The 72,089-nt window shown below is 45.7% G+C and overlaps 2 protein-coding genes and 1 long non-coding RNA gene across 5 annotated transcripts; 1 reads left to right on the top strand and 2 right to left on the bottom strand.

Moving 5' to 3' along the window:
* The first annotated feature begins 2,680 nt into the window (after positions 1 to 2,680).
* Positions 2,681 to 3,328, top strand: LOC141022675 (uncharacterized mitochondrial protein AtMg00860-like). The gene has a single exon (XM_073498938.1). The coding sequence runs from the start codon at positions 2,681 to 2,683 to the stop codon at positions 3,326 to 3,328; it is 648 nt and encodes a 215-aa protein (XP_073355039.1).
* A 23,389-nt stretch (positions 3,329 to 26,717) lies between these two features.
* LOC109762835 (quinolinate synthase, chloroplastic) lies at positions 26,718 to 48,855 on the bottom strand. Of its 3 annotated transcripts, none has more exons than XR_012184479.1 (7): positions 48,044 to 48,855; positions 46,639 to 46,923; positions 45,986 to 46,204; positions 45,680 to 45,859; positions 33,291 to 34,043; positions 33,017 to 33,178; positions 26,718 to 27,075 (listed from the first exon to the last, which is right to left on the bottom strand). XR_012184479.1 is itself a non-coding variant. In XM_020321716.4 (7 exons), the coding sequence occupies exons 1-7, from the start codon at positions 48,767 to 48,769 to the stop codon at positions 27,007 to 27,009; spliced, it is 2,157 nt and encodes a 718-aa protein (XP_020177305.1). In that variant the 5' UTR covers positions 48,770 to 48,855; the 3' UTR covers positions 26,718 to 27,006. The 3 variants fall into 3 exon arrangements, 1 of the variants encoding a protein (XP_020177305.1); XR_012184480.1 differs by having other exon boundaries at positions 32,637 to 33,178; positions 33,528 to 34,043; XM_020321716.4 differs by having other exon boundaries at positions 33,528 to 34,043.
* Positions 35,631 to 40,775, bottom strand: LOC141023350 (uncharacterized). The gene is made up of 2 exons (XR_012184481.1): positions 38,845 to 40,775; positions 35,631 to 38,086 (listed from the first exon to the last, which is right to left on the bottom strand). It is a non-coding gene; the product is annotated as an uncharacterized lncRNA (long non-coding RNA).
* Positions 48,856 to 72,089: the final 23,234 nt, after the last annotated feature.

Genomic DNA, 72,089 nt, shown 5'->3' with positions numbered 1-72,089 from the left:
ATGAGACCAAGGCACTTCTGCTCCAAGCACAAGGGAAGACAGATAGGATCAAGAAGGAAGGTGCTCCCACTGGACAGCCCGCAATCGCATACCGAGGCAGAAGACCCCCAAAGGATGGAGGACCCCCACAGCAATACCGCACGAGCGCAAAGGAATACCGCAAGCTCTTCGCACCACTGGCAAAGCAACGCCGTGTTGAGCTCCTCCACTCCCCCACCCCTTCAAGTGAAGAGGAAACTCGGGATGCTGATGATGAGGAGGAAGACCCAGAAGAGCCAGACTACGCGACCGAGCATTCCACACTTAGGCATCATTCGCTACTTGGATATGCCCGTTAGTAACCCCTACGGTAGGATAGGTCATGTACCCCTTATGCGAAGTCGAGTCCTTGTAATGGTTCACATGAAACCATGTAGTGTTGTGTTTGCTTTTGATGTGTTTGATGGACGTCATGCTTTCCTTCGGGAACTTGTAAGCGACTACATCACCCATTTGGATTTTAATGAATGTGTTTGGCCTTTAAGCCCTTGCATGAAAACAATTAGTGTCATACCGACCCCCTTACAAGGCATCCCATCTATATTGCTTCCCCTCATCTTTCCCAATCATGAGACCTTGACCGCTCCAACAGGATGCCTGTTGTAACACGTACTGGTACCTCTACCCAGCAGCAAGAAGCCGGAGCAGGAGCCAGTCAGGACCAAACCCAAGGACAAGCTCCACCACTGCGACCACCTCCAAACATGGACATGGCTCAGCTTCTCCAAGCCTTCTGAGAGGAACGCCAAGCCAATACTGCAGCCCTCCAGATGATTGCTCAGGCTGTCAACCGCCAGCCAGCGGGGAACGGCAATGGACGCTCCACGTTGGCGGAGTTCAAGAAGCATGCACCACCCACCTTCATCGAGATTGCTGAACCCCTGGACGCAGACGACTGGGTCCGCACCATTGAGGATCTGCTGGAACTAGTCGGATGCACTGAGGACCGTGAGAAGGTGGCATATGCTGCTCACTGTCTCGGGGGAACTGCCAGAGCTTGGTGGGATGGATTCAAGGCCATGCATGCTGAGCAAAACATCACTTGGAATGACTTCAAGGCAGAATTCCGCAAGGCCCACATTCCTTCCGGAATCATGGCCATCAAGAAGCGTGAATTCCGAGCCCTGAATTAAGGAAGTAGCATTGTCAAGGAGTACATGCAGAAGTTCAGTGTTCTCTCAAGGTATGCTCCTGAGGATGTCAGCACTGATGCTGCCAAAAGGGAGCGCTTCATGGAAGGCCTTAACCAGACTCTGCAGTACTCGCTTGCTGTGTGACTGCCCGACCTTTCCTGATCTGGTGAACAAGGCACTCATGCTTGATGACAAGCGACGTGCTTTGGACGATACTCGTAAGCGCAAGATGATCAGAAAGGGTAGCTCCAGCAACCAGAAGCCTCGCCTGTGGCAGCCAGCCCCGGTCAAGCCAACCTATCAGCAGCCAAGAGCCCTTGAACCCCGCACCAACTATCAGCCTCAGCAGTATGCCAACCCCAGGCCAGCTTACAACAACCCCAATAACAATGCCGGCAAGAGCAGCAACCCCAATCAAGTCACTTGCTTTGGATGTGGTCAGCCAGGACACTACTCCAAGAATTGCCCCAACAAGAAGCCTGACGCCTCGCGCCCCAATGCGCAGAACCCAGGACAAGGCCGCGGAATGCCACCATGGAACCAAGCTCCCCGCAACCCGCCCAACAATGGCAAGGGTCGTGTGAATCATGTCACTGCAGAAGAAGCCCAGGAAGACCCGGACGTCGTGCTGGGTACGTTCCTTGTCAACTCAGCACCTGCAACTGTCTTGTTTGATTCTGGAGCCACGCATTCATTTGTCACCCAAAAGTTTGATTAAAGAGTGGCATGACCCCTACACCCCTGAATAACCCTATGGTGGTACAAACCCCCGGAGCAGAGATGAGAGCAAGATAGGATGTAAAGGAGTCGGGATTGTCATTAATGGGGTAGACTTCCTAGCAGACCTTATCATCTTACGATCGCAAGGCTTCGATGTGATCTTAGGAATGGATTGGCTCATCAAGCACCAAGGCTTGTTAGATTGTGCCAACCGGACTGTCACTGTGACCAATGACCAAGGAGTCAAAGTTAAATTTGCCTCCAACCCCTCCTCTGCTCAAGCCAACCAAGTCAACTGTCTGACTGAAGTTGGATTGGAGCAAGTGTCGGTAGTATGCGAATACCCCGATGTCTTTCCTGATGAGCTACCGGGAATGCCTCCTGACCGGGACATTGAGTTCATCATCGAGCTCATGCCCGGAGCAGGACTCATCTATAAGAAGCCTTATAGAATGGGATCGGAGGAGTTAGCAGAATTAAAGAAGCAACTAGAAGAGCAGTTGAGGTAGGGATTTATCCGCCCTAGTGCCTCCCCTTGGGGGTCACATGTTCTGTTTGTGGCAAAGAAGGACGGTACCATCCGCTTATGCATTGACTACCGCTCCCTCAATGAAGTTACAATCAAGAACAAGTATCCACTTCCCAAGATTGAAGATCTGTTTGATCAACTCAATGGGGCCAAGGTGTTCTCCAAGATCGACCTCAGATCTGGGTACTACCAGCTAAAAATCAGACCCCAAGATATTCCGAAGACGGCATTTGTAACCAGATATGGCCTGTATGAGTGCATGGTCATGTCCTTTGGATTGACCAATGCCCCAGCTTACTTTATGTATCTCATGAATAAGATCTTCATGGAATATTTGGACAAGTTTGTCGTCGTCTTCATTGATGACATTCTTGTCTTCTCGAAGACGGAAGAAGAGCACGAGCAACACTTGAGGATGGTCCTAGACAAGCTTCGAGAGCACCAACTGTATGCCAAGTTCAGCAAGTGCGAATTTTGGTTGCATGAGGTTGGATTCTTGGGTCATAAATTGACTGCCGAAGGATTGTTAGTGGATCCCACAAAGATTCAAGCCGTGACTGAATGGCAAACCCCGAGCAATGTGAAGGAAGTCAGAAGCTTCCTCGGACTCGCGGGATATTACCGCAAGTTCGTTGAAGGATTCTCAAGCATTGCCCGACCCATGACCCAGCTCCTGAAGAAGGACAAGAAGTTTGAATGGACGCCGAAGTGTGAAGAAAGCTTCCAGGAGCTGAAGAAGAGATTGACCACCGCCCCAGTTCTGGCCACACCTGATATTCACAAAGAATTTGTGATATATTGTGATGCGTCGAGCCGGGCTTGGAGGTGTTCTTATGCAAGAAGGCAGAGTCGTAGCATATCTGTCCAGACAGCTACGTCCTCACGAAGAGAACTACGCTACTCATGACCTCGAGTTGGCAGCTGTAGTTCATGCCCTGAAAACATGGCGACATTACCTCCTAGGGAAGCGGTGTGAGATATACACATATCACAAAAGTCTGAAGTATATTTTCACTCAGAAGGACTTGAACATGAGGCAGAGAAGATGGCTAGAATTGATCAAGGATTATGATCTCAGTGTTCAATACCACCCTGGAAAGGCTAATGTGGTAGCAGATGCATTAAGCAGAAAGGCTTGTTCCTTGAATGCTATGCTTAAGGAAAAGCTACCCGCCTTGTATGAAGAACTTGAAAGCTTCGGGTTGGAACTGGTTGCACCAGGATTCTTGGCCAACCTCGAAGTCAAGCCTACCCTGATGGATGATGTTAAGGAAGCTCAGAAGGGACACGAAAGTATTGAAGGCATCAAGAGGAAGATCAAGGTAGGCAAGGCCCCAGGATTCTCAGAGGATGAGCAAGCAATTGTCTGGTTTGGGAATCGCATTTGCGTCCCCAACAAGCTTGAGCTCAAGAACTTGATCTTGCAAGAAGCTCATGACACCCCGTATTCCATCCATCCTGGAGGGACCAAGATGTATCAAGACCTGAAGAAAAGATTTTGGTGGCACGGGATGAAAAGAGAGATTGCCACCTATGTTGCAAAGTGTGATGTATGCCAAAGGATCAAGGCTGAATATCAGCGACCTGCTGGATTGCTGCAACCACTCAAGGTTCGCGAGTGGAAATGGGATAAAGTCGGAATGGATTTCATCACTGGACTACCTAGGTCAAACAAGGGACATGACTCCATGTGGGTCATAGTCGATCATTTGACCAAAGTAGCCCGTTTCATTCCTGTTAAGACTACCTATGATGGCAACCAGCTGGCAACCCTTTACATCAACAGAATTGTAAGCCTTCATGGTGTTCCTAAGGAGACTGTGTCAGATCGAGGGACCCAATTTACCTCAAGGTTCTGGAAGAGGTTCCAAGAGGCTATGGGAACCAAGTTGTCCTTCAGCATTGCTTTCCACCCACAGACCGGAGGTCAGACAGAACGAGTGAATCAAATACTCAAAGACATGCTCCGAGCCTGTGTCTTAGCACATGGAGCTAAGTGGGAAGACTGCCTCCCTTTTACCGAGTTCTCCTATAACAACAGTTATCAGTCAAGCTTTCAGATTGCACCATTTGAGGTGTTATACGGACGGAAGTGCCGCACACCCCTCAATTGGTCAGGAACCGGAGAAGGACTAGTATTTGGGCCCGATATCCTCCGTGAAGCAGAAGAGCAAGTTCAGCTAGTCAGAGAGCAATTGAAGACCGCCAAGTCGAGACAGAAGACTATGCTGACACTCGTCGCCGACAAGTAGACTTCCAAGTCGGAGACCATGTATACCTGCGAGTAACTCCTCATAAGGGAACCAAGCGTTTCCACGTTAAGGGAAAGCTCGCACCAAGATTTATCGGCCCCTTCGAGATCACCGCACGACGCGGAGAAGTGGCTTACCAGTTGGAACTGCCACCTGAACTATCCGATGTGCACAACGTATTCCACGTGTCACAACTCCGGAAGTGTCTCCAAGTTCCACACAAGCCTGATCTTTACAAGGACGTCGATCACCAAGCCATTGACCTTCAGCCTGATTTGACCTACCGTGAGAGGCCCATCTGCATTTTGGACGAGGCTGAACGACGCACTCGAAGCCGCACCATCAAGTACTTCAAGGTCCAGTGGAGCAACCACACTGAAGCAGAAGCAACCTGGGAACGTGAAGACTACCTTAGATCCGAGTTTCCAGATCTCTTTTAAGGCCTAGTTTGGGAATCTCGGGGACGAGATTCTTGTAAGGGGGGTAGGTCTGTCACACCCTGCATTTTGTAACATGTCATTTGCATTAATAAAGCATGAAAATTTGGACCAACAAAAACTTTTGCATTATTTGGCTTTTTATTTTGGAGTTGGTTTTCTCTCTGTGATTTTCAAGTGCTCTTTAAAGTCAACTACTCCACCTTATATACTTCATCCCTTTGCTCCAAACTTCTGCCCAATGATCATACCATGTGTATAGTGCAATATAGTATTTTCTTACAAAAATAATTTGGCCAAAAAGTATTTTCAAAAATTAGTTTTCCAAAAAAACCCTGAATTGAGGTTTGCACTACAAGTACTTGATTTGGGGTATGAAAAATATTTCAAAGAGTATATTTGAAACCTATTAGATATAGGATTCCCATAAACCACAAAAATATAATTTTAAAAGTTATTTTCCTATTTTATTTAAAAGCTTTTTATTAAGACCAGAAATGGTCTTTAATAGGGAAAAATTATTTTATTCTTTCAACAATATTTGACAAAAATCAGGGAAACTCAGTGGACATATATCTTCCATATATAAGAGTTTCAACAAATGGTCATGTCCAAAATATTGGACAAAACCTCCCAAAACCATTTCTGCCCATTTCAAGGATTTGAAATATTTTTACAGGAAATATTTTCATAAAAATCCAGGGAAAATCCAGTAAGTCAAAAATGCATATTGTGATCACCTTGCAAAGCCTCATGTCAATAAAGGTCATTTTGGTTCACCAAAATGCCAAAAAACCCTCTCTGACCAGAATCAAATTTGAACAACTTTGTACTACCAACTTTTTCTCCTTGACCCCAACTTTTGTGAGCATGTTCACATGACCAAATGAGGCCACTACACCAAGTGGTTCATCAAGGGGGAGTGATTTGCTCAACTAGATCTACACAAGTTCATTTCTACTAATTCCTAGGGTTTACAAAAGTTGCATTGGCAACTTTGCCCAAATAAGCTCCAAATTGGTGGAAGGCCCTAATTATATGTGTCATTTCACCCTATGGAGACTCATGGCAAATGGAAATCATTTACTTGCCCAAACCATTATCAAACACCTTCTGACACTTTTCCAAAATGCCATTTTTGACCTCTTCCACTAATCTCCATGGACTCAACTTTGTACCACAGCTTCTCCTGGCCCTCTTCTACCCCCAGTAACTTTCCCCTGGCCATTGCTCAATGATTGAGGGGGTGAAACACCCCCATTTACCTCCCTGGACAACAGCTTCTCTCTCTCCCTCAACCTCCCTCCTCATTCCAGTGGCCACCCAGGGCATCCAAAGCCCCTCCCCCTTTCTTTACTACACCCTAGAGCCACCAGACATATTTGGCCGCGCCCACCTGACCTAAAAAATGCCATGGCATGCCATTTGCACGCTCTAGAGCGCGCTACAGTGCGGACAGGCACTGTAGCCGCCCCCTGCCAACCACTCCCAGCGCGCCCGACGATGCGCCTCGACATCTGCGTCACGCCACGCCTCTGTCCCCCTCCTTCCTCTTCCTCCTCTTGTCCCAGCTCGCACGCGCGCCAGCCGCCCGAGCGCACCAGTGAGCGCGCTCACACGCACGGTGCCTTGGCCCCCTGCTTTCCCTCTCTTCTCTCCCCTCGCCCTAGACCAACCCCACGAGCACCCCACACACGCCCACGCGCCCCCCCGTGACCCACAGCAACGGCAACGACCTCGCCGGCGCATGGGTCCACGGCAAGCCCTAGCCCGATTATATAAGACCTCCCCGAGCTCTCCTCTCTTCACCACTCGCCCTCTGCACCACCAAATAATCCTTCTGCACCCCCAGTTCCTCTCCAGAGCCGCCCGAGCTCGAGATCGAGCTCGAGCTCCAATGCTTCCGCTCGCCAGAGTTCGCGAGGTACAGGCCTCCCCAGCTCCTCCTCTACCTCGATCTGGAACCCCCGAGCACCCCTGATCATTTCCCCTTTCTCCCCCGCTTCTTGTGTAGCCGGAAACGGCCGGAACCGTCGACGCCCGAAGCTCCTCCGCCGCGTGACCTCGTCGCCGGTGAACCAGGCCACCCCGGCGACCGCAACCACCTCCACCCGAATGGCGACTCGACGCTGAGTCCAGCCGTACCCTCGCCCGACCTCGTCGTGCCCTGCATCGATGCCGGTGAGCTCGCTGACCCTCTGTCGCAGGGTTAGGGATGATAGGCGGGCCCCGCCTGTCAGCCTCTCCTCTCCATCGCCCCTCTCTCTCTCGCTGACACCTGGGCCCCGCCCGTCAGGTTTAAACCTGGCGCGCGCGCGTGCACCAGTGCGCTGGGCCGCCTCTGTGGCTGGGCCTGCTGCGATGCGGCTGTTCTGGCCCAGCAGGCACAGATCCCTTCTCCTTTTTCTTTTATGTCAAACTTGTAAAAATTCCACAGGATTAAATATTCATCCAAATGCAATAATTCAAACTCCCATATTTTTCTAAAATCCCACCTATTTAATAGTATAACTTTCATTCATGTCCAACCAACTTTTATGTACTGTTCATATTCAAATTCAAATTTGAATATATTTAAACCCCTCTGAAAATCCATTTCATCTATTATGCTACTCCAAGTCCAAAACTAGGAATTTTCCCCTTCTTAGTTTTCACCGTAGTATTTAACAAAAATGAGTTGACATTTTTCTGAGCACTTTGGTTTTTCTGTTTTATTATTGCCTTATTTTTCTCGTTATTATTTTGCGAAGATAGATTGCGTTGCTGACGAACGAATTGGACCAGAAGACTTTGAAGACCCAGAAGACTTTGTTGAGCCAGGCAAGCAGCCCTTTGACCAGATCTATGAAACCCTCTTTATGCATTTCATATAGCACTTCATTATTGTTGCATCGGAATCATGATGAGATGGTAGCCACTTTGGTGGGTTGCCTTCATTTCCTCCTTGTTGATACTTGCATTGTGCATGAACCTACCTTCCTATGAGGGTTATGCAGGTGGGAGTAGATAGGATGCTAAAGTAGATGCTACGCAAATGGGGCGGCTATATGCATGGTGATGAAGACAAAGTATTTTCAAAAGACTTTTTCGGAAACCCCGTCGGGTGCCACTTATGCCCGAGGGAGATAATGAGATGGGTAACCACTTGATGATGAAGTGGTGTACCGAGGCAAGTGTGTGTGTTGTTTTCAAAAACGGATTAGATTTAAGATTTGTCGACTATCCCAACCTTACATGCGCAACCACTCTACCCTTATATGGGAAAGGGCATTATCGATTACCTAGGCCGATACTAGCTTGGAGCCCGCATTACTAGTGACGGGAGAGTCGTTGTTGCACTCTCTTGGGACGGGGTCGTGCCAGGTAGGGCGGCCATGACTGTTTTCACAGGGCACTGGACACACCGTTGGTACCCCGTGCTTGTGGTATGTGATGAATATGGGAGCGAGGCTCCACAATTTTAAGATGTGAAATGTTGGGCACGGGGGTTACTAACAATCGAGTGGACTCTATGTTAGTGTCGTTTAGGGAAAGATAGTGATCGGGTGCTTACCCCGGGTACTTGAGGTACCGCAGGTCGTGGATGACACGGAAGTTCCCCGGATCTTGTGGGTAAAGTGTGCAACCTCTGCAGAGTGTAAAACTATTCGAATAGCCGTGTCCACGGTCAAGGACAGTTGGGCGGTGCTGCTTAAACTACGTCCAGAGTTTTACAAACTGCGTGTGTGTGTGTTGATAAGACTATTTGGGTTAAGTCAGATGGCTTGACACGATGATCAAGTTGGATTGGTGTCCAACTCCGCTTATGTTGATATCTGTAACTTGTTCATACGGATGTCTGTACTCTCATGATGCATACTTTACATGTTGATAGATCATGTCATTGCACGCAAAACTAGCTTTCTGCAAACTACCTACTTAGTGCTATATCATTGCATCATTGTGCCCTGTTCCAATCATGGGTTGCTTGCGAGTACATTCAAAGTACTCATTGGCTTGCCACTGGTTATTTAATTGGCCAGGCATGGAAGAACAGGAGTTCGAAGAAGAGTTCTTTGGAGACGAACATGCGAACTAGGACGTTTCCCAGTCAGTATGCCTGTAGGGTTAAGGCAGATGGCATGGGTTCTATTTATCGACAAAGATTTCCGCTGCTTAAGTTTATTTGGTATTCAGCCCTTGTGGCTTTATCTATGTAAGACTTGACCATAATGGTCATAATTTGTGTAAGACGATATGTATGGATGTAAGACTCTTGTTATTCAGCTTCTGTGTGTTTAGTGAGCATTGATCTCTGGGATCACTGTGCACGTGCATTCGGTGATCACGACTTATGAGTCGGGGTCCCCACACATTACTTCTCCTGACGAATTCCCTCCACGCTCTTCGGCACGAGATTTTGAACTCCCCGGTACTCCGAAAAATACCCGAATCACTCGGAACCTTTCCGATGTCCGAATATAGCCTTCCAATATATGAATCTTTACCTCTCAACCATTTCGAGACTCCCCGTCACGTCCGTGATATCATCCGGGACTCCGAACAACCTTAGGTCATCGAATCACGTAAACTCATAATACAAATCATCATCGAACGTTAAGCGTGCGGACCCTACGGGTTCGAGAACTATGTAGACATGTCCGAGACTCATCTCCAATCAATAACCAATAGCGGAACCTGGATGCTCATATTGGCTCCTACATATTCTACGAAGATCTTTATCGGTCAAACCGCATAACAACGTACGTTGTTCCCTTTGTCATCGATATGTTACTTTCCCGAGATTTGATCGTCGGTATCATCATACCTAGTTCAATCTCGTTACCGGCAAGTCTCTTTACTCGTTCCATAATGCATCATCCCGCAACTAACTCATTAGTCACATTGCTTGCAAGGCTTATAGTGATGTGCATTACCGAGAGGGCCCAGAGATACCTCTCCGATACACAGAGTGACAAATCCTAATCTCGATCTATGCCAACCCAACAAACACCTTCCGAGACACCTGTAGAGCATCTTTATAATCACCCAGTTACGTTGTGACGTTTGATAGCACACAAGGTGTTCCTCCGGTATTCGGGAGTTGCATAATCTCATAGTCAGAGGAATATGTATAAGTCATGAAGAAAGCAATAGCAATAAAACTCAACGGTCATAATGCTAAGCTAACGGATGGGTCTTGTCCCTCACATCATTCTCTAATGATGTGATCCCGTTCATCAAATGACAACACAAGTCTATGGTCAGGAAACATAACCATCTTTGATTAACGAGCTAGTCAAGTAGAGGCATACTAGGGACACTCTGTTTTGTCTATGTATTCACACATGTACTAAGTTTCTGGTTAATACAATTCTAGCATGAATAATAAACATTTATCATGATATAAGGAAATATAAATAACAACTTTATTATTGCCTCTAGGGCATATTTCCTTCAGTCTCCCACTTGCACTAGAGTCTATAATCTAGTTCACATCGCCATGTGATTTAACACCAATAGTTCACATCACCATGTGATTAGTTCACATCGCCATGTGACTAATACCCAAAGGGTTTTACTAGAGTCAATAATCTAGTTCACATCGCTATGTGATTAACACCCAAAGAGTACTAAGGTGTGATCATGTTTTGCTTGTGAGAGAAGCTTAGTCAATGGGTCTCTTATATTCAGAGCCGTATGTATTTTGCAAATTTTCTATGTCTAGAATGCTCTGTATGGAGTTACTCCAGCTAATTGCTCCCACTTTCAAAATGTATCCAGATTGAGACTCAGAGTCATCCGAATCGGTGTAAAAGCTTGCATCGGCGTAACTCTTTACGATGAATTCTTTATCACCTCCATAACCGAGAAATATCTCCTTAGTCTTCTAAGGATAAATTTGGCCGCTGTCAAGTGATCCACTCCTGGATCAATATCGTACCCCCTTGCCAAACTCATGGCAAGGTACACAAAAAGGTTTGGTACACAACATAGCATACTTTATAGAACCTATGGCTGAGGCATAGAGAATGACTTTCATTCTCTTTCTATTTTCTGCCGTGGTCGTGTTTTGAGTCTTACTCAACTTTGCACCTTGCAATACAGGCAAGAACTCCTTGTTTGACTGTTCCATTTTGAACTACTTCAAAATCTTGTCAAGGTATGTATTCATTGAAAAAAATTATCAAGCGTCTTGATCCATCTCTATAGATCTTGATGCTTAATATGTAAGCAGCTTCACCGAGGTCTTTCTTTCAAAAACTCCTTTCAAACACTCCTTTATGCTTTTTCAGAAAATTCTACATCATTTCCGATCAATAATATATCATTCACATATACTTATCAAAAAGGCTGTAGTGCTCCCACTTACTTTCTTGTAAATACAGGCTTCACCACAAGTTTGTATAAAACCATATGCTTTGATCACACTATCAAAGCATATATTCCAACTCCGAGATGCTTGCACCAGTCCATAGATGGATCACTAGAGCTTGCACATTTTGTTAGCCCCTTTAGGATTGACAAAACCTTCTGTTTGTATCATATACAACTCTTCTTTAAGAAGTCCATTAAGGAATGTATTTTCGACATCCATTTGATAGATTTCATTAAATGTGGCAATTGCTAACATGATTCGGATAGACTTAAGCATCGCTACGAGTGAGAAAATCTTATCGTAGTCAACACCTTGAACGTGTCAAAAACTTTTTTGCGACAATTCGAGCTTTGTAGATAGTAACACTACTATCAGCGTCCGTCTTCCTCTTGAAGATCCATTTATTCTCAATGACTAGCCGACCATCGGGCAAATCAGTCAAAGTCCATATTTTGTTCTCATACATGGATCCCATCTCAGATTTCATGGCCTCAAGCCATTTCGCGGAATCTGGGCTCATCATCGCTTCCTCATAGTTCATAGGTTTGTCATGGTCAAGTAACATGACCTCCAGAACAGGACTACCATACCACTCTCGTGCGGATCTTACTCTGGTTGACCTACGAGGTTCAGTAGTAACTTGATCAGAAGTTTCATGATCATCATCATTAGCTTCCTCACTAATTGGTGTAGGAATCACTGGAACTGATTTCTGTGATGAACTACTTTCCAATAAGGGAGAAGGTACAACTACCTCATCAAGTTCTACTTTCCTCCCACTCACTTCTTTCAAGAGAGACTCCTTCTCTAGAAAGGATCCAGTCTTAGCAACAAAGATCTTGCCTTCGGATCTGTGATAGAAGGTGTACCCAACAGTTTCTTTTGGGTATCCTATGAAGACACATTTCTCCGATTTGGGTTCGAGCTTATCAGGTTGAAGCTTTTTCACATAAGCATCGCAGCCCCAAATTCTAAGAAACAGCAACTTGGGCTTCTTGCCAAACCACAGTTCAAATGGTGTCATCTCAACGGATTTAGATGGTGCCCTATTTAACGTGAATGCAGTTGTCTCTAATGCATAACCCCAAAACGATAGTGATAAATCGGTAAGAGACATCATAGATTGCACCATATCTAATAAAGTACGGTTATGATGTTCGGACACACCATTACGCTGTGGTGTTCCAGGTGGCGTGAGTTGTGAAACTATTCCACATTGTTCCAAACTCGTAACTTAAATATTCATCTCTGCGATCAGATCGTAGAAACTTTATTTTCTTGTTACGATGATTTTCTACTTCACTCTGAAATTCTTTGAACTTTTCAAATGTTTCATACTTATGTTTCATCAAGTAGATATACCCATATCTGCTCAAATCATCTGTGAAGGTCAGAAAATAATGATACCCGTCACGAGCCTCAACACTCATCGGATCACATACATCAGTATGTATTATTTCCAATAAGTCAGTTGCTCGCTCCATTGTTCCGGAGAATGGAGTCTTAGTCATCTTGCCCATGAGGCATGGTTCGCAAGCATCAAGTGATTCATAATCAAGTGATTCAAAAAGCCCATCAGTATGGAGCTTCTTCATGCGCTTTACACCAATATGACCTAAACGGAAGTGCCACAAATATGTTGCACTATCATTATCAACTTTTCATCTTTTGGCATCAGTATTATGAATATGTGTATCACTACGATCGAGATTCAATAAACCATTCACCTTGGGTGTATGACCACAGAAGGTTTTATTCATGTAAACAGAATAACAATTATTCTTTGACTTAAATGAATAATCATATTGCAATAAACATGATCCAATCATATTATGCTCAACGCAAACACCAAATAACATTTATTTTAGGTTCAACACTAATCCCAAAGGTAAAGGGAGTGTACGGTGGTGATCTTATCAACCTTGGACATTTCCAACACACATCGTCACCTTGCCCCCAACTAGTCTTTATTCATTTTGTAACTCCTGTTTCGAGTTACTAATCATACCAACTGAACCAGTATCAAATACCCAGGGGCTACTATGAACACTAGTAAAGTACACATCAATAACATGTATATCATATATACTTTTGTTCACTTTGCCATCCTTCTTATCCGCCAAGTATTTGGGGTAGTTCCGCTTCCAGTGACCATTTCCTTCGCAGTAGAAGCACTCAGTTTCAGGCTTGGGTCTAGCTTTGGGCTTCTTCATGGGAGTGGCAACTTGCTTCCCATTCTTCTTGAAGTTCCCTTTCTTTCCCTTGCCCTTTTACTTGAAACTAGTGGTCTTGTCAACCATCAACATTTGATGCTTTTCTTGATTTCTACCTTCGTCGATTTCAGCATCACGAAGAGCTCGGGAATCGTTTTTGTCATCCCTTGCATATTATAGTTCATTACTAAGTTCTGGTAACTTGGTGATAGTGACTAGAGAACCTTGTCAATTACTATCTTATCTGGAAGATTAACTCCCACTTGATTCAAGCAATTGTAGTACCCAGACAATCAGAGCACATGCTCACTGGTTGAGCTATTCTTCTCCATCTTGTGGGCAAAGTACTGTCAGAGGTCTCATACCTCTCGACACGGGCATGAGTATGAAATACCAATTTCAACTCTTAGAACATCTTATATGCTCTGTGACATTCAAAACATTTTTGAAGTCCCGGTTCTAATCCGTAAAGCATGGTGCATTAAACTGTTAAGTAGTCATCATACCGAGCTTTGTCAAACGTTCATAACGTGTGCATCTACTCCTGCAATAGGTCTGTCACCTAGCGGTGCATCAAGGACATAATTCTTCTGTGCAGCAATGAGGATAATGCTCAGATCACGGATCTAGTCCGCATTATTGCTACTAACATCTTTCAAGATAGTTTTTCTCTAGGAACATATCAAAAATAAACAGGGAGCTACATCGCGAGCTTTTGATCTACAACATAGTTATGCAAATACTATCAGGACTAAGTTCATGATAAATTAAAGTCCAATTAATCATATTACTTAAGAACTCCCACTTAGATAGACATCCCTCTAATCATCTAAGTGATCACGCGATCCATATCAACTAAACCATGTCCGATCATCACGTGAGATGGAGTAGTTTTCAATGGTGAACATCACTATGTTGATCATATCTACTATATGATTCACGCTTGACCTTTCGGTCTCAGTGTTCTGAGGCCATATCTACATATGCTAGGCTCGTCAAGTTTAACCCAAGTATTCTGCGTGTGCAAAACTGGCTTGCACCCGTTGTATGTGAACGTAGAGCTTATCACACCCGATCATCACGTGGTGTCTCAGCACGAACAACTATCACAACGGTGCATACTCAGGGAGAAGACTTATACCTTGAAATTTTAGTGAGAGATCATCTTATAATGCTACTGCCGTACTAAGCAAAATAAGATGCATAAAGGATAAACATCACATGCAATCAATATAAGTGATATGATATGGCCATCATCATCTTGTGCCTTTGATCTCCATCTCCAAAGCATCATCATGATCACCATCGTCACCGGCTTGACACCTTGATCTCCATCGAAGCATCGTTGTCGTCTCGCCAACTTATTGCTTCTATGACTATCGCTACCGCTTAGTGATAAAGTAAAGCAATTACATGGCGATTGCATTTCATACAATAAAGTGACAACCATAAGGCTCCTGCCAGTTGCCGATAACTTTTACAAAACATGATCATCTCATACAACAATTTATATATCATCATGTCTTGACCATACCATATCACATCACAGCAAGCCCTGCAAAAACAAGTTAGACGTCCTCTACTTTGTTGTTGCAAGTTTTACATGGCTGCTACGGTCTTAGCAAGAACCATTCTTACCTACGCATCAAAACCACAACGATTTTTTTCAAGTGTGCTGTTTTAACCTTCAACAAGGACCGGGCGTAGTCACACTCGATTCAACTAAAGTTGGAGAAACAGACACCCACTAGCACGGCGGTAGAACCTAATGTCGGTTTGGGACGCTTCATCCAACAATACCGCCGAATCAAAGTATGACATGCTGATAAGCAGTATGACTATTATCGCCCACAACTCTTTGTGTTCTACTCGTGCATATAACATCTACGCATAGACCTGGCTCTGATACCACTATTGGGAACGCAGTATTTCGAAAATTTCCTACGAGGCAAGATCTATCTAGGAAAAGCATAGCAACGAGCGGGGAGAGTGTGTCCATGTACCCTCGTAGACCGAAAGCGGAAGCGTTAAGTAACGCGGTTGATGCAGTCGAACGTCTTCGCGATCTAACCGATCAAGAACCGAACGCACGGCACCTCCGCGATCTGCACACGTTCAGCTCGGTGACGTCCCTCGAACTCTTGATCCAGTTGAGGCCGAGGGAGAGTTTCGTCAGCACGACGGCGTGGTGACGATGATGATGAAGTTACTGGCGCAGGGCTTCGCCTAAGCACTACGACGATATGACCGAGGTGTGTAACTGTGGAGGGGGGCACCGCACACGGCTAAGACAAATCTTGAGTGCCTTTGGGGTGCTCCCCTCCCCCGTATATAAAGGAGGGAGGGCGGAGGCGGCCGGCCTAGGGGGCGCGCCAAGCATAGGGAGTCCTACTAGGACTCCCAAGTCCTAGTAGGATTCCCTTTCCTATTCGGAGTAGGAGAGAAGAAAAGAGAGGGAGAGGGAGAAGGAAAGGGGGGCCGCGCCCCACCCCTTGTCCAATTCGGTTTGGGCAGGGGGGAGGCACGCGCCACCTCTTGGCCCTTCTCCCCTCTCTCCACTAAAGCCCAATAAGGCCCATTACTTCTCCCGGCGAATTCCCGTAACTCCCCGGTACTCCGAAAAATACCCGAATCACTCGGAACCTTTCCGATGTCTAAATATAGCCTTCCAATATATGAATCTTGACCTCTCAACCATTTAGAGATTGCTCGTCATGTCCGTGATCTCATCCGGGACTCTGAACAACCTTCGGTCATCAAATCACATAAACTCATAATACAAATCGTCATCGAACGTTAAGCGTGCGGACCCTACGGGTTCGAGAACTATGTAGACATGAACGAGACTCATCTTCAGTCAATAACCAATAGTGAAACCTGGATGTTCATATTTGCTCCTACATATTCTACGAAAATCTTTATCGGTCAAACCGCATAACAACGTACATTGTTCCCTTTGTCATCGGTATGTTACTTGCCCAAGATTCGATCGTCGGTATCATCATACCTAGTTCAATCTCATTACCGGCAAGTCTCTTTACTCGTTCCGTAATGCATCATCTTGCAACTAACTCATTAGTCACATTGCTTGCAAGGCTTATAGTGATGTGCATTACCGAGAGGGCCCAGAGATACCTCTCCGATACATGGAGTGACAAATCCTAACCTCGATCTATGCCAACCCAACAAACACCTTCGGAGACACCTGTAGAGCATCTTTATAATCACCCAGTTACGTTGTGACGTTTGATAGCACACAAGGTGTTCCTCCGGTATTCGGGAGTTGCATAATCTCATAGTCAGAGGAACATGTATAAGTCATGAAGAAAGCAATAGCAATAAAACTCAACGATCATAATGCTAAACTAACGGATGGGTCTTGTCCATCAAATGACAACACATGTCTATGGTCAGGAAACATAACCATCTTTGATTAACGAGCTAGTCAAGTAGAGGCATACTAGGGACACTCTGTTTTGTCTATGTATTCACACATGTACTAAGTTTCTGGTTAATACAATTCTAGCATGAATAATAAACATTTATCATGATATAAGGAAATATAAATAACAACTTTATTATTGCCTCTAGGGCATATTTCCTTCAATTCCCTATGCCTCAGCCATAGGTTATATCATGTATGCTATGTAGTGTACCAGACCTGATGTGTGCCATAAATCTGGCAGGGTGGTACCAAAGTAATCCAGGAGTGGATCACTGGACAATGTTCAAGAATATCCTGAAGTACCTGAAAAGGACCAAGGATATGTTTCTTGTTTATGGAGGTGACAAAGAGCTCGTCTAAATGGTTACGTCGATGCTACCTTTGACACTGATGCGGATGACTCTAAGTCACAAACCGGATACGTATTTATTTTGAGTGGTGGAGCTGTCAGTTGGTGCAGTTCCAAGCAGAGCATCGCGGCGGGATCTACGTGTGAAGCGGAGTACATAGCTGCTTCGGAAGCAGCAAATGAAGGAGTCTGGATGAAGGATTTCATATCCGATCTAGGTGTAATACCTAGTGCATCAGGTCCAATGAAAATCTTTTTTGACAATACTGGAGCAATTGCCTTAGAGAAGGAATCCAGATTTCACAAAAGAACCAAACACATCAAGAGATGCTTCAACTCCATCTGTGTTCAAGTCAAGGAGGGAGACATAGAGATTTGCAAAATACATACGGATCTGAATGTAGCAGACCCGTTGACTAAGCCTCTTCCACGAGCAAAACATGATCAACACCAAGACTCCATGGGTGTTAGAATCATTACAATGTAATCTAGATTATTGACTCTAGTGCAAGTGGGAGACTGAAGGAAATATGCCCTAGAGGCAATAATAAATTTGTTATTTTATATTTCCTTATTCATGATAAATGTTTATTATTCATGCTAGAATTGTATTGATCGGAAACCTAAATACATGTGTGAATACATAGACAAACACTATGTCCCTAGTGAGCCCCTACTTGACTAGCTCGTTGATCAAAGATGGTTAAGGTTTCCTGACCATGGACATGAGTTGTCATTTTATAACGGGATCACATCATTAGGAGAATGATGTGATGGCCAAGACCCATCCGTTAGCTTAGCATAACGATCGTTCAGTTTTATTGCTATTGCTTTCTTCATGTCAAATACATATTCCTTCGACTATGAGATTATGCAACTCCCGGATACCAGAGCAATGCCTTGAGTGCTATCAAACGTCACAACATAACTGGCTGATTATAAAGATGCTCTACAGGTATCCCTGAAGGTGTTTGTTGAGTTGGCATAGATCGAGATTAGGATTTGTCACTCTGAGTTTCAGAGAGGTATCTCTGGGCCCTCTCAGTAATACACATCATAGGAAACCTTGCAAGCAAAGTGACTAATGAGTTAGTTACAGAATGATGTATTACGGAAGGAGTAAAGAGACTTTCGGTAACGAGATTGAACTAGGTATGAAGATACCGACGACTGAATCTCTGGCAAGTAACATACCGACAAAGGGAATTACATATGTTGTCATAATGGTTCGACTGATAAAGATCTTCGTAGAATATGTAGGAGCCAATATGAGCATCCAGGTTCTGCTATTGGTTATTGACTGGAGATGTGTCTCGGTCATGTCTACATAGTTCTCGAACCCGTAGGGTCCGCACACTTAACGTTCGCTGACGATATAGTGTTATATGAGTTATATGATTTGGTGATAGATGTTGTTCGGAGTCCCGGATGTGATCACGGACATGACGAGGAGCCTCGAAATGGTCGAGAGGTAAAGATTGATATATAGGACGATAGTATTCGGACACCGGAAGTGTTCCGGAGTGTATCGGGTATTTATCGGAGTACCGGAGGGGTTACGAGACACCCGCAGGAGAATATATGGGCCATATGGGCCATAAGTGGGGAGCACACCAGCCCACAAGGGGTGGCGCACCCCCCTATGGTAGGAGGCCGACTGGGAGAAGGAAAAGAGGGGCTTCTGCCCCCCGTTCCTTCTCTCTTCCCCCTTCCCTTTTCTCTCCGGTGATTTATGGAAGGGGGCGCCACTTGGGGAAACCCCTAGTAGGATTTGGATCCTACTTGGGGCGCACCCTGGCTGCCTCCGCTCTCCCTCCCACCTATATATATATATATATATGTGGGGGCGCCCTAGCACACCCAAGACAATTGCCTAGCCGTGTGTGGCGCCCACCTCCACCGTTTACTCCCACGGTCATATCTTCGTAGTGCTTAATTAGGCGAAGCCCTGCGCAGATCACTTCACCATCACCGTCACCATGCCTTCATGCTGACGGAACTCATCTACTACCTCGACAACTTGCTGGATCAAGAATACGAGGGACGTCACCGAGCTAGACGTGTGCAGAACTCGGAGGTGCCATACGTTCGGTACTTGATCGGTCGGAGCTAGAAGAAGTCCGACTACATCAACCGTGTTGTCAAACGCTTCGCTTACGGTCTACGAGGGTACGTAGACACACTCTCCCCCTCATTGCTATGCATCTCCATGGATAGATCATTGCGTGTGCGTAGAAAATTTTTTGTTTTCCATGCAACGTTTCCCAACAGCTGGATGCCAAGAACATTGGGGAGGCCGTCTTCAAGCTTCATGAGAAAATCGAGCATCTCCAAGCCCAGATCTATGACCTGCAAAACCAAAACTGTGAGTATGAGTACAGATTTAAGAGGATGAGTTTGGTTGCAGATTTGAGGATCCCGAAGACTCGTTCATCTTTCTATGATGGTGAGCCTATTCCTTGGAAGATGGACGACAAGCCCACATCATCAAAAACTCCATCACCACCTCCAAAGAAAGAGACATAAATACATGGGTATGGGCACTCCCTTGGCTACTACCAAGCTTGGGGGAGGTGCCCCCGTATCGGAGCACCATCACACTTTTACCTTTATCATTTTTCTTAGTTCGATCCTTTTGGTTATATGTTGATATAGTAGAATAAGTTTTTAGTATGATCTAGCTTTGAGTTTTGTTTTGATCTCTATCTATGTAATCGAGTCTGTGAGTTATATATAATAAAGAGTAGTTTTGAGTTGAGGGCTTTGCTTTCTTGCTATGATCTTGAGGGAATTAAATAAAAAGGAAAGAAATAAAAAGATCATATATTGATCTTATGGAGAGTAATGACCTCACATATAAAGAGTATGATGAATAAAAGTTGTTGAGAGTTGACAAACATAGTTTTGGTCATTGTTGCAATTAATAGGAAGTTATAAAGATGGAGAGGCTTCACATATAAATATACTATCTTGGACATCTTTTGTAATTGTGAGCACTCATTAAAATATGGCATGCTAAAAATTTGATGTTGGACAAGGAAGACAACATAATGGGTTATGTTTTCTTATATCCGAATAGAAGTTATATTGTCATAGATCATCCAACATGTTGAGCTTGACTTTCCCTCTCATGCTAGCAAAATTCTTTGCACCAAGTAGAGATACTACTTGTGCTTCCAAACATCCCTTAAACCACTTTTGCCATGAGAGTCCACCATACCTACCTATGGATTGAGTAAGATCCTTCAAGTAAGTTGTCATCGGTGCAAGCAATAAAAATTGCTCTCTAAATATGTATGATCTATTAGTGTGAAGAAAATAAGCTTTATACAAACTTGTGATATGGAAGAAATAAAAGCGACAGACTGCATAATAAAGTTCTTTATCACAAACGGCAATATAAAGTGACGTTCTTTTGCATTAAGATTTTGTGCATCCAACCATAAAAAGGATGACAACCTCTGCTTCCCTCTACGAAGGGCCTATCTTTTACTTTTATCTTCTACCCTTATACAAGAGTCATGGTGATCATCACCTTTCCTTTTTACACTTTTTCTTTTGGCAAGCACTATGAATTGGAGAGATCTGGATATATATATCCACTCGGATGTAGGTTATCATAAAGTATTATTGTTGACATTACCCTTGAGGTAAAAGGTTGGGAGGCGAAACTATAAGCCCATATCTTTCTCTGTGTCCGACTAAAGCTTTAAACCCATAAGTATCGCATGAGTGTTAGCAATTGTGAAAGATTAAATGATAATTGAGTATGTGGACTTGCTGAAAATCTCTTATATTGACTCTTTCTGATGTTATGATAAATTGCAACTGCTTCAATGACTGAGATCGTAGTTTCTTAGTCTTCAATGAAGTTTCTGATTCATACTTTACCTTGTGAATGAATTGTTACTTTAGCATAAGAAATTATATGACATTATATGTTGATGTTCTAAAGATGATCATGATGCCCTCATGTCCGTATTTTATTTTATCGACACCTCTATCTCTAAACATGTGGACATATTTTTCGATATCGGCTTTCGCTTGAGGACACGATAGGTCTAAGCTTGGGGGAGTTGATATGTCCATTTTGCATCATGCTTTTATATTGATATTTATTGCTTTAGGGGCTGTTGTTACACATTATATCACAATACGTATGCATTTTCTCTCTTATTTTATAAGGTTTACATGAAGAGGGAGAATGCCGGCAGCTGGAATTCTGGACTGGAAAATTAGCAAATATTAGAGACCTATTCTGCACAACTCCAAAAGTCCTGAAACTTCATTGAAGAATTATTTTGGAATATATAAAAAATATTGGGCGAAGAAAGCACCATAGGGGGCCACCTGCCATCCATAAGGGTAGAGGGCACGCCCTACCCCCCTGGGTGCGCCCCCTGCCTTGTGGGCCACCTGGAAGGCCCCCGATGCTCATCTTCTGCTATATGGTATGTTTTGACATGGAAAAATCAGAAGGAAGCTTAAAGGATGAAGCGTCGCCGTCTCGCGGCGGAACTTGGGCAGAACCAATCTAGGGCTCCGGCGGAGCTGTTCTGCCGGGGAAACTTCCCTCCCGGATGGGGAAATCGAAGCCATCATCATCACCAATGATCCTCTCATCGAGAGGGGGTCAATCTCCATCAACGTCTTCACCAGCACCATCTCCTCTCAAACCCTAGTTCATCTCTTGTATCTGATCTTTGTCTCAAAACCTCAGATTGGTACCTGTGGGTTGCTAGTAGTGTTGATTACTCCTTGTAGTTGATGCTAGTTGGTTTATTCAGTGGAAGATCATATGTTTAGATCCTTAATGATAATTAATACTCCTCTGACAAAGAACATGAATATGCTTTGTGAGTAGTTACGTTTGTTCCTGAGGACATGGGAGAAGTCTTGTTATAAGTAATCATGTGAATTGGTATTCGTTCGATATTTTGATGAGATGTATGTTGTCTCTCCTCTAGTGGTGTTATGTGAACGTCGACTACATGGAATTTCACCATGATTTGGGCCTAGGGCAAGGCATTGGGAAGTAATAAGTAAATGATGGGTTGCTAGAGTGACAGAAGCTTAAACCCTAGTTTATGCGTTGCTTCGTAAGGGGCTGATTTGGATCCATATGTTTCATGCTATGGTTAGATTTATCTTAATTCTTCTTTCGTAGTTGCGGATGCTTGCGAGTGGGGTTAATCATAAGTGGGAGGCTTGTCCAAGGATGTGCAGCACCCAAGCACCGGTCCACCCACATATCAAATTATTAAAGTAACGAACGTGAATCATATGAGCATGATGAAAACTAGCTTGACAGTAATTCCCATGTGTCCTCGGAAGCGCTTTGCTTTATATAAGAGTTCGTCCAGGATTGTCCTTTGCTACAAAAAGGATTGGGCCACCTTGCTGCACCTTATTTACTTTTGTTACTTGTTACCCGTTACAAATTATCTTATCACACAACTATCTATTACCGATAATTTCAGTGCTTGCAGAGAATACCTTGCTGAAAACCGCTTGTCATTTCCTTCTGCTCCTCGTTGGGTTAGACACTCTTATCGAAAGGACTATGATAAATCCCCTATACTTGTGGGTCATCAATCATCTCTTCGTCTGGCACTATGTCGTTATTGCCTGCCACATTGACGTCCTCATCATCATCTTCACTCATCCACCGAGTATAGCCATTGATGAAACCATACATGAGCAGGTGCGCCTTCAAACTGCCAGCCTTAAAGGGGTCGAGCCAGACTCCAACTTTGCATCTTCGACACGGACATAAAATTGCCTTCCGGTTGTTTTCATACATGTCGTGCATCGCGGATCGCAACCATCTTTCCACCATCCTTGCACTGACCTTCTTCATGATCGCCTGCACGGTACAAGCAAGGGGATTATTACCACACATGCATATGCATGCATCAAAGTCATACAAAAATTTGGCATGACCTTCCCTAAAAATAGGACATATCGAGTTTGCCCGAAATTAGCCGAAACGGAAATAAATCGACATTTCAGCAAAGCGTAGGCAACTCATGCATGTCACACACACTTTTCAGCAAATGCACATAGCTAGGCAACTCATGCCACATGCGCGCACACACACACATTTCCATTCTTGCACAACACATATTTTTACTCACCTATCTCGAGTAGCATGGATGAGGCCGGTGTCGCTACTTAGGTATCTAAAGTGGGCAAAGATTGATATTTAATTCTCCTTCTTCATTAATTAGGAGAGGTAGCTACTGACGTGCACATATCTAACCAATGGAAAGAGAGCTACCTTGTGAGACAAACCTAGCTAGGAGAGTGGAGAGGGGCCAATAGACATATGGAAGAAGGGGAGAGAAAGTGATGGGGGAGGCATTAATGGAGAGAGAGGGAGGAGGGGGAGAATTGAAGGAAGAATGAAGAAAGCAAGTGAAGGAGGAAGGAGAAGGGGGAGGGAGAGAGGGGGAGGGGAAAAGTGGTAGCCCAAGATATTTAGATTGTTGCGCCTTAGTAGTAGCGCGGGGTACAAGGCCGGCGCTACTGCTACGCCTCTTACATGTAGCACTTGTTCTGACCCGCGTTGCTGCTAAGTGGGGCCCACCAGCTGCCCCGTATAAAGTTAGTCGTAGCGCCTACATCAGGACCCGCGCTGCAGCTATACGAATAGTGGTAGCATGGGGTAGATGGCTAGCGCTGCTAGAACGGCTCCACCCAGGGCGGAGCTGGGGCCTGCTTAGCAGCAACGCTTGTTGGGGCATCCCGCGCTACTGTTATGTAGTCCTGTAGCACTGGTTCTTACCCCTCTCTACTGTTACTTAACAATAGCGTTGGGTGCTTATCCCGCGCTACTGCTAAGCATCTACCTATAGCCCTTTTCCTAGTAGTAACGTCCATGTTATAAGTCACGATACAATAACCATGCCATGATGATGACCATTACTACAAGAATTACCACTTCGCCATGAAGTCGTCTTGAAAGCGCCGTTACTAACGGACATATTAATTGACCACTACCAGTCCAGTCGGATGGATGCCGTGGTGTAAGTTAGTTAAATGGGCTTCTTGGTGCTAGCCCAGCCAACTCATGTCTAGGCACGGACTCAGGCCGTCATCTCATAGACGTGTCTTGCGTACCACACCCCCAATGAGGCTCCTTCTCTAACGTGTCTAAGTTGAACGTACACGGTGACGTGTTTACAAGATTCTCCTTATTTGTAAGGAAAAACAACTCTCGAGTGAAGTTCACAAGAAGCAATCAGGGTCGTTGATGGGCCTCTGCGCTTGCACAGGCCCCCCAAATCCAAGGGCCCCCAATTTGGTTCGAAATTCATGCATTGGTCCGAAACAGTAGTGTGCATCTTTCACTTTTTGGCCCAAGTTTTCTTGATCACCTAGAACTTCCCTTTTGTGCCCGGGAGCTATGTCTCGCTTAATAGAGTAAAAAAGGGAGTGCACGGGGAAGTTTTCTTGATCACCTAGAACTTCCCTTTTGTGCCCGGGAGCTATGTCTCGCTTAATAGAGTAAAAAAGGGAGTGCACAGGGGATCAAACCTGGGATCCCTTGGTTGCTTCATAGCACTGTTACCATTGAGCCAACAGCTAGTTACCATTGAGCCAACACCTAGTTTGTGTTAAATAAGCCAGGCCTGACCTACTAGAAGAAAAGGAGCCGGTTTTTACACTGGTTTTCTGTTTTCTTTTCTTTTCGCACCTGTTTTCTTTGTTTCTTTTCCTAGTTTCTGGTTCTCCTTTTCTTTTCTTTCTTTTTTCTTCATTTTTATTCGGTTTTCTTCGAGTTTTTTTCCTTCCGATTTGTTTTTTTGTTTGGTTTTCTTATATCATCTCTTTTTTGTTTTTTATTTTCATTTTCCTTTGTTTCTTTCATTGTTTTTATCGATTATTCTTTTCTTACTAATTTTCCTTCTTTTTTGCTTTTTTTTTGTCTTCCTTGGTTCAACATTTTTAGTTATTCTTTGTTTCTTTATCGATTTTCACGGTTTTTTCAAATCTTTTTGCATTGATTTCTTTGGTTTCTTTATTCTTTTTTGGTTTTCTGTTTCTTTTGGTTTCAATCCTACATTTTCGTATGTTTCAAGAATATTTTTCTAATACACATTTAACATTTTTCCAATACAAATTTAACATTTATGGAATACATGATCAACATTTTTTCTGTACACACTTTTAACCTTTTTTTAATGCTTGATTAACGTTTTTCAAATACAAGATTTAAATTTTTTAAATATATGGTCAACTTTCCTATATACACTTTTTAACATTTTCAAACGCTTAATTAATATTTTTCATATACAAGATAATATTTTTATTTGACATTTTCAAATGCTAGATTAACATTTTTTTAACGCATGGTCAACATTTTTTCTATACACATTTGACAATTTTCAAATACTTGATTAATATTTTTCAAATACTTGTTCAACATTTTTTTCAAATGCTTGATTAATATTTTTATATACATGATCAAAATTTCCCATCATTTTTGATACATGGTCAACATTTTTCTAAACATATTTAACATTTTTTAAATACTTGTTCAACGTGTTTTCAAATACTTGATTAACATTTTTATATACATGATAAAAAATTCATCATTTTTTAATACATGGTCAACATTTTTTCTATACACATTTAACTTTTCCCAAATGCTTGATTAACATTTTTTGAATACTTGTTCAACATTTTTTTTCAACTGCTTGATTAACATTTTTTAAATACATTTTTTTTGCAGGGTAACATTTTTTAAATACATAATCAAATTGTTTCATACACATTGTATTTTCTTTGTATACATCGTTCGTATACATGATAAATATTTTCTCTATACACATTTAACGTTTTTGCTGTCATGATTTCAAGATAAATGCTGGTTCAAATCAAGGTTTGGTTTTTTTTCCCATCATCTTGATAAGCCTATAATTCATGTAGTTCGAATGCATTCATATTATTTTTGTTTGGTTCATAGACAGAAAAAGTATGCTTTCTATAAATAAAGAGTATGATTCTAATGCTGAAAAACGTTAGAGAATGACTAAATGCATCAACTCAATTACAAATTTTACAGCCCCATTTTGCTTTTTGCGCAGGGCCCATAATTCCTGTAGACGGCACCGGCTCGTATACAGCCAGTGCTCCCTCAGATTCACAGCATGCCGCGACGCGAGATTTCGTTAGGACATTTTACAACACGAGGATAAAAGCTTCAGGTATACTCGTATGCCGCCCCGTTACAGGTATACTCGTATGCCGCCCATTTATATATCTGACATCAAACATACACGAGAAACATTTTGGCTGAGACAAATAACAATTGGTCAGCCAATATATCTACCATTGCAGACTCTGTGAATGTTACTCCACCGGTAATTATCAGTAACGGGATAACAACACTTGGTGCAAAGTCGGATACTGCACCCTGCAATGCTAATATCAGGTACGGAGTAGTACTCAAGTGGGGCAACATAATGATGTATCATCCATAAACACCTGAATAAAGTTGACAGGGAAGATTCTGAGGACCGGCCATCATAAAGGTTCCCCTCCGTTACCATGGATAACCTGGTGAACGAGCTTGTCTGGTAATCTCTTTGTCGCCTGAAATAAATGTAAAATTGTAAATGGGTTTATTATAAGGACGGGTCTAGTGAGCCCACATGGAAAATACAAATGAACATCACAAGACTTGGCATGCCAAAAGATTAATCCTTCATCACGTTGTGCTATTAAAAGTAGTGCCCCCTCCCAAGCTACACGGAAGGTTCTCTTCTAGAAGGTCTCTTGCTTAGCACACATGGATTAAAACCACTTTGATCAGCTCCCAGTGGGATCCAGCCAAATCCAAATGGATCAGCAGGGTTCAGCCCGGCTGGGGATTTATCCCGGACCACTATTTTCAGTGCATTCGGCTACACCTGTCCCTCAAAATCCCGTCCAAACCCCTCTCAATCCCGGTCATTCGACCGGGGTAAAAAACCAAAGTTCAAGAAAGCGCTAGGCGTTCATTATGCGTTTGGCGACCTACTTGCGCTTTTCTAGCTTAGGCGTGATTAGGCGAAATTAGGCGTTACTACTGTAGCTTGAAGAAATAAGCTAGATGGGCTGGCCGAGCCCATTAAACCACAGGCCCATCTTCCTCTTCTCCTACTAAACCTCTCGTATGTGCACAGTCGACAGAAAGCTAGGTTTCCTCCTCACGCCGCCTCTTCCCCTTGTCCTCTCTCCCTTCTGCCTCGCTCTCCCGCTTCCTCTACCCCTCCCTTGATATCTCGCCGGAGAAGCTCGATCCCTCGCCGGAGATGCTCGATTTGTCGTCGGAGTGGTTGAATCCTCGCCGGCAAGGATGAATCCTCACAGGGGAGGTCAAATCCTCGCAGGGGAGATTGATTTCTCGCCTGAGAAACATGATTCCTCGCCGGCCGCTTTTTTGAGCGCCTAGGGCCAAAGCGAGGCGTTATGCCAACGCCCAGCGCTTAAGCGCACCTAGGCGAGCGCCTAATAGCGCCTTCTTGAACAGTGTAAAAAACTACGCCTTCCGATCCATGATATCAATCCCGAGCCATACATTCTCTTCAGCAAAAAATAGAAGAAGAAAAAACAATACTCATCCGATTCCGCTTGCAATTTTAGAGGCCAAGGCAGTAGAAGAACAATGATCCCATATTCAGTGCCCCCTTATCGGCGGCTTTCTCACCGACCAATTTTTAGGGTTGTTGGGTTCTTAGATATTGCTTTGGATTCCGACATCGATCCACCAGCAAGGGTTTTAACCCAATTACAAAGGAGATGAACACAAGAGGCTCTCAATCCATTGTTGAGCCTACACTTTGGTAAAGTTATAGATAAATTAAAGAAGGGTCTAATCAAAAGCATCATTCTCGGAAAAGAAAGCCTATTTGGTTTGAACTGCAGCTGTTGCATTGGAGATGGACAGCTGAGATGCTTGTCATTGGCGTGCAACACATTCACTTAAGCTATGGGCCTTTGGATCGCCCAGAGAACGGTCAGATGTGCTAGGTACCACTTCCGGGCCCGACAACTCCCCCGGATCAAAGATCTGACTTGGCCTAAGAGTCCTCCCAGGCTGCTACTTCGATTGGAAAGTTAATCCATGTGATGAGCCATTGCACAGTGCACAGGATATCAACTTCCTTTCTTCAAGGGGGTGGGGGTGGGGGGCGAGGGGGGCAGAATGGTGCCATCAGCTGCTAGAAGTGCAAGATTTGGATTTGGCGCTGCTTTTGGCCGAAGTGGTACTCCAGTTGGCTGACATGGAATGGGTCATGTAGTTGACAGCCTTCTGGAAAAAGCAGCTTCTAAGAGACGAAGTCAGGAAAGGAAGAAACCCACCGGGCCACCACCGCGTCGCCCTCTTCTGGCGACTTGGGGGGAGAAAACCCTAGCCGCCACCTCCTCCTCCCCTCTCCCTCCTTGTCTTGCCACCGCCAGAGGGGCTCATCGGCGAAGCTTGGGCAGACCCAAGGACGGCGGCGGGGCACAACTCCGGCTAGTTTGGAAAGTCGGTGGCGGCTCCGTTCCATGGTTCCGGCGGCCGTGTGTGGTGTGCTGGTGGCGTGCAGTGGTGATGTGGGATCCTAACGGTGTGGTGATGCGTTGCCAGGAGCGCTCGGGAGATCGGGCCCGATCTGGTCCCAGCCGGGCCTGAGGAGGTGCGTGTGGCGAAGGGGCTCGTGGCAGGCTGTCGCAGGCGAGATGCAGCTCGGTGGCAGACATGCTTGGGATGCCCATCGCACGATGGACCTAAAGCCATCGTAGCATGGGCTTCATGCAATCACGACGTCACCGTCGCCGCCACCATAGATCTTAGCCAAGATGTCCCCACGAGCAAACTCCCATTATCGTTTTTCGTTCTTGTCCATGTTCCTAGGATCTATGAACATGATTGCATGGTCCTTAAACTACTTTTTTGCTTCTTTGCTCCTCGACCACCAATGCAAGCTTTTGCTCCTCAAGCTCAATATTTTTTTATTTTTTCTTCGGCCTCTAATGCAAGTCTTTTCATCTCAATTTCAAGTCTTCTTCCTTCCGCTAGCACCTTCCTCTCTTCAGCTGCCGCCTTTGCCTTCCACTTCTCCTCCATCATCTTCATCTCATAGAAGCAATTCAATTTATCCTCCTTCCAGTCGGCCGCCAATGCCCTCTTCACATCCACCATCGCAATCGATTCTTCTTTTTATGCTCTAACACGAACACTCTTCTTGGTTTGCTTTGCATTTTTTTCTTCCATCGGTTGGACAAGCGGAGTGGATGGGTTCTCAGAATTTTACCTTGCAAGGCATTTCATCGAGCATGTTGGCGTCGCTCCAACCTTGCAGGGCATTTCATCGAGCATGTTGGCGTCGCTCCAGGTCTCGTCTGAATCCGGCTTGGCGTCAGCCGCCGGAGGTGGAGGGGATGGTCCCGTGGCAGCAACAAACACAACAGTAGTCGTCCGCGTCGCGGAACGCCAAGGGGGGAGCTTCCCAGCAACCGCATCCTTCTTTGTGGCGGCCACCGCGCTGTCACCACCTTAGCTAACTGCCGACGGCCCATTTGTCGGCTGGCTGGGACAAGGACGATATGGTGGTGCCGACGGAGTAACCGGTGACTGAGCTGGCTCAATGAGGTTCTTGCCTTGGTGCCGTCACTTTGGTCCTAGCGCAGTCAAATTCGCGGCCAACGGTTGGTCCCCGACACTGGCGAGGGTGGCCGGGGGTGTGGCGGGGTGAGGGTTTTCATTCCACTGGTCATCGAGGCCGGGGGTAGCGGTGGCGGCGGTCAGGAAAGCTGCGGGCGAGCGGGAAGACTGCGTGGCTGCCTATTTTTAGGACTAAATTTGAGAGAGTGAGGAGGCATTTTTTTTGGTGGGGGGGGGGGGGAGCCATATTCGAGGGATTCAACTTTTTGAGGCATCTGCTAGTTGCTGCTTAATTCCCTAAAACAAAAACAAATGTTTCATGCACTAGCCAACGCAACCAAAAGTCCGAACTGATGGAAGGGCTAGGCAATCCACATACACTTCAACACCCCCTCCCGCGTGTGACGCGGGAAGTAACACGTGAATAAGCTCAAAGGTATGGCTCAAGAAGCCTATACGTGGACACAAAGGGGGCAGCAACAATTTCTGAATAAATTGTGAAGGCCAGGACTTGAACTAAGGACCTTAGGTCCTGATACCATGTTAAGCTTCATGCCCTAACCAACGCAACCAAAAGTCCAAACTGATGGAAAGGGCTAGGCAATCCACATATACACTTCAACATACTCAAAACTTGACTTTTGAGGGATCTGTTAGAGATGCTCTTAGGAATGTGTGCCCGTAAGGTTGAAGTTTGAGGTAAACCATGTCAGCCATTTGCAGTGTTCTTTCTTTCCTATGCTTGTTAGGATGCTTTTTCAGTCTTGCCAGAGCTTGAAGAAGATTCCCAAACTGAACATCACTTCAGTATATTCTCTGTCAGTAGAAGGATTGTTTCATGTTCATGTAGAAGTGACATCTCTGCAATTAGGGGTGGTGGTCTGCCATACAATGCTTGAAAGTGAACCGTTTTGAGGGTGGCGTCAAAGCTTGGGTTGTACCACTACTCAGCCAGAGGACCAATTTTGTCATTTATATGCGTTCATTGAAGGACATGCTTCTTAGGTAATTTGTGTTGGTTAATCCTGGCACGTTAGCTAGTCTAGTTAGGACTTAGTTTGTGTACTGTTTCGCTTCCCGTTTTTAGCTGTTCTCCCTTGGCGCGTGAGACATACATGTGGGAGCTACGCCCCACACGAACGAGCTGAACCCAAGCCCGAGTCAGTGGGATGGCATGGAAGAATCGGGTGCGGCACACGATCAGCACAATCGTCTTTCCCTTTGGGTAAATAGAAGGGACAAGAAGAAAAGCTGCAATGCAGCACAAAATTCTCATGTGTTCCATGTGCTTGCATTCTGTCTGATCATCTGCGGCGGCGTACCGCACTCCCCAGCAGGCCAAGTCCCCGGCAACAGAGCCCCTGTAGCTCATTCACGACGACCTTTGTGGGCCAATCTCGCAGCCAACGCTATGCAGGAGGCGTACTTCCTTCTGATTGACGACTACAGCCACTTAGCGTAGTTGGTTCAGCTGTCGACCAAGCACAACCATCGTAGACCACGTCTTTACATCACCCCTCGATTTGATTCAGGTAGGTCATCGAGGGAGCCTCTACGATTAGCCAGCTTCAAGCCCCAATCAAGCATGACCCCGGCGAGACCTCCATGGCTCCGAATCCGCCGCCCCCTAACGCAGGCAGTGGCCTGGGATGGTGGCCAGTAATTCAATTATTTTAGACGCAGTTAGGTTTTGTTAGAAAAACCAGTTAGTTATGATGACCCACCATTGCGGCTGTAACTTCCGTGATTGTAAAGCAGTTTGTTTTAAAAAAATAAAGGATAAACTTTCACTATAGAAAAAAGGGAGTTAGCTTTCTGTGATGTAGTAGTCGTGACTGTAGCCGCAGCAGTTCCATCTACAAAAAGTAGAGCAGTTTTCTTTTGAAAAAACTTTCACTTCCAAAAAGGGAGTTAGCTTTTATGTTATGTAGCAGTTCGCTGTGTAAAAAGGGAAAAAGTTGGTGAGAAAAAAATGCAGCTGTTCACTCAGGCAAAAAAAGCAACAATCCGCTACTGAACACTCAGACAGTTTGCTATGCAAAGAGCCGTGGAAGTTAACTCATCCAAATTCAGAAGTTAGCATGTAAAAAGAAGTTGGATTAAAAAAAATGGAAGTTCAATATAGAAATAAATCTGAGATAAAAATGCCCGCTTGGGAGTTTCACAATGTGACCTCGGGCAGTTCACTCGTTAGGTATGATCAGTTCCACTTCCTGGTTTCCAGCAATTATGCATTTGCGTGCTATAGCAGTTGACTTTATATTTTCAAGTAGGCGAGATGTGTTTTATTTTCATGTAGACAAAAACATGCAGAAAGTTAAGATTTTCAAGTAGCCGAGATGTGTTTTTATTTACACGGTCATGGCAGTTCGGCAGTTTGCTCCTTCATCCAGGGCAGTCCGCTATTTTTCAGTAGGGTAGCTAGCATCTTCCCGTAACAGTTCGGGCATTACAATGATGTATCATTTGCATCACTCGACAAACGGTTGAAATTTCGTAGAAAATACTTTTAGAAACTGACCTTAAACCTGTAGGTTTTTGGAAAATGTTCAACATGAAATCGCCTTATCAACAGCTTTCCAACAAACTATCCCTTTCGTCGTTCCAATAAACGGTGTAAATTTTTCGGCCAAACTCTGTGCAGAAAAAAGTCCGAGGGCAGTTGTTATAAAAGAACGTGCAGTTAGCTTTTTTTTGTTTCCGCCACCGGCAGTTAGGAAAGGGTCACAGAATAGGATCCGGCAGGTTGTAGAATAGTTAGAATGCACACACACACACTCACTTGAATTTTTCCTCTGCTCTTGCTACTAACAGAATCAAGCAAGTGAATCAGTAAGGTGCTACGTAAGATGTAATGATGTACACTATGAATTAAAGCTAAAGAGTAATAGGACAGCAGACCTGGAAATGCCTCATATGCAAAATTGGCTCACACCCAACCTCCGCAACCAATTTCCCAAGGGAAGTCTTAGCATTCAATCGACTAGCCTGATAAACAGATAAACTGTTGTCTTCACCAGGAAGCTGCTGGCAGATTTTAAGTAGCGACTCGAGAGAATTCATCTGCGAACAATGGAACATTTATATCATGAGCCCACAATTAATCATCGGAAATTCAGGGTGATACCAGGAAACACATTGTACATTAACTGCCAGAGAAGATCACACATCTTACAAGATCAGAGCAACTGAACAACTGCTACATTACCAAAACAAACAACAGTCGACATCGAACCTGCTCGTATGAATACTTGAGGAGTTCCAGATGAACATAATCCAAAAGAGGGCAAAACATTAATATAGAGAGCAAAATGAATTTATGACTATGACAAAATAAATTTATTGATATTATGTTGAACTCATTGAATGTCAAATCGCAAATTATCAGTAAAAGAAAAGGGAGAAGCCAGACCTTCATGTAAGGGCATGACGCACAGCCACCATGGATAGAGCACCCTTCACCAGAAAACACACCAGGCACAATATTAATCTGTTCTAAATCATTCGCTACTGAAGAGCCGGAATCTTGGGAATCATCAATAGATGTCTTAGAAATTGCGTCTGACGAAACAGGGAACACAATTTCTACTTCAATGCTAGCACCTTCTTTGGAAGATTCATAGGAGTCAAATAATTGCCGGACAGCAGCAACAATCGAAGTGATCATTCCTGATTCTGTTCCCAATACAAACTGAAGATGATCATCAACATTCCGATCCAGAGCTTGCTTCAAATGGTATTTAATGAAATCTAAGATATTCTGAGTGGATCCAACTACTCCCATTCCTCTCGTCTTTGCTTCCATTGACAAAGAGAACATTTCTCCTGGGACTTCAAAGTGTGCAGTTAGAAATGCATCACAGTATTCCTCCTTTATTTTTTCCACAACTTCATGGCCAAACATATCATGCACAATACAGTTACCATTCTGCACATATATATATATGCAAACAATGTCATACATGCAAAAACTGCAGAATTAGAAGTACGATGTTATGATGTGTGTGTGTGTACGAGGGAGGGAGGGAGGGAGGGAGGGAGGGAGGACCATGACCTGTGAAGGAGGCGAGCTGGGAAACTGGCTACCGCCGCCTGCTAGGCCCCAACCGCAACCCGCAACCCTCAGCCATCTCGCCTCAGAACATTCTGCCCCCCTCCCTCCCTCCCTCCCTCCCTCTCTCTCTCTCTCTCTCTCTCTCTCTCTCTATTCTGATCACGGGATGAGAATATTATTCTGATCACAACCTGACCTGCCCAGGCAGTAGTACGTTGAACTTCCTCTAGTGCTAGGTTGAACTTCCGCACACATTGCCCAAATGGGGCTTGTGATATACCGTTGAAAAGCTATGGACACGAGTATCATGACCCAAGTTAAAATTTTGACAAAATGTAAGCGGTTTAAGAGCAGTTTTGAAAACCGTTTTTTCTTCATACAAAAAATGTGAATCGTATTTTCGATCACATTTCTAAACCGTTTATCGGAATGAGGCAAATAATATGGCGTTGGAAAGCTGCAGCAAAACCGCTCCTTCCACATGTTGAAAGTTTTCTCTAATTCCCTATGGTTAAAGAGTAATTTGGAAAATCGTAAAATTTCACAAACCAAACAGTCTAGTTCATATTTTCGACGATATTTCTAAACGGCTAATCCAATTGAGGCAAATGATATGGCGTTGAAAAGCTTATGAAAATGCACTACTTTTTCATGTTGAAAGTTTTTTCTAATTTTGAATGGTTTAAGAGTAATTTTAAAAACGGTACAAGTTCCACCGAGTTCGTATTTTCGAGTTAATTTTTTAACCGTACGTCCGAATGCAACAAATGATATGGCATTGGAAAGCTTGAGGAAATGCGAAACTTTTTGGTATATATTGTTTCTCCCAGTTCCTTACAGTTTTAAGATAATTTTGAAAATGGCTAAAAACGTATTTTCGCCGTAATTTCTACACGGAATGGGGCAAATAATATACCGTTGAAAAGCTACGGAAAATGCGAAACTTTTTCATGTTGGTTTTCTCTGATTCCTGGCCGTTTTCAAGTAATTTCGAAAACGACGAGATCATGCGCTCTGCCTTTATCCCGAAACAGATTTTTCGAAAATGCACCGCGTGAAGAACTTGAACTTCTCGACATGTCTACTTGAACTTCACTTTGTTTTTCACGTGCTTTTTTTTCTCGTAGCTCTCCATCCACTCACCGGAATTGAGCAAGTGATATACCGATGGAAAGCTGTTGTAGACACGCAACTTTCCCGTGTTGATCATTTTTTCATACTTGCGACGGTTTTAAAAGTTTTTCATCTGAAATTCATTCAATGTAGTAGTTGAACTTCCTGCTGTTTTCACGTTGAACTTCTGTGACGTATTTTCGTTTGTAATTTTCTCATCCATTCGTTAGTGTTACACAAATGATATTCCTTTTGTACAAACTTCTCTCACAATAATTTTTTTAACTTTCTCCGACCGAGGACTTGAACTTATAACAACAAAAAATTTGGACCTTGCCTTTTAATTCATTTTTCTCATATTACACACATACCATGTAGTACATGACCTTTTTTTATTTTTATAATTTGAATTTTTTCTTTTTGAAATCATATTGCTCCCAAATAATAACTGAATTTCTTTTGTGGATTGAGAGAATTATTTTAAAATGCAAAAAACAATTTCCTTTTTGTGTTTTTTAACATGGAAATACAAGGTGAACCTCTTTTGCAAGAACTTTTGAACTTCCTCGGACAGAGCACTTGAACTTCTTTCAACAAACCTTTTAAGCTTTTGTTTTTCTATACTTTTATTCTCACCTGAAATGCATTCCTTGCAGTAGTTGAACTTCTCCACCTTGAACTTCTGTCACGTATTTTTGTTCAACCTCTCTCACAAGAATTTTTGAACTTTCTCGGGTCGAGCACTTGAACTTCTAGCAACAAAACATTAGGCTTTGCATTTTCATTCTTTTTTTAATACAAAATGCACACCGTGTAGTACGTGAACTTCTGGCAGTTATCAATTTGAACTTTTGAGATCATGCGTTCTGCCTTCATTGGAAAAATAGAAGTCTTCGAAAATGCACTTCGTGAAGAGGTTGAACTTCTGGAGCAGTTCTTTTTGAACTTCACTCTATTTTTCACGTGTTGTTCTTTACCCATAACTCCCCAGCCACTTACCGGAATTGAGCAAATGATATACCGATGGAAAGCTGTTGAAAACACGCAACTTTCACGTGTTGATCATTTTTTCATACTCGTGGCGGTTCAAAAGAATCTTTTCAATACATAAAAACGTGTTTTAATTGGTATACGTGAAACTTCTAAATCGTACATCGAAATGTAGCATATAATACATCGTTGGAAAGCTTATAAATAGGAACAACTTTTTGATGTAGATAGTTGTTACAAATTCGTTGCCGTTTGAGAGCAGTACTAAAAATGACAAAAACAACGTCGTTTTTGCCTTTTTTAACTTGTAATTGAAGGTCGCACGTCTCGCACTAGAGATCTTGAACTGCACCGGGAGGAGGACGTGAACTTCTTGTAACAAACCTTTTAGGCTTTTAGTTTTTTTATTCTCATCCGAAGGGCATTTGGTGTAGTAGTTGGACTGCTTGCTGTTTTCACGCTGAACTTCTGTCACGTATTTTTGTTCGTAAATCCTCACCCGTTCATCGGATTTGTACAACATTTTTTGGTGTATTTTTGCACATGTAAATACACGGTGAACCTCCTTCACAATAATTTTTTAACTTTCCTGGGCCGACCACGTGAATTTCTAGCAAAAGTCTTTTTAGAAAGTCTGAGTTTTTTATATACTTTGAACTTCTCTGTTATTTCAATTTGAACTTCTTAGTCTTATTCTTAGAAAAAATTGTTTTTAAATAGGCACCAAACATTTCTTTAGAAATTGAACTTCATATATTTATTTTTCCTAGGAACGGAAAGAATTTAAGTTTCCCATGTATATCAACTACTCCTTTTTTTTATTTGATCTTCTTCATTTTTATTCTTTAGTAACAATGAAAGTTTGAGCTTTTTTTGGTAAATATCGAACTTCTCTAATTTTGTAATTTGGACTTCTTGATTATTTCTTTTAGTAACAAAAATATCCTAGTTTTGTAATAAATTTGGACCGTCCGTTTATTTAAATTTGAACTTCTAGAGTTTTTTAGTTTAGAAACTTTGAAAGTCCCTTTTTATAATTTTTTGAGCTTCTCTATTTTTAAAATTTGAACATCTTGTTTTTTATTTTTAGAAACAGTTAAATATCCACTTTTCTAAGTGTTTCTTTTATTTTTGAACTGCTCTGTTATTTTTGTTTGAACTTCCTATGATCCTCTTGTTAGCGGATTTGGATTTTCCCATTTCTACACATCGAACTACTGCATTATTTTATTTTGAACTTCTTGTTTCCATTCTTTAATAACGAGGAAATTTAAATTTTGTATAAACATCGAACTGCTCGTCTTTTTTAATTTGGACTTCTTGGTTTTGTTTCTTTTAGTAACAGAAAAAATCCTAGTTTTCTAATAAACATCAAGCCACTCCATTTTTTAATTTAAACTTCTAGTTTTTTTAACCTTTTAAGTACCTTCTCACCATTTTAGGTACATTTTTTCCATTGACAGGTTTGATTTTTTCCAACCTCCCGAATTTGGTTTATTTATATGCATCAACGTTCCTGGAGGAGAATACTTGAACAATTTTTAAATTATCATTATGTTACATGTGGGCTCTGCGTTTTTACTCCTCAGGGATGACCATATAAGCATCAGGAATTCAAGAACATGTACTTTTCAATACATCTTTTTCAGAAATGCACCCTTTTACTCTATGCGAACTTCAGCTTTTTTTATACATGAACTTTATTGTGGATTTCATTTTATTTCTGCATGCAAATTTCGTACACGGACTTTTTATCGTGTTGCATATTTTTCAACCTTGTCAATTCTTATTTTGGGATAATTAGATTTATGCCCCTAGTTGTGTCCCACTCGTCTGTTTTACCCTTAATTCCAAAAAGTCACCGGTTTTGTCCAAGTCACTTTGCTCCTCTTATGCTTTTGCCCTTTAATCGTTTTATCGTCAGTTCGGAAACTTCATAACTAATTCATACTAAATTAGAAAAATACAAATAAGATACCAAAATGTTCGGAAAAACATCACCTATATGTGAGTGTCATTTGCATTCATGAAAAAAGTGTTGGAAAGTGCACATCCGAGTTTTAGCTCTTATGCTACCACCATGAATAGTAAAATCTAAAAAAGTTCAAAAAATTCAAAAAAAATTTGGTGGCAAAGAATGACAAATGTTTTAAGTGCCTGCCAAGTTTCATCACGAAATAACATTCGTGGGTGCCGCGGCAAAAAAAAACAATCAACACTCCAAAATAGATTATTTTTTTGCCGCGACTTCCACGAATGTCGTTCCTTGATGAAACTTGGCAAGCACTTAGAACATTTGTCGTTCTTCGCCACCATATTTTTTTTGAATTTTTTTGAATATTTTCAGATTTTACTACTCATGGAGGTATCAAAAGAGCTAAAACTCGGATGTGCACTTTCCAACACTTTTTTCATGAATGGAAATGACACTGACATATAGGTGATGTTTTTCTGAACATTTTGGTATCTCATTTGCATTTTTCTGATTTAGTATGAATTAGTTATGAAGTTTTCAAACTGACGGTCAAACGGTCAAAGGGCAAAAGCATAAGAGAAGCAAAGTGACTTGGACAGAACCGGTGACTTTTGGGAATTAGGGGTAAAACAGGCGAGTGGGACACAACTAGGGGCAAACTCACGCTAGTTCAAAAAAGAACCGATAGATATTCACGGACATGCTTCATGCACCAACAGAAATAATGCATTTTTTATTAAAATCAATAAAAGCCAAAATGTCTATATATCTCTGCGACATAGCCCAACTAGGAGGTACTTTTCATCCTCAGCCCCAGGGCATGAGCATACAAACAGAGGAACGCATCAGTTCTTGTTTTTCCACGCATAAGAAATGTGAACATTGTTTTTGTTGCAGACATAAAACATCTCTATAATTTTCAACAAAGTCTCTGTTGTGCGTCTGATTCAATAGCATAGGGCGGGTAGGGACTGCCATGAACTGAAGCTCGCGCTGTGCTCGGCCTCAAAGTTTACTCTGTACATTTTGTAGTTTGCAGAAAATTGCTTGCTAGTTAATCTAACAAAATTCTAAACGAATCAGCTCATAGGACATAGGGATTGACAAGTGATCGAGCTCCTGGCCGTGAAATCTCAACCTCTACTTCCTCAGCTTCGCGGTTGTGCTACAAGAACAGAATGATGACAACTTGCAAATGCCCACAAGAAGATAAGGCTGGAGGCATCTCTCTCGGCACGAAATGCCTTTTCCAGAAAAAATCCTTGATGGTGGCCGCCTGAAACAAAACACCGCCATTGATGACAATTTGTGACTACATGTATTTCTTGTAATCCCAACTGTATTTAGAAGACCAAGTATCCACAGTAGGTTCAAGCTTTTTAGGCATATGTACCAGCAGGTTGAGACCTCCTGCAGCTGCAGGTCGAGACCTCCCCCAGCAGGTCGAGACCTCCCCTAGCTGCAGGTCGGCCAATGGGATGGGGATTGGGGAGGTGAGCGGGACTGGACCCGGACACCGCTGCCATCGCTGGTTAGGGGGAGACCTTTTGCGCGATGCAGGAGACGATGCAAAGGCGCCAGTGGAGATTGACCGGTCGGGGGAGTAGCAGTTGACCTGCAGGAGCATGGGATCTGCTCTGCTTCTGGAGGTCTGACCACGGAGAGGCGCTGCCTGGATGAGTGGCGGCAGGAGGCTCGTCGGGGCCATGGGCAGGGAACGGCTGTAGGAGATGCGTCCGGGGTCCGGGTGGGAGCGACGGCGGGTGGCGCGCCGGAGCCAGGCGGTCAACAGCGGGTGGCGCGTCGAGGCCGTGAGGGCGGTGGGGGTGGCGCGTCGAGGCAGTAGGGGCAGCGGAGGGTGGCGCGCCGGAGGCAGGGGGTCGGTGCCGGGCAGCGCGTCGAGGCGTCGGAGGGTGGCACCATAGGTACGGGTCGGTGGCTCACCGAAGCTAGGGGCGGCGGTGGGTGGTCACAAGGATCGGGGCAGAGAGATGGTCTGGTGGATCGACGGCGCGTGATGGTGCGGGGGGGGGGGGGGGGGGGTCCAGGGGGAGGCGGCGGCGCGGTGGCCGGATTCGGGGTCGGAGGTGGCGCGGCGACCGGATCCAGGGTCAGAGGTGGCGCGTCGGCCGATTTCCTGCCAGGTGCGGCGCGGCTCGGCAGTGGACGTGGTGGTGGGGGTGGTGGATGGTGGACGAGGGAGTGGTTGGACAAGGGGCTCTGCTTTTTTTAGTTCAGGAACGTCCCTGCGGCTCCTATATAGGCACTCCGTGATCCAAATAGTTATTCTAATCCTGGGATTAGAATAGTGCCACCCTATAGGTAAAACTGTGTCTATCATAGCTTGCCACAGAACTAGTTAAGGCTTGCTAAACCTTTAACGGTTTAAAAGTAAGTAAAAAATATAAAATAAATAGGGGAGCCTCACTCTAATATAATAAGATGATCCAACGGTGTGATTGTGAAAATATGCATTTATGTGTCCTCAGCGAAAAAAACAAGCATTTCAGCTCACTGCAGGATCAATATATATTGAAAATTTTGTTCTTTTTTCCAGGACACATGCGGTCATATTTTTTCAATCCCTCCGTTGGATCATGTTATATTATAGGTGTGTTGGTTCAGTATTTTTTTCAGGATTTTTGAGAACTTTTACACCGTCGAAAACCTTAACTAGTTCTGTGGCAAGCTATTGTAGAAAATCCTACTCATATATATATATATACACACACACGGATTGACTATTCGTCACCCTGAGTGAGGAATAGTTATTCTTCACCGCCCCCACCCCCCTTATTTTAACATCAATGCATCATAATTTTACGTTCCGTAAATTTTGTCTTATTCCGTAAAAAATATTTTATGTTACGTAAAATTACAAATGTAAAAACATAAAATGCAATTTTTCTGGTCTTATGACCTTTTTTTTCTTATGCCAAATTTTACGTAGTGAATCAATATGAATGTAACTATTTGTATTTCAAATGTAATAATTTATTTATGGAATGATCATAAGATTACCTCGGGTGAAGAATAACTTATTTTGCACCTTGTTTGGGGGCACATAGGTGCCCAGGCACCTTGCCTAGATGTCGTTCGATTGCATCGTGATTGTGTTGTGATGCTGGGTATATGGGTTATTGGATTTGATCTGTTAATAAATGAGCTTATATTTTAATTTGTATCTTTGTCGGAAAAAAACTTTCCATACTTGTTTGCATGGTTTTGATGTGTGTCAATTATGTCAATAGATTACCTTCCATAGATGTTTGCATGGCGTACCTTATAGGAAAAGAGAAATCTGATTATTTAATGTGCGTCACAATTGTACATTAGTGAGATCAAGTCTATACCAATATAAAAAGACCCAAAGAGGCAGATCCAATTAATCTCGGCCATCAAACCATGCCAATCCAATGACCTACATTGCTTCAATGATGAGCTCTCAACATGTTGAGCGTGCAATTGATAGCATACCAAATATCAACATCTATATTAATCTCATAATTAACACGTAACTGATATCCTACCTAATATCAACGTGCAGTTGATTTTCTCCCTAATATCAACGTGCATTGCACGTGCTCATTTACTAGTAATAGAAAAGCTTCCATACTATTGCTGTGTAAAATATAGTAAGAACTTTTAGCACTTTGTATGCAGGGATTTTTATGTGAGTATATAGTCATTAGATTTTTCTGTATGTATCTGTCCCAACATTTCTCTACAGCTACGTTCCTGGTGTGAAATATATGAGTTCATACCTCAATAATAGAGATATTATACCTAATTGTTTTTCCATATTCCCTAAATCTACATACCCAGGCGTGAAATATATTAATATATACCCCAATAATATGTAGGTATTATACCTAATTGTTTTGAAGTACATAGTCCAAAAATAAGTGGGTATGCGGAATTGAATTATATGCGTACATACCCCAATATTTCTCTACAACTATATACCTATTCTGTACAACTACATAACCTGGCGTAAAATATATGACTACATACCCCAATGATACATAGGTATTATACCTAATTCCTTTTGCATATTTCGCTACATACCTCGGCGTGAAATATATGAGTACATACCCGAATAATATGTAGGTATTATACCTAATTGTTATTATATGAGTACATACTCCAATAATATGTAGGTATTATACCAAATATATGAGTACATACCCCAATAATATGTACGTATTATACCTCGGTGTGAAATATATGAGTACATACCCCAATAATACGGGTATATACTCGCCAAATGATATGACATTGGGAGGATCCAATACAATTACGGATATGTGAGAGTACTCAATATGTTTTTAGGTATGTGCATGCTCATCATATTTATCTACAAGTGCATACCCTCATGTGAGAATTATGAGTACATACCCAATGATACATAGGTATTATATGTAGTCACAAAGCGTGTATGATACCTACTTTTTTTTGGATGTATGTGTACACAAATTTGAGGGCATGGTACCGAATCAATTTCAGTGTATAGTCACAAATACGTAGTGTACAACTTCTGGATGAAAATGTATGAGAGAAGGAAAGCAATAAAGGAGATGTACTAATTCAGGGAATTTCTCATACATGGAAAGTCTTGCATGCAAATACTAGGAAACAAATCAGAATTTCTAGAAAATGCACCAACGGGTTGGACCCGATCAAGGTGCCAGGCACCTAGGTGGCCCAAACATTTTACATATATATATATAGGGAAAATGCATCCTACTACCGGGTGTAGTTACACCCATGTCTCATATACTACCATGTGGTAGTATATATATTACTCATTTTTAGTATGTTCATATACTATATCTAAGATACTCCAAAGCGAGTTATGTGAAAAAATTGGATGTGAGCCCATGTTTTTATCATATTTGTGAAATACGTACATATTTGTAGATAAAAAGGAGTATCATCAAAATATAATACATACTACCTAAAAAATAGTATATATACTACCTAAAAATTCTTACATACTACATACTACTCCCTCCGTCCCAAAATAAGTGACTCAAGTTTATACTAACTTTGTACTAAAGTTAGTACAAAGTTGAGTCACTTATTTTGGGACGGAGGGAGTACATACTACGCATACATACACCCCGGTATGATGGATACTACCTAAAACGTACAAAACAAAAATGGGAGTAACTACACCCGGTAGTAGGAAACATTTGTCCTATATTTGTGTGTGTGCGGAATTGTTGTTATCATAGCTTACTGAAGAAATAGTTATCTTAGCCACAAGCCTTTAACTTGTGATTCATGCCGGGTAGGAAATGAGAAAAAGTTGAAAGCATTTTGCTGATTTTTTGCGGTCCATTTGGCAGGAAAAAGCTGCAGAGGTGGGGGCAGCGTACTGGGTGGTAGTCCAACTAATGCATACAGTTTGAGCGTTGGGTTAGGACATCTCAACACCGTGCCGCAAATCCCCCACAAATTCCGGACCGTGGTGTCCGGGCCATTTTTGCCATCCAATGCAGTGCCTCATATGTCCGCGGAAGGAAGACGACTCCGACGGCAGCGGCGACGTCGACGGAGCGGACTACGGAGATCCCGCCAGCCAGGGAGACCATGCTTATGAGGTTACCGTCCGATACCTTGCTTAGTTTTTCTTTTTTTGAGATTTTAGTTTAACTTTTGGATACCGTGGAATTAAGATGATGAGCCATACAATGAAGCTATGGGAGAGTCATTGAGCACCGCTTAAGAAGAATGACAAGCGTGACCAAAAATCAATTTGGTTTCATGCCTGGGAGGTCGACCATGGAAGCCATTTTCTTGGTACGACAACTTATGGAGAGATACAGGGAGCAAAGGAAGGACTTGCATATGGTGTTCATTGACTTGGAGAAGGCCTATGATAAGATACCGCGGAATGTCATGTGGTGGGCCTTGGAGAAACACAAAGTCCCAGCAAAGTACATTACCCTCATCAAGGACATGTATGATAATGCTGTGACAAGTGTTCGAACAAATGATGACGACACTGACGACTTCCCGATTAAGATAGGACTGCATCAGGGGTCAGCTTTGAGCCCTTATCTTTTTGCCTTGGTGATGGATGAGGTCACAAGGGATATACAAGGAGATATCCCATGGTGTATGCTCTTTGCAAATGATGTGGTGCTAGATGACGATAGTCGGACGGGGGTAAATAGGAAGTTAGAGTTATGGAGACAAACCTTGGAATCGAAAGGGTTTAGGCTTAGTAGAACTAAAACCGAGTACATGATGTGCGGTTTCAGTACTACTAGATGTGAGGAGGAGGAGGTTAGCCTTGATGGGCAGGTGGTACCTCAGAAGGACACCTTCGATATTTGGGGTCAATGCTATAGGAGGATGGGGGTATTGATGAAGATGGGAACCATCGAATCAAAGCCGGATGGATGAAGTGGCGGCAAGCTTCTAGCATTCTCTGTGACAAGAGAGTGCCACAAAAGCTAAAAGGCAAGTTCTACAAGACGGCGGTTCGACCTGCAATGTTGTATGTCGCTGAGTGTTGGCCGACTAAAAGGCAACATGTTCAACAGTTAGGTGTGGCGGAGATGCGTATGTTGAGATGGATGTGTGGCCACACGAGGAAGGATCGAGTCCGGAATGATGATATACGAGATAGAGTTGGGGTAGCACCAATTGAAGAGAAGCTTGTCCAACATCGTCTGAAATGGTTTGGGCATATTCAGCGCAGGCCTCCGGAAGCTCCAGTGCAAAGCGGACGGCTAAAGCGTGCGGAGAATGTCAAGAGAGGTCCGGGTAGACCGGGAGGAGTCCGTTAAGAGAGACCTGAAGGATTGGAGTATCACCAAAGAACTAGCTATGGACAGGGGTGCGTGGAAGCTTGCTATCCATGTGCCAGAGCCATGAGTTGGCCGCGAGATCTTATGGGTTTCACCTCTAGCCTACCCCAACTTGTTTGGGACTATTTAACTTGTCAAAATCATCCGGTTTTAATGTAGTATGTCAAACTTTGCATGAATTAGGTCCGGTTTGCACGAAATTCGTCCGGTTCGTTCAATTTTCGATTGAAATGCGGGCGGACGTTTCAGGCATGTGGTTGGGTGGCCGGCTCCCGTATCCACGTGGTGGAACCTTTAGGTGAAACGGGGAAGGGCTGCTGCGCGTCTGCTGGCTGCTGTTGAGCACACTGTGCAGATGACGTGACAAGTCATGGGCATGTGGGTGGGTTTGTAAAGGTTTTCGTCCAATTGTCTGCTAGTTAACTGGGCAACTCTCACTTTCTGCTTATAACTAATAAAAAATGCAGTTGCACTGGATTTTTGGCTAGTCATACAATGTGCAGGCATGAGTACCATACTCTAATGTTCAGTTTAACTGCATAAAATGCATGCAAGAAAGCGAGAATAGACTGTCTAATTTAGCACAGCAAAAGGTACAGAATCAGACAAACCTGATAGTAATGAAGACGTTGTAATAATGAACTTATAGTTTTCCTGTTGTGATCTGGATGTATCTCTGTAATCTCTTCATCTGACATGATAGTCATTCTCTTAAATAGGTCTGCTATGTTCGCACCCATATAGGAATCAGGACCATACCAGACATTAAGATCTGGTATTTCGGCAAATGCCTACAAGGTAGGTGGACAAGTGAGCATAATGACCTAATAAAGAGATAAATATAATAAACCTTGCTGGAAAATAATGCAATGCAAATCCACCAAGATATATAATACTGATACAAGTCAAACGACTACCTGTAGTATAGTTGCAACAACATTGGAAGAGGTACAGGTTATCGTAGGAACAAGTTCATGAGTATGAGCTTTTGTTTCCAGCGAGGTATTGATATAAATGACATGTAAAGAAGGAGGAGATCTTGATGCCGTCTTAAGAAAATGTGTATAAGCAGAACTTGAAGCAGCATCTGCCAAGGAACAGCCTATTTGCTCGCTGGACATTCTATAAACACCAACCTGCGTACGAATCAGTAAACGAAGGGGTGAGAGACAGAGCGAGAGAGATGGAGGGAGGGAGGGAGGGAGTGGGGGTCAAATAAATAAGACATAAACAGCTGTGGGTTATCAAATCATTGGGAATTCGAAATATGATAGTGTCCACTAATAGTTAGGTTACAGTTCTCTAAATTGCCAGTCTTGACTGGTTTTTATAATGCAGTAAAGTAACAACAAAACAAAATTTACTATGTCAAGAATCCAGTCAAAAAACAACAATGACATATGATGGTCCCATGTAACGCCATTTCACCAACAGGATATATCGAAGTGCATATAAATACTCCCTAGAGCTTAACTCTTGTGCTGTGTTATGTCCACAATGACAACATATATAATACCACAAGACTTCGCAATACATAGTGAAAGTCAATGATACTAACTGATAAAAATACCTGAGTAAATCCTGCTTGATCAAGTATTGCACGGACATTTTCCGACATGAAGTCAACACCTAGCACAGCAATATATTTGCATCCTGCTTCAGCCATCTGAACAGCACTATCTGCCATTACCAATGAGTCGGATATGTGAATGTGGGGCCATTGCCTCTTTGCAGCAGTTAGTATGCCTTGCACCTCAGGATCCATGTAGAAATGGGCCACAATTCCAATTTGTTTCTCTCTGAGGGCATTCACAAGCTCGGAAATCTTGGACTGGTCAGGAGATAAAAACTTCGCCTGCAAAATTAATAATTAAAACTAGTCATCGTGTCTTTATACTCCATGAAGAGACAGCAACAAACTTACACTACAAAATATGTAGCATTTAACTTATCTTTCATTTGCTAAGATTTTAAATTAAAACTTAAATAACTTTGCAGATATCAGCATCTTTCAGTGGGCGTTTAGCCTTTCACATTTTTCTCTCGGCTACTCCCTCCGTCCCATAATATAAGAGCGTATTTGTGTCAAAAACGCTCTTATATTATGGGACGGAGGAAGTATATTGTAAGGTTTAAGGTTTGTTATTCTTAACTTGATGAATGGTCTATTCCATAAATATCAAAAAGTGATAGTCGGTGCCCCTTTGGCAAGGATTTTCCTGCCAAAGTAATAACATCTCCAATAGATGGTTTCTTTCAGATCGTTAGGAAGATCATTCACATCATTCAATTTTTGGTAGATTTAGAAAGAAAGAAAGAAACTGTAATCTCCAACAACAAATGTTCTTATGTCTGGATCTGAAATATCTCACGTGCACCCTTCTAAGAAATGGAGGTGTACTATTACAAATCATCTTTTAAAGATGCTCTAACGGTTGATCCTTCTAACTGTTGCAGCTCTTTTAGGCAAAGTAAAGACTTGCATCTTTTTTTCCAAAGAGGCGCCCTTTCATTGTCAGAAAAGAACGAAGCATGTAAGTAAGAAATATGTGTGGTGCATACTGAATATGCCCAAGCAACTCCACACAAAGTAGAAGGTAAGAGTCACGCCGACACAGACACTGTCGATCCAATTATTATAGCCATAGTCTCCATTCTTGACCATACACATAGCTATGACCACATCGCAGATTCTAGAAAAAGGAAAAAAGGCGAAACGCAACAACCAATAGAAAAGCACCTTTATAATTATCCGATGCCATTATAGTGAGGAAGGTCAATTTGCACCCAGCTTTGGCAGATTCTACACGTCATATATTCAAGCCCGCCACTGCTTTCTTGGCTAGTATTTCTTAGTCAAACATGTGAGTACTAATTTCCAATTTGTGGGGACATGGACACGTCTTTTCCATGAGATCATGGAGAAAAACCAACTGACTAACAGCAATAAGCTAGCCGAAAGAAAGAGCGCTCACCTTGGCCTCGGCGTAGCTTCCTTGCGCGCGGACGGCGCCGTCCCGGCCGATCACGAGCGACGGGAACGGCTCCCCAGGACGCCTGCCCTCGCGCGCCGCAATGGCTGCCCGCGCCCGCTTCTGCATGCCGACGAGCACGTTGTGCCACGTATTGACCCGGGACCGCGCCCCCGCGGCCACACCGAGCGGCGCGAGATCGGCGGGGTCCACGTCGAGCACCTCCTCGGGGCCCGCGCCGTCGAGCGCGGAGACGAGGCAGGAACAGTACCCGCGCGAGAGCTCGGAGTCGGAGTCGGCCGCGAACCGCATGCGTCCCGAGCGGTCGCAGCTGCCCAGGAGCCAGACCTGCGTGACGCACCCCATGACGCGGTTGGCCGCGACGCGGTCCGCCTGGGGCAGCCGCGGGAGCGCGGCCGCGTACGCGAGCAGGCGGCGCGCGCGGTCGGCGTCCGGGAGAGCGCCGAACTCCTCGGCGAGCAGGCGGAGGCGGAGGCGCGGAGGAGCGACCTCCTCCTCATCGGACGCAGTGCACGGGAGGGGCGAGGGCGGAGGAGAGGCGTGGGAGTGAGAGCAGCAGACGGCAAGGGAGCCGCGGGTGCGTGGAAGGCTGCGAGAGGGGTTGAGTGGCGGGAGGAGGCGGGGCTTCGTGGAGAAGGCGACGAAGGAAGCGACGGCGGCGAGGGTGGAGGTGTCCATGGAGATGGAGGTGGTGTGGTGCGGGGACATAGAGGTAGCGCGTTTTATTGGAAACGACTTGAGATGGGTGGGAGGAGGCGGCGCAGGCTGTGCGCGTCCTTTTTGTGGGGGACCGAGGCATGGTTCTTTGATCCGGGGCTGGCAGGGTTTGGGTCTTTTTTTTCTTTTATTTTTTTCTTTTGAGGAGGAGGTTTGGGTCTTCTTTTTTTGCCAAAGAGCAGGGTTTGGGTCTTCTTTTTTGCCAAAAGGCAGGGTCTGGAATTGGAATGGGTGCCGGTGGAGCCAAGTTGTGCACCGTGACCTATGTAGACATATGTTTTTTTTTTTTTTGCGAATACTATGTAGACCTATGTAGTTGGGAATTCAAGACCTTTGACCATTTGGGGAAGAACCTCATGCATTGTTCTTACTTTTACCTTTGATATTGACTAGCAAAAGGGCTCGTGCGTTGCAATAGAAGAAAAAAATCATAATCTTCAATGACCATGATAACATTTTGCTGTATCACCGATAACATTTTGGCGAACATTTTGTTCAATTTCATTAATATTTTTTAATACATGAACTTTTTTTAAAACATGAACATTTTTTGATTTCATAAAAATTTGTTTTCAAAATTGCGAACATTTAAAAAAACATTGCAAACATTTCTGAATCCACAAACATTTTATGATTTATTGAACATTTTATTTTAAAATTATCAGTTTTTTATTTTTGGAAGTACCAAATAATTTAAAGGAGAAAAAAGAAAAAAAAACAGGCCGCCCGCACATGGGCCGGCCCAAACGGGTGTGTCTTCTCCCAGCGTGCAAAGCACAATATAGGAGGTCCCTACAGCATGGGGTTGTGCAGGCGGGGGGCTCCCTTGTGTGAAACGTTTTTATATACTTACAGGTGGCATGACTGAGAAATATTTTGCAACTTCGGGGGTAATTTATGTGAGTACCGCCAGAAGCACTAATGACTTTATTATTAGGTATAGATTTGTAAGACGCCATGTGAACTGTGTGGTACGGCTCTACAGTTACAAGAGGATGTTGCCTTGGCATCACTAATTATCCATGTGTTCTCCCTTGATTTCTTTGCCATTCCTCATGTTTTTCCCATGATCTTTCTCAAATTCACCTTTAATTTGTGAAGATCAGACCACCCAACGACATGAGTCAGGGCCAATTGGCAAGACTAGCTAGGCTGACCTTCCAGCCATACTCCATCCAATATCGAACAGAAGTGCTAAAGGTTTCATGTGATGCTGACCTCAATGAACCAGACCTCGAGAATTCGTTCATCCCTTCGCTCCGAGGATTGGTCGAGTACTTGGCCACATGCATGAGTAGGCCTGTTGCCGGGATGTCCCATTAAAAAGGCAGGTCCCATATTTGAAATACAAAAATATCGTATCATCTTACCTTTTCATAGATCAAGAGCTTTGCTCCCCCTCCTCGAGAGGATCTACCCATGCGGGTTTAAGGCCTCCTCCTACGGAGAAGACTCCCTTAAAATAATAGTAATGTTATCTGACGAACATCAATTGGAAAGAGGTGGCAAACGGACATTTTTTATGGCAAATTTACCTGGTGGTGGATGACAAATCTTACTCTCTTTTGTCGTGTGTTTCTTAAGAAATTGCCATCCGCCCACAACATAAATTGCCATTTAAAACATTCGCAATTGCCACCCCTCTCAGCGAATGTTTCATGGTTATTGAGGTCTTAAAATAATCAACACCTTCGTTGGAGAAGATTCCTCAAGGAATTCCAAGATCCTGGTCTCTTCGAATTTGGGGATGAACTACATCATGTCTTTTTTCCTTTGTTTATTCTTTGAATTCAGGGTAACCTCTTGTGTTAACTTTTTTCTGTGAGAGATGAGTACATGGTCGTGAATCTAGCTTTCATTCATGTGTCCATATTATGTTTCTTTTTCTTTAATTCCTCTTATCCATTTTTTATTCCTGAAGAGCGAGCCACCCCACACTGTTTGTACAAAACGATGGCACGAAGGGACATAGGATTTGAATGAATACGACTGTAACCATGATGGCACTGTTGGGAAACGTTGCATGAAAAACAAAAAAATTCTATGCACACGCAAGATCTATCCATGGAGATGCATAGCAACGAGGGGGAGAGTGTGTCTACGTACCCTTGTAGACCGTAAGCGGAAGCGTTAGTTAACGCGGTTGATGTAGTCGAACTTCTTCGTGATCCAACCGATCGATTACCGAACATACAACACCTCCGCGTTCAGCACACGTTGAGCTCGGTGACATCCTCGCCTTCTTGATCCAGCAAGACGACGAAGCAGTGGATGAGTTCCGGCAGCACGACAGCGTGGTGACGGTGATGGTGAAGCTATCTCCGCACGGCTTCGCCTAAGCACTATGAAAATATGACCGAGGGACACAACTGTGGAGGGGGGCGCCGCACACGACTAAGCGATTGTCGTGGTGATGTGTGGCACCCCCTCCCACATATATATAGGTGGGGGAAATGGGAGAGGCCAAGGTGCGCCCCAAGTAGGGCCGAATCCTACTTGGTGTCTTTCCCTAGCCACTCCCCCCCCCCTTACCATATTTGCCAGAGGGGAAAGGAAAGGGGGGAAGAGGGAAGGAAGGGGGAGGCCGACTCCCCCTTTCCTTCTCTCCCCAAGGGCTGCAGCCTTAGTAGGGGTGCGCCAGCCCCTTGTGGGCTGGTGTGTTTTCCCCCTTTGGCCCATATGGCCCATTAACCTCCCGGGGTGTCCGGAACCCCTTCCGGTGACCCGATTTCTACCCGGTACATCCCGAAACTCTTCCGGTGTCGAAATAACATCGTCCTATATATCGATCTTTACCTCCGGACCATTCCGGAGCTCCTCGTCATGTCCGTGATCTCATCCGGGACTCCGAACAACATTCGGTCACCAAATCATATAACTCATATAACACTATATCGCCAACGAACGTTAAGCGTGCGGACCCTACGGGTTCGAGAACTATGTAGACATGACCGAGACACCTCTTGTGACGCCCCCGATTTGACCGTACACTAATCATGCACGCAAATGTGTACGACCAAGATAAGGGACTCACTAGAAGATATCACAACACAACTCTAGATACAAATTAAAATAATGCAAGCTTTATATTACAAGCCAGGGGCCTCGAGGGCTCGAATACATAAGCTCGAATACACAAGAGTCAGCGGAAGCAATTACATCTGAGTACAGACATAAGTTAAACAAGGTGCCATAAGATGGCTAGCACAAAAGTAGCAACGATCGAAAAGGCAAGGCCTCCTGCCTGGGACCTCCTAACTACTCCTCGATGTCTAACTCCACGTAGAATCATCCTCGGGATCCTCTGGCTCCTGGACTCCATCATATGATCGCAATAATCGGGACAGGGAAAAAAGAAGTAGCAAAGCAACCGTGAGTACTCATCCAAAGTACTCGCAAGCAAGGATCTACACTACATATGCATTGGTATCAATGAAATGGGTAGTATCTGTGGACTGAACTTCAGAATACCAGAATAAGAGGGGGATAGCTAGTCCTATCGAAGACTACGCTTCTGGCCGCCTCCATCTTGAAGCATGTAGGAGAGAGTAGCAAGTGCAGCATCAAGTAGCAACGCGTAGCATAATCCTACCCAGCGATCCTCTCCTCGCCCCCTATGAGAGAGCGATCACCGGGTTGTATCTGGCACTTGAAAGGGTGTGTTTTACTAAGTATCCGATTCTAGTTGTCATAAGGTCGGAATACAACTCCGGGTCATCCTTTTACCGAGGGACGCGGCTATTCGAATAGATAAACTTCCCTGCAGGGGTGCACCACATTACCCAACACGCTCGATCCCTCTGGCCGGACACACTTTCCTGGGTCATGCCCGGCCTCGAAAGATCAACACGTCGCAGCCCTACCTAGGCACAACAGAGAGGTCAGCACGCCGGTCTAAATCCTAAGCGTGCAGGGGTCTGGGCCCATCGCCCATTGCACACCTACACGTTGCGAGGGCGGCCGGTGAGCAGACCTAGCAACCTCCATTACAAAGGAAGTTGCGTTACGCGGTCCAACCCGGCGCGTGCTGCTCAGTCGCTGACGTTAATAAGGCTTCGGCTGATACCACGACGTCGAGTGCCCATAACTATTCCCGCGTAGTTGGTTAGTGCGTATAGGCTAGTGGCCATACGCAAATCAAATATCCAGATCTCGTTAAGCGTGTTATTTGAAGTATCCGCGAACGCCAACCAGGATCAGGCCCACCTGTCTCCTAGGTGGTCACAACCTACCCTGTCGCTCCACCACAAAGTAACACTCGGGGCCCGTCGGGAACCCAGGCCCACCACTACCTGTATGGAACCACCTGTCCTTTCAGGCCCCATATCTGAATCACTTGCGGGTACTCAACGACCCGACCCGACTTTAGTCACATCATTGTATCATGTATAATGTATATAATATATACCCGTGATCACCTCCCGAGTGATCACGGCCCGATAGTATAGCATGGCAGACGGACAAGAATGTAGGGCCACTGATGAAATACTAGCATCCTATACTAAGCATTTAGGATAGCAGGTAAAGATAACAACAGTAGTAGCAAAGACAGGCTATGCAGCAGAATAGGATTAACCGAAAGCAGTAACATGCTACACTACTCTAATGCAAGCAGTAGAGAGAAGGAATAGGCGATATCGGGTTGATCAAGGGGGGGATTGCCTGGTTGCTCTGGCAAGAAGGAGGGGTCGTCGTCGATGTAGTCGATCACAGGGGTATCGGCAACGGTCTCGAGGTCTACCGGAAAGAAGTAACGGAGGGGGAACACAATAAATAACAGAGCAATGAAAGCATCACAAAGTATAACATGGCAATACGTAGTGCTAGGGGTGACCAAACGCAGGGATAGGTGATACCGACGAAGGGGGAAAACATCCGGGAAAGTATTCCTGGTGTTTGACGTTTTTGGACAGATGAACCGGAGGTGGATTGTTGCATGTATGCTATGCTAGGGACGTGCGGTGAATGAACGGTCTGTGTATTCAGATTAGTCTCGTCGTTTTAAGCAACTTACATGTATAAAGTATTTTCATCTGACTTATGAATTATTTTATATGAATTATCGAAGTTTATTGCATTTTTAGAATTTGTTTTAATTCGTTTTTTAAGGAATTTGCTAAGTGGATGCAGGAGCAGCTTAGCTACAGTGGCTTACAAGTGGGGTCTAGTGGCTGGGTTGACCCAGTCAACATTTGACTGGTCAACATGTGAACAATAGAAGTGGGTCCTGCATGTCATAGGCTTATATATTTTTATTTTTTTTAATCTTTAAATTAGCAGCAGGGTCCACATGTCATTTGGCTATACTTAATCACTAATTAGTCTAACCAAAATAAACTAATAGGCCGGCCACCACACGGCCATGCGCAAAGGCACAAGGCCATGGCCACGACACCTACAGGAGGCCTAGGTGCAGCAGTAGTAGCTATGGCAGCACAAGCAACGACGGCTAGCAGCGGCAAGTGCATAGCAGCAGCTAGCGGGAGCAGTAGCAGGCTGGTAGCAGCAGCGGCAACAGCAGCCGTACAAGCAGGGAGCAGCAGCGGCTAGCGAGCAACAGGGGAGGAGCAGTAGGAGCTCGCAAGGCAGCACAAAGCAGTATGCGGGCGCGGACGGCATGCAAGGTTGGCGAGGACAGGGGCGCGGCATGGGCGCGGAGGCCACACGCGCGGGCGGGCGTAGGGCACGCCAGGGGCGTGGACAGAACGCGGGCTGGGTGGTGGGTGCGGTCGAGATGACCACGGCCACTGGAAGGAACGTGGACGGCACGGGGCAGCGCAACGGAGCGACAAACAGAGGGGGAACAAGGGGAATGGGGGTGCCGTTCACAGGGGGAGGCAGAGGACGTGTCCGACGAGGTGGAGAAGCTCCGATGAGGCAGATCGGGCGCGGGGCTGTGACGGTCGTAGATGAGGAAGATGCTCAATCCCGTCGGTGTAGCGCGGTCCTCATGGTTCCCTGGTATGGATGCGACGTAGTCGAGGATGACGGAGCTCTTGGACCTCTTGGCGCGGCAAGGGGAGGCCGGTGGCCACGGGATCGAAGAGGTGGCGGCGGTCGTGCATCGGGCGCGAGCGAATCTGAGAGGGGGAGAGAGCGAGGGAGTTACTCGGGGGGCTAGGCTTCGGTGCGGGGGAAGGAGAGAGAGCCAGGGCGACCGTATCGGACGAGGGAGCTGACGGATGCTCGACACGCGGCCATCCGAGGGTGAACAGAGATAGGAGGAGGTGCAGGGTGGGCTGGGCCTTATACTGTAGAATTAAAGCCCAAGTGCACACTAGGTTCTACCTCTTTTATATTTTCTTTTTCTGTTTAGTTAACCTTTCGAATTGTTTTAGTTTTGTAAAACATATAGTTAGCACCTAAATTAGTAATAGTAATTGTACTACTACCACCATTATTTTTTGCAGTTGTAAAAAGTAGTTTTCAACAATTTAATCATTTAAGAGACGTTTAAATAATTGTTTCAACTACTGTTTAGCAATTTTAGTGCATTTAAATACCTTATAGAATTGTGGTTTCTCCAACATAAATACCTATGAATTATTTGTCATATTTCAAACATTTTAGTTTTGGCTTCTGAAAACTTTTACCGTTGACTTAATTTTTAATTAGACTTTCGAAATGGTTTTGAATCAGCGCGAGTTTAACAACAGTAACCGAGGTGATGTGGCATCATTAGAAGTGGGTTACTGTAGCTTAATTATCCGGGCGTCACAATTCTCCTCCACTACAAGAAATCTCGTCCCGAGATTTTAAGAGGTGGAGTAAGGGGGAAAGACTAGGTTACGAAATTCTAACGATTCTTCTCGGTCTTGATTGCCCTTCTCAAAGAGGTAGACCCACTACGTTGATGTCTTCATTTCTCATGGAAGAATGGTTAACCTTGCTAAAAAGGAAGGACTATAACAATAGGTCCTCCGGCCAGGTGTGCTAGGCATGGCATCACCTTACCGGGTCATAAAAGACCAGTGCTATAACTCTTGGAAATATGTTTCAACAATCATATCTGACCGAGATTCAGATCTGATTGGTGTCAGTATACCTCAGACTCGGGATGCATGAGAAGAAAAGGTGCAACACAAATTGACGAGATGACAACGTAAGATCCTCGGGAAATGAACTATGGAAGCGAGTTCCAAAACAAGAGTTCATCATTAAACCAAGGAGAGGATGAGGTGGTAGCTGATGAATTCAGCGACAATTCATCATGATTTCCAAATGATGGATTTCCACAATAGGTGAACAAGGTAACATATTGGACGTGTTGAAGTATATAAAGAAGTATGTTCGAGGAGAACTTCCTTGAGTAAACATTGATCGAAACGTGCACCTAGAAGATGGACTAAGTACCATGATCGATGTTAGAATGGTGATTCCATAACCAATAGACTAAGAATCAAGCTATCGACCATTAACTCTGAGCAATAGGGTTGCTAGAAGTTTTGAATTCACACATCATAGTTCAATTGCTGATATTCTGATTAGAAACAACATGAGGACCAAGAAATGAACGCAGATGGCAAGAAGTATCACTTGTATCAAGAATTTTTAAGAGGTGGTGAAATTCTCTCGACATTCTTGACATAAAAGATGGTAATACTCCAAGGTAAAGAACAAATACGGGATAGCAAGGAAATCAAGGTACAACACAAAACATGAACAAGTTTGTGTTGGGCGAAGGCAAGAATGTTGTCGATGATAACACAAATCATCAAGGGGCAAGGATGGTATTTCCCATCATGAATTCGATTGATATCCTGGAAGAGCTCAGAATGTTGATGATGATCACGACATAATTGTCGAGAGATTTCATGAAGGTGTAATCGATCGACAATAACATCAAGTAAAAGGAATGATGAAGCGAAAGGTTATTGGAACCACGGGTACGTCACAAACTCGGAATCAATCTTGCTTCAAGGCAAAATGATATGACAAGGAAAGTCGACGTAAGCTTAGCTCAACGTCGAAAATTGTGCTCCGGGAAGGACCAGGTAGCACAGTTAAATAGTTGCACAATAATGATATAGCCGATCAGGCTAGGAATGACTTGAAGGATTAATAAACTCATAAGCAACAAAGATTATTTAGAGTTATTGAATCAGAGTGTGGAATTGATTCACTTATCGGTGTCCTTGAGTGTCTAACAACTCAGAACCCGGGAAAAACTGGAATAAGTGAGAATGTAATACTTGGGGAAGACTCATAATAAGCAACATGGTTCGGTGATATTATCGAGATATCAGCGGGTAATACTCGAGGGTAGAGCAGAATAGAGGTTGGACAAGTGTATTGATTTGCAGAGGACAAGTGTTTTAACTTGTCCGGGAAATAGAATCAAAGGAGAACAATCATCGTCGGAACCATGGTTGCAAAAGGATAGAATCTATGATACTAGATCAAATTATACCAAGGGAATAATTAATTTAAGAGAAGCTTCCATGATAAGATCTACATCGTGTCCATGGGCATGAACACAAAGTTCAAGGTCGACTCCCACTTCTCCAATGCATAACCTTTTATTGAATTCTCATCTTCGAAGAAGTTGCAATGTTGAAATTTTATTTGGCAAACATCAGAAGAGTATGACTCGTGATAACTCTCGGGTTCACACGGATAAAGGAAGGCATAGATTCAACCCATCGGGGCATCTTAGAAACATACACCACAAGCTTCAAGAGTAAATATCACCACCCCGAAAGCAGAGCACGGTTGGCCAAATTAGAGAATATAATTTGCCAATGACATTATGTATCAGAGGAAGAACTTCTTGAGGTTTTTGTAAGTGAAGGCCACTCTTAGTTGATAATTCAACAAAGGATCTGACGGTCCATAACGGAGCTGATGTGAGCATCGACACACAACCAAAGGAAGAAACAATGAAAAAGCATTGGATTATTGAAACAATTGACTAATTCAAAGCCCAAATGCAAAGGAATTATGATTTCCGAATCAATGGATCAGAGGCAAACGCTCTGATTAAGGATGGATAAGTTGAGTAGGCTTGTGGGTACAATCGATGGCAATTTGGTTGGTCGAAATCTAGCTCAGGTTTAAAATGACGTCCGAGCCGGAAGGCTGAATTAATTACCAGGGAATAACTAATGATTGTGTGCATTCACGCACATGTCAAATCAATAGGGTAAGAAAGACAATTGCAAAGGAGTTTAACGAATATTGCTTGACATATGGAATTAACCATAATGCAAGCAGGTAAGGAAGAATAAGAGCAATATGCTACTGAGGATTCTCGGAAGATCGAATAGTATTCCAAGGAGTTTTGTGAGACACAGGAACAACTGGGGATGAACGGATACTCGACAAATGCGAGTAATAATCCATAGGGATATTCATGTGGCGAGGAACCTCAAGGCAGTAGGCACAAAGTATTCTCGGAGCAATAGAGAGAAATTCGGGGTATCTTGTAATAACAAGATCAACGGGGAATGATTGTAAGAATGATAGTGTAAGAAGTTATCCATAAGGATATATTGGTGGAAGGTAATTGCAAAAGCAAAGGTACAAAGTCTCGGAAGAACATCGGAGAGTATCGTCAGAATCTTCTTGTGATTCAAGCTATCGTCGGGAATGAGGGGCCCTCCGGGAGGAAGTATTTACGAGAACCTAGAGTCAGAGATAGTAAAATCTTTTAACCTGAATAGAAGAGAGATCAGAGTCCCAAAGTATAGGTCGAGGAATAAAAGATCCTAATACCACCCAATGGCGACGTGGGCCCGTAAGGCACACAACATGTTAGTAAAAGTTTTGTAATGTCTAGACTCGACTTCGGCCAAGGAGTGTGGAAGGGGGATTCCTACAGGCAGTCGGCTCTGATACCAACTTGTGACGCCCCCGATTTGACCGTACACTAATCATGCACGCAAATGTGTACGACCAAGATCAGTGACTCACTAGAAAATATCACAACACAACTGTAGACACAAATTAAAATAATACAAGCTTTATATTACAAGCCAGGAGCCTCGAGGCTCGAATACATAAGCTCAAATACACAAGAGTCAACGGAAGCAATTACATCTGAGTACAGACATAAGTTAAACAAGGTGCCATAAGATGGCTAGCACAAAAGTAGCAACGATCGAAAAGGCAAGGCCTCCTGCCTGGGACCTCCTAACTACTCCTTGAAGTCGAACTCCACGTAGAATCATCCTCGGGATCCTCTGGCTCCTGGACTCCATCATATGATCGCAATAACCGGGACAGGGGAAAAAAGAAGTAGCAAAGCAACCGTGAGTACTCATCCAAAGTACTCGCAAGCAAGGATCTACACTACATATGCATTGGTATCAATGAAATGGGTAGTATCTGTGGACTGAGCTGCAGAATGCTAGAATAAGAGGGGGATAGCTAGTCCTATTGAAGACTACGCTTCTGGCCGCCTCCATCTTGAAGCATGTAGGAGAGAGTAGCAAGTGCAGCATCAAGTAGCAACGCATAGCATAATCCTACCCAGCGATCCTCTCCTCGCCCCCTGTGAGAGAGCGATCACCGGGTTGTATCTGGCACTTGAAAGGGTGTGTTTTATTAAGTATCCGGTTCTAGTTGTCATAAGGTCGGAATACAACTCCGGGTCGTCCTTTTACCGAGGGACACAACTATTCGAATAGGTAAACTTCCCTGCAGGGGTGCACCACATTACCCAACACGCTCGATCCCTCTGGCCGGACACACTTTCCTGGGTCATGTCCAACCTCAGAAGATCAACACGTCGCAGCCCTACCTAGGCACAACAAAGAGGTCAGCACGCCGGTCTAAATCCTCAGCGCGCAGGGGACTGGGCCCATCGCCCATTGCACACCTGCACGTTGCGAGGGCGGCCGGTGAGCTGACCTAGCAACCTCCATTGTAAAGGAAGTTGGGTTATGCGGTCCAACCCGGCGCGCGCCGGTCAGTCGCTGACGTCAAGAGGGCTTCGGCTGATACCACTACATCGAGTGCCCATAACTGTTCCCGCGTAGTTGGTTAGTGCGTATAGGCCAGTGGCCATACTCAAATCAAATATCCAGATCTCGTTAAGCGTGTTATTTGAAGTATCCGCGGACGCCGACCAGGATCAGGCCCACATGTCTCCTCGGTGGTCAGAACCTGCCCTGTCGCTCTGCCACAAAGTAACACTCTGGGGCCGTCGGGAACCCAGGCCCACCACTACCTGGATGGAACCACCTGTCCTTTCAGGACCCATACATGAATCACTTGCGGATACTCAACGAGTCGACCTGACTTTAGTCACATCATGGTATCATGTATAATGTATGTAATATATACCCGTGATCACCTCCCGAGTGATCATGACCCATTAGTATAGCATGGCAGACGGACAAGAATGTAGGGCCACTGATGAAATACTAGCATCCTATACTAAGCATTTAGGATAGGAGGTAAAGGTAACAATAGTAGTAGCAAAGACAGGCTATGCAGCAAAATAGGATTAACCGAAAGCAGTAACATGCTACACTACTCTAATGCAGGAAGTAGAGAAAAGGAATAGGCGATATTGGGTTGATCAGGGGGGGCTTGCCTGGTTGCTCTGGCAAGAAGGAGGGGTCGTCGTCGATGTAGTCGATCATAGGGGTATCGACAGCGGTCTCGAGGTCTACCGGAAAGAAGTAACGGAGGGGGAACACAATAAATAACAGAGCAATCAAAGCATCACAAAGTATAACATGGAATTACGTAGTGCTAGGGGTGACCTAGCGCAGGGATAGGTGATACCGATGAAGGGGGAAACATCCGGGAAAGTATTCCCGGTGTTTGACGTTTTCGGACAGATGAACCGCAGGTGGATTGTTGCATGTACGCTATGCTAGGGACGTGTGGTGAACGAACGGACTGCGTATTTGGATTTGTCTCGTCGTTCTGAGCAACTTACATGTATAAAGTATTTTCATCCGACTTACGGATTATTTTATATAAATTATCGAAGTTTATTGCATTTTTAGAATTTGTTTTAATTCGTTTTTTAAGGAATTTGCTATGTGTATGCAGCAGCAGCTTAGCTACAGTGGCTTACAAGTAGGGTCTAGTCACTGGGTTGACCCAGTCAACATTTGACTGGTCAACATGTGAACAGTATAAGTGGGTCCTGCATGTCATAGGCTTATATTTTTTTTGTTTTAATCTTTAAATTAGCAGCAGGGTCCACATGTCATTTGGCTATACTTAATCACTAATTAGTCTAACCAAAATAAACTAATAGGCCGGCCACCACACGGCCATGCGCAAAGGCACAAGGCCATGGCCACAACACCTACAGGAGGCCTAGGTGCAGCAGTAGTAGCTATGGCAGCACAAGCAACGACGGCTAGCAGCGGTAAGTGCATAGCAGCAGCTAGCGGGAGCAGTAGCAGGCTGGAAGCAGCAGCGGCAATAGCAACAGTACAAGCAGGTAGCAGCAGCGGCTAGCGAGCAGCAGGAGCTCGCAAGGCAGCACGAAGCAGTATGCGGGCGAGGGCGGCATGCATAATCGGCGAGGACAAGGGGCGCGGCATGGGCGCGGAGGCCGCACGCGCGGGCGGGCGCAGGGCATGCCAGGGGCATGGACTGAATGCGGGCTGGGTGGTGGGCGCGGTCGCGATGACCGCGGCCACTGGAAGGAATGTGGACGGCACGGGGCGCAACGGAGCGACAAACGGAGGGGGGAACAAGGGGAACGGGGGTACCGCTCACAGGGGGAGGCAGAGGACGTGTCCGGCGAGGAGGAGAAGCTCCGGTGAGGCAGATCGGGTGCGGGGCAGTGACGGCCGTAGATGAGGAAAACGCTCGATCCCGTCGGTGTAGCGTGGTCCTCATGGTTCCCTGGTACGGATGCGACGTAGTCGAGGATGACGGAGCTCCTAGACCTCTTGGCGCGGCAAGGGTTGGCCGGTGGCCACGGGATCAAATAGGTGGTGGCGGTCGTGCCTCGGGCGCGAGCGAATCTGAGAGGGGGAGAGAGCGAGGGGGTTACCGGGGGGCTAGGGTTCTCTGTGGGGGAGGGAGAGAGAGCCAGGGCGACCTTATCGGACGAGGGAGCCGACGGATGCTCGACACGCGGCCATCTGAGCGATGGACGAGCGCTACTCGTCCAGCACATCCTCCGTGAACAGAGATAGGAGGAGGTGCAGGGTGCTGGGCCTTATACTGTAGAATTAAAGCCCAAGTGCACACTAGGTTCTCTAAGATAGATAGTGGGGTACTTCTCTAGCGAGCCCCCCTCCCTGCTGCGGCTGGTTCTTCCTTAACTCCGGCGAGCCCCCCACCCCCTGAAAATTGACTGACCCAAAAGTCGATTCAGTCGACTGAAGTGTAGCTAAATCGGAGTAGCATCGCAAGCAAGAGCAAGAGCGAGAGCAGCAGCGCGAGCAAGAGCGAGAGCAGCAGCGCGAGCAAGAGCAAGAGCAGACCAGGCAGGGGACCGAGAGCAAGAGTAGAGCAGCAGCGCGAGCGAGAGCTAAAGCAGCAGCAGCTCCTACTGATGTGGATGTCGCCGCCGAGGGAGCGACGCCGTGGAGGAAGTGGCCAGCGACGCCGCGGTGGATGGAGCCGCGCCGTGTCGGCTCGGGACCGAGCGCCGACAGCACATGAGATCGAATCAAGAAGAAAATGCGGCGATTAGTGTACAACCTCTTTGGTGGCGCCGATTAGGCCGCAGCTTCATCCGAGGAAACGGTGATGTTGATGCTCTTCCCGTGGTGTAGGTGAAGACGGCGGTGTGGGAATGGAGGTGGCGCGAAAGACGAGGGGAACGTCGGGGCAGCTCCTTGGAGGTGGAGGACGGGGTGGCTGAACCGGCGAGACGACCAGATCGATGACCGATCCTCATCCGGTACGGTGGATGAGGGACGTCGAGGTGTTGCTGTGGACGACGTCGTCGGGGAAGAGGCTCCGGCTGGGTGGCGGACGGAGGAGGGTGTGGGGCTTCGCGGGTTTTCCCAGCCTCGGTGTACGAATGGGTGGGCGGATGGGATGGGAGTGGGGAACCATGGCTTAGGGACGCACTTGTCCGAAATGTGGGGTAAGTTATGAAAGTACCCCCACCGATTTGAGGCGGTTCTTTTGGTTCATTGGTATCACGGGCATTTCGCGTGTCGGGATTTCACAGGAGGTGGGAGTTTTCGCGCGTGTTGTAATTTTGGAATAGCAAGGCGCGGGTTGAGATGGAGGGAGTTGTTGGAGCACAACGAGACAATGATATATCTTAAAGATTCCGGGCTAACAAGGCGCGGGTTGAAATTTCCGGACAAGCCTAACGTGTACTGTACCAAATCAATTCGCACTACAAATGTCATTCAAAACTTTGAATTCATGTTATGTTCAATTAAAATATTTCGCTACGTGTATAATGCATGCAACCTAGTACTCAAATGAATGTTTTAGTGCATTCCAAACATATATACTACCGCGTCAATATGAACTAAATTTGAATTCGTTTCTCTATTTGAATAAGATATACAATAATGATTGTTGTGAAGTCAAAGCGTTTGAATTCGTTTATCTATTTTAGTAAGATCTACAATCGTCATTATTGTCAAGTTAAACCATCGTTTGTGTATTATCTTCACAACACACCACATGATTAGTCTCGAGTTACATATGAACTATGTGTACTATATGAACTCGAACTCGATTTTTTGAATCCACTTTATGTTGGTTTCAAATCATAGTACATTTCAAGCTCTAGCTAGATCTTCACAAACTAAACCATGTCTCATATGTATAATGTGTTTATCACATTATGTATGGTGCCCCGCCCCCTACGCCTACAAGTATTTAGATGTGAGTTGCAAACACCACTCATTACCACAAATTCAAATAAAATGTGAGAATGTTCGATATATAATATTGTTTAGATTGTTTGATATTTAGTTGTAAGCTACAAATGCCACACATTATCACAAATTCAAATAAAATGTGAGATTGTTCATGTATAGTATGGTTTAGATTGTTCGACATTTAGCTGTGAGTTGCAAATGCCATGCATTATCACATTATGGTATAACATGTGCAAAACCACAACACGCGTATCACCGCTATATTCATGCATGCATATGTTTAAAACACTATGATCTCCTATTCAAATATATGAATCCACTTTCATATCAATTATGATCTTTGTTAGTCTCTTACACCCACACAATCCTCTAACCTTTGTAGCTACCACTAACTTTCTCTCGTGCATGCACACGCCCTCCTCGCCCTCCACCTCCCTCAGCATTCTATCCATCGCGCACATTCATTTTTATTCTTCTTTAGGTCGTTCTCCCATAGTCTCCACAACTCCTTTCTGACACACACCGATCGATAAACCACTCCAGCGATGTCTGCCTACAATATACACACGCACCTTCAATCTCCTCCTTTATGTGTCCTTGCCTCGTGTCTCTCATACGGTCCCACTCACGTGTAAACTGTCGCCCCTCTTTTCATCGATCTCACATCCGCACACTCCTCCCCCTATCTAGCTAGTAGCTGGGCCTCTCGCACCACCTCCTAGCTCCATTCTCTCTGTCTATCCGTCTCGTCGGGCCTTATTTGCCTCTAACAAATGGACGTACACCGACCGATCTCCCGCTATACATATAGCTAGCTAGGTCCTTATAACTCGTTTTTTCCCACGCGTCGATCGATCTACCTCATTAGTTATGTCTCTCCCTTCCTCCGACAAACAACAATTGATCTACCGATCTAGTTAGGTTTGCTTACCAAACACATGGTTCCTCTTCATCATCCATGGATGTGTCCGGACAGATCTATCACGCACAGGCACACACAGAAACACATCCCCACTCTTATTGATAATATTGCAGTTCCACCCTCAGTTTGTCTAGTAGGCCTCTCCCACCATCTTCGAGAAGCAACTCCATCACCCATCCATCACTCTACCCCTCTCCCTCCCTCTCTCTCTCTGTCCCATCCTATTTCCCGTCCTTCAGTTATGTATGGATGTCGACCGATCTCCCTCAAGACATAGCTGGGTCTCTCCTTCTCAACACATATACGAGTCGTTCTACCTCTATAGTTAGGCCTCTGCCTACCCCTCCCCACCCCCTCGCGCGCGCGCACACACACACACACACACACACACACACACACACACACACACACACACCGATACATCGAGCGCTCTAGTCATGTCTCCCTGCCACACACAAACTTGACCTGTGCCCTCTGACGTTCCGGTAGCTAGGTCAGTCGCCCTATATCTTTGACTTGTACACACACACAATTTCGATGGCTCTCTTCATCGATCTCGCACCCACCCACTTGATCCTCTCTTCGACTCTATTGATATCTATGACCCCTCCCTCTCTTCTCGTGGATCGCCCGACCCTCTATATATGATATGGATAGGTCTCCATTTCACACACATTGCATGCAAAATTTTGTTTGAGATGTCATCGACACATATTCCCACAAATACATTCACGAAATCAACATCCCCCCCAAAAAAACAAAAAACACTTACGAACGCACAAGACATTTGTCTAGGTTTGTATCTCTCACACACACCCACGTAGGTGGGGGACGTGCACAAAGAGAAGAGGTGCACGCACGGCGCACGTACTCCCGTCTCTTTCCCAACCACACCCGTGCGGGTACATGGTGGAGCTCATTTCTGTACAAAAAGGCAGCCCACATGGTAACTTGACACGTGTACTGGTTTTCCACTAGATGGAGGGAGGATCGTCTACCACGGGTGAACAAACAAATTGCGACTTGACGCGTTATGTTAAAAAAGAGGCAAACCATGTGGGGCCTACCTTAGAGGCAAGGCTCTATACACTGGAGTACTTTTGATGTGACCCGTCAACTCGCAGAACGAGGAGAAGCTTGCTTAGTACGCCGTCTCCCCCGCCCACGGGCGCGGTGGCTCGCAGGATGAGGTGAAGCTTGCTTACTACACCTTACGCCCACTCCCTGGCCCACGCGCGCGGTGGCTCGCAGGACGAGGAGAAAATTTTACTAGTACTCCCTTCGTTTACTCCTCGTCCCTACTACCTTGGTTAGAGAGATTATCATATTGTTTGGAATATATGTCCTTTAGTAGATTTCAATATGAACTACTAGTACATACTCCAAACACTAATGTATATAGACGTATTTTAGAGTGTAGATTCACTCATTTTGCTCCGTATGTAGTCCATGTTGAAACGGACGTAATAGTACGCACTCTCCCTCGCCCCTCGACCCTCGCCACGTGGTGGACGTGCAACAATTCATTCAGTCTCATATAGCCAGAACGATATATACTGCAGTACCATTATTGCTCGACTTCCCGAAGAGGCGAAGAGCCAATCGCAAGGTTAATAGTTTGGAGATGCCAAGCGCAAGGTTTATAGGAGAACGAGTAGTAGGTGCCGCGTCATTTATAAATAAAGTTTTTTTTCTTCAGTGGCACGTACACAATATAAATAGGTTCATATGGTGTCGGAGTAAATGGCCACGGGTAGCCTAACCGACTCCCCCTGGCTCTTTGAAAAATTATCAGGCCGATCGGGCCTTCAAGCATCCAAAACACTGGGCCGCCTTCCCCTGGTCGGCTATCTCACAGGCCGACTACTGGAAGGCGACCCGACCTCGAAAACCTCCCTGAAGATAACCATAAGATGGCCGACTCCTAGAAGCCGACCATAAGAAGACCGACTCCCAGAAGCCGGCCACAAGAAGACCGACTCCCGGAAGCCGGCCAAGACTGAACCCACCAGGGCTGCACCCACATAACGGTGATGAGACGGGGCGTGGCCACAGTACAGCCTGCCACCCCCGAATCCCGGAGCATGCATGGCCACAGTGCGCCGTACGGGTCAGCCATCCCCCGTCCGGCGCGGCACTGTTGCCATGTTGACCGTGACGCCACCCACGACAGGCGCCAGTACGGCCCGCGGGCGGCGGGCCCCTTCAGCCAGAGGGACGCTCGAAGGCGGCCAGGCGTCCCCTAGTCGGCCTGGGGTGTAGCCGGCTCCCAATAGCCGGCTACCTCCCTCCCTCGAAGTATGTGCATCATTAAGGAGACAAGACGAGGTGAGGCTACAGTGAGAGCCCGCCAGGCGGCGGCACTGTAGCCATGCTTACCTCGACAAAGCCCTCGTCATCAAGGGCGAGGCAACAGTAACCAGCCACCGACAAGACCCCCAAGCGGTGGGGCCGGCCTGTTGACCAAGAGGCCGGCAGCCGGCGGGACCCACCAGTCGGCGGGCCCCAACGGCCGGCGGAGAAGCCGGCGAACCCAGACACTGACGGCTGGGACCCGCGCCCAGCCGGATTACCATTGTATCCCTAGGGGGTAGGCCTATATAAACCCCCCAGGGCACCCATGCAAAGGGTTGATCTCTGAGATAGTTTTAGACACCACGTCGAGAGAAGAGGAGAGCTAGCCTTGCCTTTCTTCTTCCTCTAGCCAAACAGCTCAAGGAGCACTTGTAGCTACTTGTGTTGATCTAGTGATCATGCGGAGACCCCGCAGAGTAGGACTAGGGGTGTTATCTCCACGGAGAGCCCCGAACTTGGGTAAGATCCGCCGGCGTGCATGTCTTCGCCTTATCCCGTTTCCAGGCACCGGCGATGTCTTACTGGCTCCCACAATGATAAGCCACCCGTTGGCATATGTCGCACCTACCACCTGACATTTGGCACCCACCGTGGGGCCAGGTGCACCGTCGCCCGGAGACCTGTTCTGGACGGGAACACTTTTCTCCCCCGCGAGCGTAGCCAGCCCGCTACGCCCGATGGTGCTTGCCCCGACGCGCTGCAAGGCGTCGATGACACCTGCGCGGCGAGCTGCCTCGCCGATCTCCTTGGCGAAGCTCGCATCTCCGACGAGCCTGCGTCAGACGCGGGCACAGACTGCCCCGAGAGCCGCCTCGTCAGCCTCCTCGACTAGCTTCACGTCTCCAGCGAGCTTGCTGTGGACTTGGAGTCGGTCGGCTCCACCGACCCGATGCTTGTCGACTCCGACACGGCAGCGCTTGACGCCTTCCCCACCAACGTGGTGATCATCGACGACCCTCTCCCTTGAGCCGACAGTGGCAGCAAAGCTATCACTGAGGTGCTGGTCATCAGCCACGGCGCCGTCTCGGGCGAGAACGCCCACGACGCCCTACAAGCGGCGCTGCACGACTTGTCCGTCCCCATCCCGGCCGACGCCGACGCCGAGACACTGGAGGCACGCTACCTCGCCCTCATCGCGGAGGGCCAGAAGATAGCATCCATGAGACGCCTCACTGAGGCTCACCAGCGCGAAGTCGACCGCGCCGCCTTTGGTACGCCGCATCCTGGCGGGCCGAGCCAAGCCGGCCTCGTCAAGAAGCGCGGCGCGGCCATAGCCGGCATGCTGGGAGCAGACCGCCCAGTCTATGCCACGCCACTCGAGAACCTGCGTGCCGCTCAGGCGGCCGTAGACGAGCTGAACGGGCTGGGGGCTGATGAGCTCCCCTACATGACTAGACGCATCCAGCAGCTGAGCAATGCGGCCGCAGAATGCATGAAGCCGGCGCCAGCGCTGAAAGTCCTCCCCCACGCCGAGAGCACGGCGCGACATCCCAGACGCCGACTGCAAGCGGTGCCCGCGCAAGGAAAGACAAGGAGCCGGCTGCTAGCCGCAGTCGGACTCGGCTCACCATCGAGTGCGACGCAGAAGGCCGCCCCCGAGCTGTGGAACGACAAGGCAATCCGCCTCCTCCCCCGCCTCGTGGGGAGAGATATCCCACCCCGCCGCCTGTCATGCATCCGACTCTCGGTGGCCGACTAGGCCACCGCGAAGGAGTCGGCGAGAATGACGCCCGCCACCGGATCGACCACCTAGCGCGATCCCTGGCGCTAGAAGAAGAAGATGATGTCGGCCCGCCTTGCTTTGGCCCCCGCATCCGCGACGAGTCCTTCCCCAAAGGGTTCTCACTCCCAAGAGACACGCCAAAATACAACGGCTCCGTGAAGCCGGAAGATTGGTTGATCGACTATTCCACCGCAGTCAGCATAGCAAACGGCAACAGGGGCGTTGCCGTGAAGTACGTCCCGCTCATGCTTCAAGGCACGGCACGCACCTGGCTGAACAGCCTCAAGCCCTACAGCGTCAACAGCTAGCTAGACTTCACGGAAGTCTTCGTCTGCAACTTCACCAGCACATACAAGCGGCCTCTCAAGCCTCGCCAGCTCTCCTTGTGCGTCCAAGGGCCCAGCGAATCAACTCGTGACTACCTCACGCGTTGGGCCAAGCTCCGCAACTCCTACGAGGGGGTGCACGAGGTTCAAGCCATAGAGTACTTCACCGCCGGGTGCCGAGAGGGCACCCTCCTCAAGCACCGACTCCTCTGCGACGAGCCGACTACCCTCGACGAGCTGCTAATCATAGCAGACAAGTATGCCACGGCCGACTCTTCGATGAAGACCGAGCTTCGAGTGGACGCCTCTGGAAAGGTGCTCGCTCCGGCTCCCATGACGCCGGCTGGTGACTCCAACCGACGCCCCTACCAGAACGACAACAAGCGCAAGGCCCCTATGCCACCTTCCACCAGTCGACAAGTAGCCACCGTCGAAGATGAACAACCCGAAGAATGGCCCGCGCCCAAGAAGAAGGGCGGCAGGCCGGCTTTCTCCTACGACCAAACCCTTGATGCCCCCTGCAAGTTCCACAGCGGCGCGAAGCCGTCCAACCACACGACCCGGAAGTGCCATTGGCTCACGCGGATCTCCAAGGGCGAGGGGCTGCTGCCGCCTCCACCTCCTGGCTCGCCGCCTCCAGCCCCTCAGCAGCCGGCTGTTCGACCAGCAGTCGTAGCCATTCAAGATGAGTTCCCAGATGAGCACGCCGCCTACTTCGTCTTCACAAGCCAAATTGAAGACAAGCGCAGTCGGCGCCGACAGCACCAGAAGTCAACGCGGTCGCCTCCAGCAATCCCGAGTTCATGCATTGGTCTGAGAAGCCTATCAGCTGGAGCCGGGCCGATCACCCAGAGGTGATGCCGTCTCCCGGCTCTTATGCATTGGTGTTGGACGCCACCCTCGCGACAGAAAGGCTAGCTGCCCGTTTCTCCCGTGTGCTGATTGATGGTGGAAGCAGCATCAACATACTGTACCGCGACACCATGGAGAAGTTGAACCTCAAGACGAAGCAACTCATGCCAAGCCGGACTGTGTTCCATGGCATTGTACCCGGCCTGTCCTGTTCCCCAATCGGCAAGATCAAGATGGATGTTCTCTTTGGAGACAAGGATCACTTTCGCCGAGAAGCGATCTGGTTTGATCTAGAGAGCCCTTACCACGCATTGCTTGGTCGACCTACCCTGGCCAAGTTCATGGCTGTGTCCCACTACGCCTACCTCAAGATGAAGATGCCGAGTTCAAAGGGGATCATCACCATAGCCGAAGACTACAAGAAGTCCACCGAGTGTGCTGCAGCCAGCAGCCGGCTGGCCGAGTCCCTCGTGATTGCTAAAGAGAAGAAGATGCTGGACCGAGTCGTGGCCATGGCCGGCTGCTCCAACCCCAAGGAATATGATGCTCAGGGCTCCTTCCAGCCGGCCAAGGAAACAAAGAAGATACCTCTGGACCCGGAGAACCCGTAGAGGTTTGCTGTCATTGGTGCAAACTTGGACAGCAAATAGGAAGGCGAGCTCGTCGACTTCCTCCGTGAGAATCGGGACATCTTTGCATGGTCCCCAAAGGACATGCCGGGTGTTCCGAAGGATTTCGCCGAGCACAAGCTACACGTCCGAGTGGACGCAAAACCAGTCAAGCAACCTCTCCACCGACTGTCGGAGGAGAAGAGAAGGATCGTAGGAGAAGAGATAGCCCGGCTCCTGGCAGCCGGCTCGGTCCTGGTGTTGAAGAAAAACAATAAATGGCGTATGTGTATAGATTACACCAGCCTCAACAAAGCCTGCCCCAAAGATCCATTTGCCCTACCATGAATCGATCAAGTGATAGACTCCACAGCCGGATGCGAGCTGTTGAGTTTCTTGGATGCTTACTCAGGCTACCACCAGATCAAGTTGGATCCAGCCGACCGCCTGAAGACCACCTTCATCACACCATTCGGAGCTTTTTGCTACCTGACTATGACATTCGGCTTGAGAAATGCCGGTGCCACTTTTCAGCGTTGCATGCAGAAATGCCTCCTCAAGCAACTCGGCAGAAATGCCCACGTCTATGTAGATGATATTGTGGTGAAGACGGAGAAGCGCGGCACCCTGCTGGAAGACCTCAGAGAAACATTTGCCAACTTGCGCCGATTTCAGATCAAGCTCAACCGTGAGAAATGAGTGTTCGGAGTACCAGCCGGACAGCTTCTAGGCTTTTTGGTCTCCGAACGCGGCATTGAGTGCAACCCAGTGAAGATCAAGGCCATAGAGAGAATGGAGATTCCTACCAAGCTGCGAGACGTTCAGAAGTTTACCGGGTGCCTGGCCTCCCTAAACCGCTTTATCAGCCGGCTGGGGGAGAAGGCTCTCCCCCTGTACCGACTCATGAAGAAGTCCACCCACTTCGAGTGGAACGACCAAGCAGACCAAGCTTTCCACGAGTTGAAGAAGATGCTGACCACACCGCCTGTCCTGGCAGCGGCGACTGAGAAAGAGCCCATGCTCCTTTACATTGCTGCGACTAGCCGAGTGGTCAGTACAGTTATCGTGGTCCAACGCCCAGAAGAAGGCCGGGCTCAGTTAGTCCAGAGGCCAGTATATTATTTGAGTGAAGTACTGTCCACCTCGAAGCAAAACTACCCGCATTACCAGAAGATGTGCTATGGAGTGTACTTTGCCGCCAAGAAGCTGAAGCCCTACTTTCAAGAGCATCCCATCACGGTCGTATGCACTGCCCCGCTTGCCGAGATCATAGGCAGCCGGGATGCATCCGACCGGGTGGCTAAGTGGGCCATTGCGCTGGCTCCTTACACGATCTTCTACCAGCCTCGCACCGCCATCAAGTACCAAGCATTGGACGACTTCCTTGTCGACTGTGCCGAGACCTAGTACCTATCGCCGGCTCCCGACTCCACTCATTGGCGGATGCACTTTGATGGATCCAAGATGCGCACCGGCTTGGGAGCCGGCATTGTCCTCACCTCTCCCAAGGGCGACAAACTCAGATACACATTGCAAATTCATTTTGCCGCCCCCAACAATGTGGCCGAGTATGAGGCGCTCATACACGGGCTCCGGCTAGCCAAAGAACTTGGCATACGCCGGATCCTATGTTATGGCGACTCGGATTTGGTGGTCCAGCAGTCATCCGGTGACTGGGACGCCAAGGACGCAAACATGGCGAGCTATCGATTCCTCGTCCAGCAAATCAGCGGATACTTTGAAGGATGCGAGTT

The sequence above is a fragment of the Aegilops tauschii genome, chromosome 5 (genome assembly GCF_002575655.3).
Source record: "Aegilops tauschii subsp. strangulata cultivar AL8/78 chromosome 5, Aet v6.0, whole genome shotgun sequence".
Taxonomy (NCBI): domain Eukaryota; kingdom Viridiplantae; phylum Streptophyta; class Magnoliopsida; order Poales; family Poaceae; genus Aegilops; species Aegilops tauschii.
Note: the sequence above shows the minus strand (reverse complement) of the source record. Positions and strands in the feature narration are given on the sequence as shown.

Bases quoted from the DNA above. Each gene is read 5' to 3' on its own strand.
- LOC141022675 (XM_073498938.1), top strand. From the start codon at position 2,681: ATGGTCATGTCCTTTGGATTGACCAATGCCCCAGCTTACTTTATGTAT.
- LOC109762835 (XM_020321716.4), bottom strand. From the start codon at position 48,769: ATGTCCCCGCACCACACCACCTCCATCTCCATGGACACCTCCACCCTC. The intron at 46,924-48,043 runs GTGAGCGCTCTT...TTAATTTTGCAG, and splicing joins GAAGCTACGCCGAGGCCAAG to GCGAAGTTTTTATCTCCTGA. The intron at 33,179-33,527 runs GTCTGGCTTCTC...CATTGTTCGCAG, and splicing joins CGTCATGCCCTTACATGAAG to ATGAATTCTCTCGAGTCGCT.